At 40.5% G+C, this 70,326-nt stretch overlaps 9 protein-coding genes across 14 annotated transcripts in view; 2 read left to right on the forward strand and 7 right to left on the reverse strand.

Moving 5' to 3' along the window:
* The window catches only part of LOC306842413 (GTPase IMAP family member 8-like), a 17,092-nt gene extending 14,025 nt beyond the window's left edge, over positions 1 to 3,067 (forward strand). For all 3 annotated transcript variants that reach the window (XM_079372650.1, XM_079372648.1, XM_079372649.1), the window contains one exon: positions 1 to 3,067. This exon is cut by the window's left edge and continues 1,942 nt beyond it. The gene's annotated coding sequence lies outside the window, so the exon portion shown is untranslated.
* A 2,865-nt stretch (positions 3,068 to 5,932) lies between these two features.
* LOC306817877 (actin, non-muscle 6.2) lies at positions 5,933 to 11,165 on the forward strand. Its single transcript, XM_079335112.1, has 9 exons — positions 5,933 to 6,047; positions 7,660 to 7,784; positions 7,878 to 8,006; positions 8,557 to 8,667; positions 8,946 to 9,030; positions 9,211 to 9,372; positions 9,502 to 9,693; positions 10,215 to 10,396; positions 10,603 to 11,165. The coding sequence occupies exons 2-9, from the start codon at positions 7,662 to 7,664 to the stop codon at positions 10,744 to 10,746; spliced, it is 1,128 nt and encodes a 375-aa protein (XP_079191238.1). The 5' UTR covers positions 5,933 to 6,047; positions 7,660 to 7,661; the 3' UTR covers positions 10,747 to 11,165.
* A 4,623-nt stretch (positions 11,166 to 15,788) lies between these two features.
* Positions 15,789 to 18,889, reverse strand: LOC306817465 (uncharacterized protein). Its single transcript, XM_079334360.1, has one exon. The coding sequence runs from the start codon at positions 18,340 to 18,342 to the stop codon at positions 16,738 to 16,740; it is 1,605 nt and encodes a 534-aa protein (XP_079190486.1). The 5' UTR covers positions 18,343 to 18,889; the 3' UTR covers positions 15,789 to 16,737.
* An 8,197-nt stretch (positions 18,890 to 27,086) lies between these two features.
* On the reverse strand, positions 27,087 to 28,959 carry LOC306817529 (uncharacterized protein). Its single transcript, XM_079334481.1, has one exon. The coding sequence runs from the start codon at positions 28,954 to 28,956 to the stop codon at positions 27,352 to 27,354; it is 1,605 nt and encodes a 534-aa protein (XP_079190607.1). The 5' UTR covers positions 28,957 to 28,959; the 3' UTR covers positions 27,087 to 27,351.
* A 229-nt stretch (positions 28,960 to 29,188) lies between these two features.
* LOC306833981 (GTPase IMAP family member 8-like) lies at positions 29,189 to 32,354 on the reverse strand. Its single transcript, XM_079359681.1, has 2 exons — positions 31,324 to 32,354; positions 29,189 to 30,420 (listed from the first exon to the last, which is right to left on the reverse strand). The coding sequence occupies exons 1-2, from the start codon at positions 31,958 to 31,960 to the stop codon at positions 29,192 to 29,194; spliced, it is 1,866 nt and encodes a 621-aa protein (XP_079215807.1). The 5' UTR covers positions 31,961 to 32,354; the 3' UTR covers positions 29,189 to 29,191.
* Positions 32,355 to 40,505: 8,151 nt separating this feature from the next.
* On the reverse strand, positions 40,506 to 43,014 carry LOC306820998 (uncharacterized protein; the record flags this gene model as incomplete). The annotated part of the gene is made up of 1 exon (XM_079339134.1): positions 40,506 to 43,014. A coding segment is annotated over one exon (1,695 nt), but the record flags the coding sequence as incomplete, so codon positions are not given.
* On the reverse strand, positions 42,932 to 45,935 carry LOC306818067 (GTPase IMAP family member 4-like). Its single transcript, XM_079335437.1, has one exon. It carries the CDS (start codon positions 44,619 to 44,621, stop codon positions 43,803 to 43,805), a length of 819 nt encoding a protein of 272 aa, XP_079191563.1. The 5' UTR covers positions 44,622 to 45,935; the 3' UTR covers positions 42,932 to 43,802.
* A 7,168-nt stretch (positions 45,936 to 53,103) lies between these two features.
* On the reverse strand, positions 53,104 to 55,240 carry LOC306818168 (B-cell receptor CD22-like; the record flags this gene model as incomplete). Its single annotated transcript, XM_079335545.1, has 6 exons — positions 55,171 to 55,240; positions 54,853 to 55,065; positions 53,807 to 54,076; positions 53,440 to 53,527; positions 53,301 to 53,358; positions 53,104 to 53,184 (listed from the first exon to the last, which is right to left on the reverse strand). The coding sequence occupies exons 1-6, from the start codon at positions 55,226 to 55,228 to the stop codon at positions 53,104 to 53,106; spliced, it is 768 nt and encodes a 255-aa protein (XP_079191671.1). The 5' UTR covers positions 55,229 to 55,240.
* A 5,214-nt stretch (positions 55,241 to 60,454) lies between these two features.
* Positions 60,455 to 70,326, reverse strand: part of lox (lysyl oxidase) — a 10,196-nt gene continuing 324 nt past the window's right edge. Inside the window, exons 1-8 of one of the 4 annotated variants that reach the window (XR_013778061.1) lie at positions 70,027 to 70,326; positions 68,693 to 68,801; positions 68,151 to 68,282; positions 67,918 to 68,074; positions 67,171 to 67,266; positions 66,899 to 67,014; positions 66,234 to 66,338; positions 60,455 to 60,537 (exon numbers count right to left, since the gene is read on the reverse strand). The exon at positions 70,027 to 70,326 is cut by the window's right edge and continues 324 nt beyond it. Coding sequence is in view for 1 of the 4 variants with exons in the window: in XM_079334862.1 (XP_079190988.1) it covers positions 66,332 to 66,338; positions 66,899 to 67,014; positions 67,171 to 67,266; positions 67,918 to 68,074; positions 68,151 to 68,282; positions 68,693 to 68,801; positions 70,027 to 70,326 (917 nt within the window). In the remaining 3 variants the exon portion in view is untranslated. Of the gene's footprint in view, positions 60,538 to 65,501; positions 65,659 to 65,734; positions 66,339 to 66,898; positions 67,015 to 67,170; positions 67,267 to 67,917; positions 68,075 to 68,150; positions 68,342 to 68,692; positions 68,802 to 70,026 lie in introns of those variants that run through there. The other 3 variants (XR_013778062.1, XM_079334862.1, XR_013778063.1) reach the window with 3 other exon arrangements.

Below are 70,326 nucleotides of genomic sequence, written 5' to 3' on the forward strand. Positions count from 1 at the left end.
AAACATGTCACTCTTTTCTTTGACTTCGTTTATTATCACAGAGAGAATCACGATTTCTCTGAACAAAAGCACTGATTATTGGAACCACATACGAGGAGGATCAGGCCCCTGATTGAACACCATCTGTATTTGTTTTTTTTTATGTTTTTACTGGACCACAAATCAATGAGCACAGGATCATGATGTCCTTACACAGAGGAAAGTTTTGGAGAGGCCACGAGTCATCAGTCAACCAAGCTGATCTGACTCAGTCAGTGGCTTCATTTAATATAACTAAAATCGTGTCATATTAGTGTAAGAGAGATGCTGCCACAAGATGGCGCCCTGTGTATAAAACCGGCTTGTTCCTATTCAACCTCTCAGTTCAGTTTATATGAATCAAACACAAGGTTGCCATTGCTCCAGTTATTGTCGGTATATTTTAGTAATTTCAGGTGTTTCGATCTTTGTATTTAAAAAAAATGTATCTTTGATTGTAAAGTATGTTTATGTTTCATATAGCTGGTTATTCTCATAAAAGTTATTTCATTTATTCAAAAAATGTACATCAAGGATTCTAAGAAATATTTTAGTAATTTCTTATTATAGTATTATTATTATTATTGATTTTAGTTTTGTACATTATATAAACACAAATATGTCATTCCTTAAAGTAAAACTTGTTTTGCTTTTCTTTGTTCTTCTTGATAATCAAAAATAATGTCAACAAAAAAGAAGATTCAGATGTCAGCTTTAATTTCAATCAACCAATCAATCAAGCTTTATATATCCACACTACAAACAATTTTCTTCCAACCAATTTAAATGCAATTCAAACAAAATATAGTAAAAAATAAATAAATATAAAACTATGATTTTTTTGTAACAAAAAAAAAAAGATTCAGACGGATCTGAGTCCTGGATCATTAACTTCAAGCATCTCTGAGTTGTAGTCCGCTACAAGGCCATGTAGTGCTTTATAAACTAATACAATATTTTTAAATGAACATAAAAACTCACAGGTATTCAGTGTAAAGATATTAGAATCAGTGTAATATACTCTCTGCTTTACTCGAGCTGCTCTGTTTTGTATTAATTGCAGATTTGTTTTTTCCTCTGTCAGACCTAAAAGGAGGTGTTACAGTCGTCTGAGCTGCTGGTTATAAAAACATGCTTTACTTTCTGTGCAGGAGAAACAAACAGCCTGATTTGAGCCTTTGAACCAATGATGCATGATACTTCTGTTTTGTCCTGTAAAAAGTTTTGTGACATTTAATAGACCTATAAATATACCATTCACATCTAGTTTACTGAGTGATTACACAACAGATCTTCTACCTTTTATGATTTAGTTTCTAAAGTTTTATTCTGAGTTGTGCTCTTTAAGTTGTTAGTAGCGTTTACATTTACAGTCATATTTTACATAAGTCACTCTCTCTTCCTCTGCAGCCTTTAGTTTCTGCTCTTTATGAACATTAACATGTAGAAACCTGCTTTCAGTCAGTCTGTCAACATGTCTCCCTTCTCTGTCAGACTGATTCTCCTTTAAATAACCACTAAACTATAAACTGTACTCCGACACAGACGTGTTGGATTCTCTCTCTGCTGCAGGTTTCAAGTCTCTGCATGTTGATTTTCATGAAAACGAAGAGGTTTGATTATTTTAAGGAGGACCCAGGCGGAGGATTCCCATCCTGTCAGGAAGTCTCTCCTGCGCTCACCTTTTTTGGTCATTGTGTTTGGCATGTTAATTAGTCTCTGTGTGAAGGTGTGGCGTGGCAGACTGACACTCCTCCGACTCCCTGAACAGGCCTGAACCAGCCGGAGAATATGGGAAATGTCAGCGGTGCCTGGCTTCAGGGCAATGATCACAGGTCAGGGCTGTGAACCAGCATGTTGCTCTTTACTCAAGTCATATAATGAACCTCAGCACTCTGCAGCAGGACGACAAACCCTGAACTGCTCAAAAATCTCACATTATGTAATGAGGAGTTGGAGGCTGCATGGTGCTGACGTGATCATCTCTGTCCCCTCAAAACGAGACAGTTCCTGGTTTGAATCCCCGTCTGACAGGGGTCTCCAGGTTCTCTCGTGGCGTGCATGGCGTGGTTTCTCTTCGAGTACTCCGGCTTCCTCCCACAGTCCAAACACACGCTCGTTAGATTACCTGCTGACTCTAGATGGCCCGTTGGTGTGAATGTGAGTGTGGCTGGTTTGTCTGTTTCTATAAATCAGCTCTGTGAATGAAAAGTCCAGTTTGAAACCCCGCCTCTCGCACGATGACATCTGGGATCGACTCCAGCCCCCCTGCGACCCTGAACGGGAAAATATGTAGATAATGGATGGATGGATAATGAGCACTATGTCATATCATAATATCCCTTTTTAAAAATATTTCTGATGCATTAACATGTTAGCAGTAATATTTGTTTACAGCCCTCATGTTAATGTAATGATATTAAAAATACAAAGTTGTGACTTTACATAAGATGCAAAAACAGAAACAGAGTGTGATGATGAAGTACTTGATCGTAGCAAAAAATACATCACAGTAAATGTCATGAAAAGAAGGGACTTTCAGAGCAGAGTCAGATTATCACAACATGAAGGAAAACCTCTGTAGTAGACAGCTGCTGTGTTTGCACCGTATTAAAGGAAGGATTTATTAGCTTATTAGCTAACACTCAAGATTTTTAAGTAGGCCGACAAATATTTAAAATGTCTACTTGAGTACAATCCTTAAACAAATGTGCTTTCACAAGACTTTATTTTTAGAGCGTGATAGTAACCACCTCATTTTCCTCAGGTCCCAGCATCCTTCAGGTGGATGTTGTGTAAGAGTCATTGGAGCTGCAGTCACGTCCATATAAGGAGACACGCAGCTCAAAGTCGAAACACTCTTTCAGTTCGGTGAGAGCAAATCGATGGCGAGCTGTGACTTTTAGGTAAAAGTTTGAATATTTAGTGTGAAGACTGCTTTCCATCTGAGCGGTAAAGATCCAGGGTTGTTTTTTTATAATCTGAAAGATGCACTTCATTTGTATCCTCTAATTTATTTCATCACATTAAAGAATTTTGCAGCTCTGAATCTTAATGTCACATTTATCTGTCCTTTCGTCTTCCATGTAAGTATTAAAAGTGTAAACCGTAACAAAGCTCTCAGCTTTACAGATTGTTACGGTTTAAACCACAGATCTCAGGTGTGGCACCTCCACACGCTGGAATGTCAGCTACATTCAAGTCCATACAAGGCCAAATATAGGTCTGATACAAAGGGGGCGGTCCTTGTCAGGTGTGGCCACGCCCCCTTGTGTTTGTGGTTTTCTACAGACCAGCCTCAGGTAACGCCCCTAAAATCCTGCACTATGCTTGGCCCAGTTAGAAGTTAAAAAAGGAAGCGACTGAGAGGCTCCCATCTGCCACAACAGACGAGCATGTTTGTTTCTGTACATGAACGTTATGTAATGGAAGAGCTCGAGTGGCTGGAGTTAAACGTGTCTGTGCAGGTTCAGGGTGCGGACGCTACGACAGGAACAACTCTGCAACATAAAGCCATGCACAACCACTGTAAAGAAATGCAGGGTTTGCTCTGTGACTGTGGAGCAAAAAAGATCTAAAGATTTAAATTTAAAACATCTTTAAGAAGACAAAAGGGAAGAACGTGAGCAGTAAAAGGAAGTGAGGAAGAGAAGACAGAAATATAAGGAGAATATGAAAACAGCTGAGAGGAGAGGGAAACACTCAGAAAACTAAAGGTGAAAAAGGATGAAGATGAATCATACAATTTAGAGACAGAAAGTACAAAAAGTTATGAGATTTGGACCGGCAGTTGGAGTCCTAACAAGCGTCACAGAGCTGTGAAGAAACAAAACACATGACCTGAGTTTATCCAGGTCATGTGTTTCAGGTCTATCTGCAAAGACAAAACAGCAGATGGCGCCAAAATCAACACAAACCTCCAGTTTCTTCATGGAGTTTTAAAGTATGAATGTGGAGAGTGACGAATACTGAACTCAACTGAACAGGAGTCGAAAATCCTCTTTTATTATAACGTCAATGTGAGGAAATATTCAGTGTGCAGTGCGTGAGTGAAAAAGGGTTTTAAAGTGAAGCCGAACATTTATGACGGTATTTCTAAAACTCTTTGTGACGTCACTGCTGCTGTGTGTTTTTGTCTTAGTTTCCACAGTCCTAAAATATGTCCAATAAATCAGTGTTTCTCAACTCGTGGGTTGGGACCCAAAAGTTGTTCGCAGAGCCGTTTTCAGTGGGTCTTTCTTGATCAGTGACGTCAGTCTGATATTCCATACCTAAATTGCGTCAATATCCGACCCGATACAGATGTAAGATCGGATCTGGCTGGATTAAGACTTATAGGTCGAGGAGTTCAGGCACTAGGAGTGGAGCAGTTACTCCTTCACAACTAAAGGAGCCACTTAAGGTGGTTCAGACTTCTAATTGGGGGTGCCTCCCGGATGCCTTCCTTTGGAGGTTTTTGAATGCACGCCCAACTAGAAGGAGACCCGGGGGTCTCTGGGTTTACTGAGTTCACTTGCTGCCACTGCGACCTGACCTCGGATAAGAGAAGGAAAATGGATGGATGGAGATGTGAGTGAGGCAGTTTGGACCTGAGATGGTAGAACAAAAAAACATGTGACATGACAAAGAAATGAATCAAAACAACATGTTAATAGATCGGTGCTTTACAGACCTTTTTGACACTCTTCCCCCTGAAGATGGGTCTCAACCCACCAGGAGAGAACCGCTGCATTAAAGCAACACAAAGCGCACAGTGCAAACAATAAATGCTTGATGTCGTGCATAAAATCTGACAGTAACAGACGGGTGGTGTAGTACTACCTGAAGAAGTGGATTTACTCTTAAATACTTCAGGTGTCCCGTCTGGCAGAGCAAAAACAGCCTCTGGTTTTAACAGCGACATATCAGACTACTCTTTAATATTTAATTTAATTTAATATTAAAGAGTAGTCTGTATAGCCAATAAGACAGAGACAGGAGAGTCATCCCTTCTCTGTCCTATGAAAACATTGCAGCATATTCCTGAATAGTGTCAGTCATCAGTTAATGTTGTGAATCAGAGTGAATTTAGAGTTGAATATACCCTTTATTGAGACTGACATATAAATGGGCATCCTCCATGTACCTGTGTATACCCTGTACTGTGACATCACTCAGGATTCATCCATTACGGTTTATTCCCGGTGAAGGTTTGAGAACAATGAAGTTGAAATAAACGACACCTATCCTTTTGTTGAGAGACTAAAAAAAGATCAAATCAACAAGGCAAATATTTAACTTTATTTCAATATGTAAGAGTAAAGTACGAGCGAAGATGTGCAGAGTGACAAACAGGGCCATGTTATTCAGTGTGTGTTATTGTGACACACACACACACAGTCTGATTTAGAGGCCTAACTTTAATATGAAGTCATCAAAGAGGAAGAAAAGTGTTTGTCATGGATTTTACATAATCTGAACTGTGTGTCATCCTCACCTGAATTTAACTCTTCCGTCTAGTTTTACACTGAAACTCAGCAAATTGATTTAATTTAATTCAGCCAAAGAAGAAAAGGCTGAAACGTAAACACTCAACATAAATAAAATGATATTCACTAGTTTTAATTTTTCTGAATTAGGATATTTTTTGCGTCCTCATCCTCGACAGAAGCGTTTTAATCTGTGCTCCATTTTCCGGTCCGATTGGCCAATCACAACACTCCCTTGCTTTCATTAGAAACCCCGCAGGTTGTTTTCTGCGGGGGGGGGGCGACAGGTCCTCTTCCCCGCGTGCCCCTCCCCCTTTGACGGATAGTTGCTGCAGCCCATCAGGGCGCGAGCTGAGAGGATGTCAGGGATCCTGCTCACCTGGACCAATGAGAGGCTCAGCTGAGGGAACCTTACCTTTTATGGACAACGCCAGCAGTCCCGCGAGCGCGAATAAAACCTGTACGGCGACGGTGATGATGCTGCATTCACCGAGCACAGCTGGGGCAGAGCAACACCTGCAAGACTTCACCGACAGACACACCTGAGACTCACCTGCACAGGTAAGACCCACCTATGACATCTATGAAACAAAATGAGTCCACTACAGCCGCGATTGACTCGATGATGCAGATTTATTCATCAGACTGAACCAGAGCAGGTGTGACAGCATGTTTCACCTTTTAAACGCAAAATGATAAAGTTTCAACATCGTGGAAAAATGTTTAAAACACCAGACGAGTTAAATGTCCTTTTAAAAATAAATTAAAGTGTTTGATTATCTGACTATATAGAAGATAAGCACGTAAAATGGGCTTTTCTTCTTCATAAAGGGTTAAGAGTTTAAAGAGAAGAAGAAGATCCGGGAGTCTGGAAAACATATGAGGATGTTTCTAAACTCAACTTTTCCCTCTTTGAGCTTGAGTTTGATTTCAAAGTACAAAACAAACTTCTTTTTTTTTTAAAGGAAGAACTGTTGACTAACTGAACACTGATAACAGTGAAGAAGAGACTTAAAGCAATGAGCAGTAACAGACATGTCAATAAGAAGGGTCTAAACTCGTATTTGAAAGACACGTTTCTTGCAGTTTAAGCTGATTAAATTAAAAGTGTCTCTTTAGAAATGAAATCTGCATCCTGGTGAGAACTGAAGCAGCTTTTATCTGCTGTCAGAAGTCATGATGGCCGGATTTAATCTCCATGTTTCTACCTCCTGTCTCTCACTTTTTTGCACTTTGTGGTACTTAGATATGTGTAGTTGAATTTGGGTCACAGTGTCAGAGACTGAGCTGCCTTGAGGGCGGGGCCGCTCCTCTCAGCATCCAACACTTCAAACTAAACATCCTGACACATTTTAAAATTTGCATTTTATTAACCACTGAAGACAATGTGCTGTGAGGTGGAGCTCAGATATTAGTGAAGTAAATGTTGCACAGCAGGAACAATGTTTGCTGAGAGGAGTGGCGTTCTGATCTGCCTCGACTTGTTTGATGTCCTGAGGCGTCCTGACACACAAAAAGGTTACACAAGTCGATTTTCCGGTTGGGAAGATTTGAAGAGACAAACAAACGGCCACGCCCCGAAAAAAAAAAAAGCTGTTCCAGTGTGACTCGCTGGAGAGATGTGACTTAAACGTAGTGACCCAAGAATCAGGCGGCTCATTAAGTAATTACATATAGAGAGAGGCGCCACATCGCGACGTCTTACACAATCAGTGTGATCCACTTATGAGACATCGAACACGACTCCATCAGGATGTTTCATCACTCCGAGACGCTGATGAAATCCTGAAACTTCACTGTTACATAATCTGACTGAAAAGGTCGATTGTCATCAGTTTCTGCTTATTTACATGTTTTTGGACACATTTCTGACTTATTAGGATTTATTGAAGACTTTTGCAAAACGCCGTCACTTGTGGTTTAATTTAAGGATTATTTTGAGTTTTCTTTGAATTTCTTGCTGTGGAATTTTTTTTTTTATCTGCAACCAGTCTCTGCATAGATTCCAGGTTTCAGGGGGAGGGCGTGCGTTTCTCTTCAGCTGTTCTTTGCTCTGACACATTAAGTCTGTCGCTCAGTTTAAAAGCAGTTTTTTCTCTGTGCAAAAAAAAGCAAAGTGTCTTCTTGTTGCTGAACTCTCGCAGTAACGTTGAACATAAATGTTTCCTTTCAGACATGGACGACGATGTTGCTGCCCTGGTTGTCGACAACGGCTCCGGCATGTGTAAAGCCGGTTTCGCCGGAGACGACGCTCCCCGTGCCGTCTTCCCCTCCATCGTGGGTCGACCCAGACACCAGGTAGGACCCGGCTGCTTGTCACCTGCATCACCATGAAGTATAAACGGCTGCAGCATGATGTGACTGTGTGTGTGTGTGTGTGTGTGTGTGCAGGGTGTGATGGTAGGAATGGGACAGAAGGACAGCTACGTAGGAGACGAGGCCCAGAGCAAGAGAGGCATCCTGACCCTGAAGTATCCCATCGAGCACGGCATCGTCACCAACTGGGACGACATGGAGAAGGTGAAGACGCACGCACACACCTGCAGACCAAATAACACCCCGCTCACCTGCAAGCCGCCTTAGTTTATTTACTTGAAGAGGCAGACTTACAATCACAGGTTTGAAGATCATTGATCAGAATCAACAGGATGAACTGCTGTTAGAAAACACGACTTGAATATGTGATCGATTTCTTTAATTGCTTCCCGGGGACATTTTTTTTTTTTTTTTTTTTTTTTTTTAAATTGGTGACGACTTTGTCCAAATGCACCTGAAACGACCTCACAGGAGCTTTAAAGGAAATATCTTGTGATGGGGTGGAAATGATTCAGAAGAGTTTGTGCTTTAGAAAAGTAATTAAAAAGACGTCTGCATCGTGTTGTTGTAGGTGAAAATGTTTTTTTTTTGTTTTTTTTATTGGCTCATGTAAATGCTTTTTTTGCATATAGAAGTACTCAACTTTTTTATTTTTATTTTCTCTCCTCCCTCCGTTGGCGGTATCAGACCACACCCAAACTGTCCTACAGCTGTTTATTTGATTTAATCATTAATTGGCTCTTCTGTCCTGCAGATCTGGCATCACACCTTCTACAACGAGCTGAGAGTGGCACCTGAGGAACACCCCGTCCTGCTGACCGAGGCGCCACTGAACCCCAAAGCCAACAGAGAGAAGATGACACAGGTGTGTGTGTGTGTGTGTGTGTGTGTGAGAAAGAAAAGCTCCACACATGCAGATTAATGGTGATGGTGAATCTGTTGCAGACATAATCTGATCTCAAGGTTCAGATGTTTAAAAGCTGCACACAAGTGTTTTTGATAGTTTGGCTTATTGATCCTGACTTTCATTTCAGTTGCTGTATTTATATTAAAAAAAAAACAAAAAAAAACGCTGTTTGTTTCCTCTTTAGTCGTCGGAGCAGAAATGGTGACTCATTCTTATTAATTTTTTGTTGAATCCAGATCATGTTTGAGACCTTCAACTGTCCCGCCATGTATGTGGCCATCCAGGCCGTGTTGTCACTGTACGCCTCCGGTCGTACCACAGGTGAGACCTCGACACCTTTCTGAACCTGTCTGTTAACATAATGAACGCATCATCAGGTCGCTGTTTGAAAGACTTCCTGCTGAAATCAGTGTTGAGTTCACTTGGAGCAGCATCTAGTGGCCATGAGAAGAACTGCACATGTCAACGTGTCTTGTAACGTGGCGGCGTTTTGTCTTGTAGGTATCGTGCTGGACTCTGGTGACGGTGTCAGCCACACCGTGCCCATCTACGAGGGTTACGCTCTGCCTCACGCCATCCTGCGTCTGGACCTGGCTGGAAGAGATCTGACAGACTACCTGATGAAGATCCTGACCGAGAGAGGCTACAGCTTCACCACCACTGGTATGACTTTCACTCCCTCGTCTTCTCTGGACGTCTAAATGTCAACTTTGATGCAGTCAAAACGACCGACTGGTCACAGCACTTTCTGGAAAAACTAAGGCTGAGATGTTTTTCCCCTCTGATCTCCAGCCGAGCGTGAGATCGTGCGTGACATCAAGGAGAAGCTCTCCTACGTTGCTCTGGACTTCGAGCAGGAGATGCAGACCGCAGCTTCCTCTTCTTCCCTGGAGAAGAGCTACGAGCTTCCCGACGGACAGGTCATCACCATCGGAAACGAGCGCTTCCGCTGCCCCGAGACGCTCTTCCAGCCCTCATTCATCGGTGGGTGTCATTAACATTAACGTAGGCACACGTTCACAATCCTCCCAACCTCGTACTTTTCACCCTCACTCAAATGTTTACCCACATTTGAGCTTGCGTGTTGTCTAACATCCCCATCTTACTAGTTTATTTACATTTACCCCTGTAGATATGAGATGTGGTACAAACATCAGAGGGTATTTAGCTGTTATACAGCTCGCTCTGCTGTTTTTATTTGTCCCGTTCTTTGTGATGGATGTTTAAAGGAAAAGGCTCAAAGTTATTTTGAGAGCTGCTGCAAAGACCTATAAGAACACTATCAATGAAAGCCCACAAAATCCTGACTGGTGTGAAACTCCGACTCTTGAATCCTGACATAACTCGCACCTTTTGTAGCTGGAACGGGTCAAAGACTTCGAACTTTTCTTAAAGGAAAAATTCAGAGCAGGTCTCCATGAAGCGCTGCCTCCACAGTAGAGTTTCCTCCTCTTCAATGATCTGAACATTAGATTTTTAAACTCTCCTCGGGTCTGTTTTACTAGGAATGGAGTCTGCAGGCATCCACGAGACCACCTACAACAGCATCATGAAGTGCGACGTGGACATCCGTAAGGACCTGTACGCCAACACTGTGCTGTCCGGAGGCACCACCATGTACCCCGGCATTGCTGACCGCATGCAGAAAGAGATCACCGCCCTCGCCCCTCCCACCATGAAAATCAAGGTACAGATTTGTTTGTTTTTTTGCATAGACTCTGAATGCCTTGGTGTCACTGCACAGCAGTGCAACAATAAGGTGTTTTCTCTCTCTCAGTAGATTAGAAACTGTCTGATTCTTTATGCATGATAAACTTAAGAAATGTTGTCTTTAGTGCATTTAATTTAGACGCCTCGACTCTCACACGTTTACTTCCCCCCCCTCTCCTCCAGATCATTGCTCCCCCAGAGAGGAAGTACTCTGTCTGGATCGGTGGCTCCATCCTGGCCTCCCTCTCCACCTTCCAGCAGATGTGGATCAGCAAGCAGGAGTACGACGAGTCCGGCCCCTCCATCGTCCATCGCAAGTGCTTCTAAACCTGACGGCTTCCTCGCCTTCCACTTCAAGCCCAGCGGAGAAGCTGCCGAGCTTTTCAGCTCTTCCATCCAACTACAAGTGTCTCTGGTTTATCTTGTGTGAACAGACTAAAAGATGCGTGATGCCACATACAAGATGAATCTAGCGACCGTTTGCATTTTAGCGTCCCAGCAACTGAGCGATCTACAAAGTTGAGCAACATTTGAACATATTCCTGCCCAGTTTTCGCTCCTCCTCGTGATTTAAGGTCAAAGAACATAAACAGTATTATCACAAAACATTTTTCAACTCTTCTCCTTCTGGTAAATTGCACATCAACTTTTCTGCTTTTTTTCTCCCCTGTTGATTCTGGTCAGAATCGAGTTGTGTTCATACTCAACATGAGTGTTTAATTTCTCAATAAAATGCCAACATTTGATGTTTAGCGCCTATTGTAGTTATTTTTGATGCTTGGCTGTCCAACATTCAAAACACCTTTTGGGTAACTGTTTCACTTCGCCGTCGACACAAATCTGAGTCAGCCTTTCTAATAGCGTGAAAGTTACTTTTCCTCATGTTCCTCTAACTCTAATGTGTTAGTCTGACTCTACGCCCTCCAATGTTGAGAGAGTCCATCCTCTCTGTCTTCTGCACCATTTTTCAGAATGTGTGCTCAAATGACCTGTTGGAGATTTTCCCTTCATGACATCACAAAGGGCAGTAGCCCCTCCCCCAGGTGTGTGACACTCTCTCAGGTAGGTAGGTCAGGAAGGCCCTCTGAGTCTGCCTTCTCACCGCAAACAATAGGAAATGGAGCAAGACATAATTTAGGCTTTTAAGAATTAAGTGAGTATTTCATGGGCTATTTTACTTAGTGGTTTTCTACTGCAGGTGCGTCTCACGGCTTTAATAGTACCTCCAGTTAAAATGTGCTCTTTCAAAGCTGCTGGATCAGAGCTTTACAGAAAAATAGATAACATGTGGACCCCTAAAATAACCACAAGGCCAAGTTTAAAATGTTAGTAAAGGGAATATAAACTCAGGAAATGCAAAACTGAAATCTGGAGGAAGGTGCTGTAGTTGGTTCAGTGATATGGCGGTGCTGATGACTGTCCTTACATGATCAGGGATTTAATATTAAAGAAAATAAAGGTGTCAGGGCAAATTTCCCTCTTTCCCTTTGCTTGAGTTTTAAGGACCAATATTTGTGAATCAAAGCCAAATCTTTTCCTGGAGCCATAGTTTCTGATTTTATTTTTTATTTCAGTCACCTTGAAATTGAAAAGTTTTCTATTTATTTGAATGTTTGCACCTCTATTACAACCATGAAATAGCCTACTGTAAAACTGCAAATAAAAGCCCAACACAATTTAAGACCTTATCCCTTCACCTGGTGTAAGGTTGCTACGCAATTTGACAGATTAAGACCCGTCTCTGTACATTTAGTGTTTATATAATATGCAGTTTGGCAGTGATGAGTCCATGAAAGGGTCCATGATATCAGTGATTGTAAATTTTAATTCAATGTTTATCCAGCTGTGTAAACCTGCACAGTGAAATATTCTGCCTGGTGTAAATGTACAAAGTTATGTTCCCTATCTTTGCTGTGAACAAGAAATGCTATACAATAATTAACAGGCCCGTCTCTAATAGAGGCTTTACGATAAATTGTGTCTCTACATTAATTTATTATTTCAAATACAGTTTAACAGTGACCGCCCACTTTGTAGGTGGTTTTGTTTACGGAAGTAAATTTTACCCATACAAATCCCCCCTTAATTTTTTTTTCAAAATCCTTATTTCAAGATATTGGCGCCTGGAACCATGACAATCAGCTTTCCCTGTTACTGGTGACTACAGTTTATTTAATTCGGCAAAAAATACCGCATTAAAAAACGCGAAAAAAAGAGAGAAAAAAGGCAAAGTTACAAGGATATATACATTTTTTTGTCAAAGGATCAAGGAACTACCCATCCCACAATTCATTGCGAATTATATAGTTTCTTCTTTGGTCATTGTTTTAGTGTTTATACTGTTAAGAGTTGTACTATCCTGTCCTGTGGGTTGTGGAAAAACATAAACTAAAGTCACAGCTGCACGACGAGGTTATTACTCTTTCATGTTAGCTAGCTAACTAGCTAGCCTTCGAAAAAAAAAAAACAAAAAAAAAAACCCGTCTCTGTGAGCAGTTTTGCACACGGCGTCGAGGAGCGGGAAACATTGCCATGGTAACAGCAATCTGGTCTGACCAGAGACGTTTCTGCATTTCTTTCTAAAACGAGGTTGATATCATGCTATCTTGTGTCTCCTACAGGAGCATAAACCATCGTTTTACACTCGGATTTTTCATGGTAAGTCTAACTTAGAGGGTTGTGACTTTATGGTAAAAGCTTGTTGCTTAGCTATGCTACCTTAATGCTAACATTTACACTTTAAATTGTCTTCATTTTTTCAAACTTTTAAATGGATGTCTGATGTGTTAGTAGTACGCATTTAAACCAGATTCACATTTAGATCCTTTTTTTGTAGTTATGTTGAACTGTTCACATTTACAGAGGTAGAAAGCTGGGGGGTTTAGCTCACTTTATTAATAAAGGAAGATTACTGAGTACTTTGCCAAGCTTTAGGACAAATTCAGAGCACTTTAACTTTAGTATTGTGTTACAGCCAGCATGATGTACCACCAGCTTCCCTTTAATCAGAGGCCAGTGTGCAACATTATCCTTTTTCCAATCGAAGACTGGCAACTGCAGGGCAGCACAAAGAGGACAGACAGAAAAAGAACACAGACCCATATGTATGTCGTAGGCAGATCCAGTAACTATAAAACTCACTACCTACCAACTTACCTGTGTCTACCTGTAAGCCCGGTTTTAGGTATTTTCACATATGCAGTCCTGAAATCAGTCTTATTTGTCGTTCAACAAAATCCCTAATGAATTCTGATCGAGATTCTTCCTTCAGAGAAAAAGATCTGCTGTCAATATTGTTATGTACTCTGACAAGCTGATTGCAAAAAAGGAAAATTAGACTAGTGTTTGTACTTTTATTTTTTAGCTATCTGTCCAGCACATCTCTGACAAGGGAACACAGTCTTCTGAGATCCTGAAGAGAAGGGTCCAGGATCTTCTCGTCTTGACCATCAGTGGAAGGCATTAGGGCAGACTGCGTGCAGCTACAGATGTACAAGGTCAGGTAAGCTTCAAAACAAGAGACTAGGAACTGATTCATACTCTGAAAAACCCACACAGATTTTATAACACTGTCACTATACACAACTACACCCTAACCACGTCCTTTCGAGACTACACATAGTGCTTTCACACATGGACTAAAGGTAGGTGGTTGGCTACCATTTCTCGGTCTTTATATGGCTGTAACAGAACTATCTGCCATTGGCACCAAAATCTCTGGAAGTTTTAGTTAACTTCCGTCAGGTGTTATAGGATCATTGTTCTGGATACTAATTTAGCTGCTACCAAACCAACAGTGAAAAGGATATTGAACAATATTGAAAAAAATCTCTCCTTACAAAAGGTAAGTGTTTTTTTTTTTTATGACTTTGATAAAGTTGACTGTAGTTTATGAAATGTGTTGGGATATTTCAGTAAGCTTAAAAATGTAACCTTCGTTAGTTATTTAAAATGGCTAAAGGAAAAAAAAGTTGTCTACACGTACTGTAAAATCTGATCAATAAGACACCTTTTATTCCACTTTTTTATCTTTGAAGTGTGCACACGTTATGATGACCGTCACTGCTGTATGCACTGCATGTATCTAGTTAAAGTACCAGCTAAACAAAGCGAAAACAGACGATACCAAATGAGAGTAAAATTCACGTTGTGGACTTTGCTGAATGCATTGGATATCATCAGACAGGAAGACAGTTGAAACCTTTTCTTTCTCTATGAGAGATGTCCAAACTCAGACCGGTGAGATTTACTTTACAGATTTTACAGTATTTTACAGCTGCATCAAATTCATCTCAAGGTAAGGTCGATGTTACTTAATCTGTATGGTGGACACTGTTGGATAAATACTGTAAATTCTGACTTTATATTTTCCTAGATATGAAGATGCTGAAGTAAAAACATGTTTATTCCATGCTCTAGATCAGGGGTCTCCAACCTTTCTTTACACACATTTATTCATATTAGACACATCAGTTACTGTTTGTACACGTTAGATAGATGGATAGATAGATAGATAGATAGATAGATAGATAGATAGATAGATAGATAGATAGATAGACAGACAGACAGACAGACAGACAGACAGACAGACAGACAGATAGATAGATAGATAGATAGATAGATAGATAGATAGATAGATAGATAGATGTCCTGATGCTGTTATTGATTTAGAGACACTGTAAATATTGATAGATGCTATAGTTGTCAGATAGACTCTGTTATTACATCATCTAGAAACTGTGACCCTGTGACACCGTTATTAAATACTGTACATATCTTTGTTTAGCACAGGTAAAGTTTCCATCTATCCACAGTAACTGCATTTACAATATTAATCTAAAGTATTATATCATTCTGCCGAACAGTTCTTTCTGTAATATCGACAAGGATATTTCCAATGCGGCTCTATCTGTGAGTACATTATCTATTGATTATTATTGTTGGATGGATAGATAGATACTGCAAGGTCTAAATGCTGTTTTCTATATTGAGGAAACTTTAAACGTGTCTTTCTTACATAGATATTGTAAATACAGTCATAAGATAGACATATATTGTCAGAATAATTTGCCCAGTAATCTGTTAGTATAGATACTTTTACATTAGTTTATCTATTTATATATCTGTGTGTCTGAAAGTCTGAATATCTACTGACCACGGTATCCATCCGACAGTATTTACAGCATCTGTCAAACAATAGATACATAGCTAGCTGGATTGATGTGTGATTAAGTGTTGTATTGCTTGGTGTTGGTCTGAAGTTTGGTCTCATGATCATTTTTCAACGGTTTTGGAATCAAAATATTTTTTTCTTTTCTTTTCTATCCGGGTACTCTGGCTTTCTCCCACAGTCCATAAAAGAAAAAAACATAATGGATGGATGGAGCATCCACAGTTACAGTTCTACCCATGGATTACAAAATATCTAAATAAGTGGTGAGAAAAGTTGATCGGTCTAAAGTAGAGCCCCTCTACACATAGTTTAAGAATAACACAAGTCCACACAAAGATTAAAGTTAACACTGTATTTACATTTTAAAACACCAAGAGACCATAACAAAGCATTCAGTGTAAGAATAATCCAACTTTTGTCTTCAGTTGATGTTATCAACTATTGTGCATTGATTATTAATTGACCAGAAGCAAAACAAAGAAACACAACATTAAAAACGTGTCTTTAAAAGTTCTTCTACATACATTAAAATAAGAAACAAATATAATCTCCTCTGGCCAAGCAGAGCTTCTGTTGAGATCTTTCTGAACTGTAATTATTAATAATGACACAAACATGATGCCGATCTCACATAGTGAACCTATAAAACACTACTTTTACATTCTTTTAGTGACACAGGTCTCAAATGTTGAAGAAATTGTACATTGTTTCCAAACTTCACACAAAAGCGATCCCAGAAAGGATCAAGAAAATAATCAGAAAGCAGTTAAAATATCTCTTTCATAACTCAATTTTTAGTAAGATATTGAATATTTCTCCAGATCATGTTATTTAGCAACTCTTTTAGTATCATAGAGATTTCATCACGATTTTTTTTTTCATTTCATGAAGATTTTTTTCACTTAAAGACATTGGTACTTATGTCCTGTGTGATCTCCAGATTGTTAAACAGAATGGCGTCTATGCTGCATAGGCTGCTGTTTAAACACCCAAAAGCCGATGAGCAGTTTTTCTTTGCCAACAGTTGAATTGCAATTTATGAATCTTTGATTCAAACACATTTCTGTTTTTGAAACCGAATGGAAATAGAGTTCGAGAAAGTGAACAGACTTCTTTGTGATTGTTACTTCTTCTTGAAGGAAACCTCATAAAACCTTACATGGGGATGGGTTCACTTGATCTGTGAGTTCCTGCAACAGATCGGTTATTTCATTCTCATGAGATTCTTGCAGGGATTTTTTCTCCTCTTCAGTTTCTAACTTCTTCAATTCTTTTTTGTGTTTTTTCAGTAGTTTGTTGACTTTTTGCATATTTTCTTTCTTTCTGGTGACACATTTTACGACGCTGTAGAGTTCACCTCGATGTTTTTTCTTTTGTCTTTCTTCGTTATAGTCAAAAAGCGCTTGCAAGAAGTCATACTTCACATCTCGGTGTTTCATCTGTTTCTCATACTCTTGCTTCAGAGCTGTATGTTTCTGTTTGAACTCATTGAACTCTTCAGCTGTCTTTCTGGCGTCCTCTTCATAGGTTTTCATCAGACTCTCCATCTCTATCTTGTAGTTTTCCTCAATGGATTTTTTCTCTTTTTCCTCTTGTTGTGTTCTGATTCGGTCCTCTTCTTGTCTTTTCTTTTCATTCTCTTCTCTCTCCTTTTTATATTCCTCTTGGAGCTTTTTCCGTTTAATTCCTTCCTCATATCGTATCTGTTCATTTTCCTGAAACCGTTCCTCCCACCAGTCTTGAAGTTTTTTCTCCCACTTATCTCTTTCTTTTTTCACTTCTTCCCGAGCTTCCTCCACCCTTCTGTCAATGGTGTCATCCTGCTCCAATGCTGAATGTTTCTTTTTCTCCAAATTGGCAAGTTTCTGATTCCATTCCAGTCTTTGAATTTCATCATGTTGTTTTCTCATCATGTCTTCTTCTTCTCTTTTTTTCTGTTCTTTCCTTCTCATTTCTCTTTCTTTGTTGATGTTTTCCTCAAGTTGTTTTTCCCTGGTCCTTCTTTGCTTTTCAGTTTTTGCACTTTGTTCTTCCATTTTTCTTTTCATGGCTTTCATTTCATCTTCATGTTTTCTTTTAAGTCTCTCCATCTCTCTCTTCATCTCTTCTTCCTTCTCCTTCATGATTCTCTTTGTTTCTTTCTTTATAGCGGCTTCAGCTTCTTGCAGCATCTCATTGGTGTAGCAGCTGCCTCCATTTTCCTTTACCGTTGTTTTAATCTTGGTTATCAGCTCACTGACTTGTTTTCTGTTTTGTTTTTCATTATTATCAAACACGTGGTATCTTCCTCCACAGTCATCGATCAGTTTCTTAAAGGAATCATCACATCTCTTTTCAATGTATTCTTCAGTGGACATTTTCGAACGCTTTAATGAATCTCCTCCAGTTAGAAGGATGATGGTGAACTTTTCAGCATTCTTGCCAAACCCTTTTCTGATGAGTTTTAAAGTCTCCTTCTCCTCTTGTGTAAATCTGTCAATTTGTAACACCAACAGGAAGATATGTGGACCTGGAGCCAGAAGACTGATGCATTTAATCACCTCTTCATGAACCTCTTCATGGGTCAAAGTTGTGTCAAACAGACCAGGAGTGTCGACCACAGTGACTGAATGTCCATCCACCTTGCAGTGTTCTTTCTGACAATGCTTGGTGACAGATCTTTGGCCGAGTTCAGACTTGAATGCGTCTCTTCCCAGAATGTTGTTTCCTGAAGAGCTCTTTCCACTTCCAGTCTTCCCTATCAGCACCATTTTCAGACTCTCTTGACTCAACTTCTCATCATCACCACCTGGGGAATAAAAAGGTCTGGAGTTAGTATGTTGACAGATTACAAAGAATTAAACTAGGTATATTGTCGAAAAACACAACAGTTAGTTCTGACCAAATCATTTGATTTGATAAACTGACTTGATGTACTTTATTAGAACTAAAGCAACTGTTTCTTGTACCTATAGCCATATCCCAGCCACACTGTCTACACGATAGTGTGGCTGGGATTTGGCTATAGGTACAAGAAATAGTTGCTTTAGTATCAATCAATCAATCAATCTTTATTTGTATAGCGTCAATTCATAACAAGCGTTATCTCGAGACACTTTACAAAAGCAGATAAAGGACCTTAGTACAACAACATTACATCTCATATATTGCTTATACAAATAACTACTCACATTTGGTTTTCCTTGTTGTTTTCAGGTTCTTCAGCTCTGCCTCTAGTGTGTCGACCCTTTTTATTATGGCTTTTCTCAATGTTCCTGTTTTGTAGCTGAGTGGTTTGTATTTAATCCCATATCTGTGTTTCTCTAGATGGTCAAACAGCTCTTGAATCTGCTGCTTATCATGGATGTTGAGGACAAAACTTCCACTACAGCTCTGAATGAGATTTTGAATGTCTTTGTCATTTTGTATGAAGTTGACAACAGCAGAATCTGATGGATCTGACTCGACAGTGAACAGAACCATGGTGAGGTCATTGACTTGATAACTGAATATGTTCCTGATGGTCTCCAACTCTCCCTTATCTTCATCTTTGAGTGGACCCACAGGGAGGACCAGGATGAAGGCATGAACACCGTCTGGTTCACAGAGGGAGATGCATCTGAACGATTCCTCCATCATTTTCTCCTGAGGTTTTTCATACAAGGCAGGAAGGTCCACCAGGGAAACCCGACGTCCCCAAACCTCTCCTTGACGTTTAACACACTCTGATGATCTGGAGACCAAATCATGGCCTTTCTGACCTAAAATGGCCTCAGCTGCTGAAGTCTTCCCTTCTCTTCTCCTTCCACACAGAACCAGGTTTAAAGCTGGCTTGCTTGGTCTTATGGACTCTTCTATGAAGTTGAGGAAGGTTCCTTTGTTTTCATCCACAATGTTTTCCATCTTCTCCATCATTAACACATGGTTGTTTTCAGCCATGCTGTAGTTTCTCTCTCCACAGTCTTTAAGAAGACGCTCAAAAGTGATGCCTGCTCCTTCTGTCTCATGTGTGCTGATGAGCATGGTGTAATTTAAGGCATCTTGACCAAACAAACTGAGGACAAACTTCAGAGTTTGTCTGTTCTCCTCAGTGAAATCAGAAGGCTTCACTAGTAGTAGCAGGACATTTGGTCCTGGAGGACAACTCTCTGCACAGCTTCTCATTTCTTGCCTCACTGTTTCTACGGACAGATTGAAAATGTCTGGAGTTTTCACTACTTTTAACTGTTTCCCTTTCCACTCTCCACGGGCAACCTCACACTTAGTGTTTGCCAAGGTTTTAAGGACATAAAACTCTCTTCTCCCGACGATGAAGTTTCCCAGTGTGGTTTTTTTTTCATCACTTTTTCCAAACAACACAACACAGAGATTTGGCGCTGGAATAAAAATAAACATGATTTAATAATTTGCCTTGCAATAATACATTAAGAATCTCTTCATCATATTCAGTGAATATTGCAGAATTGTATTGCATTTTTGTACATTATGTATGGAATATTTAGAATTTCATCTGTTTGCATCATTGCATTAAAGGAAGCATGTGCAACATTTTACACATAAATTCAGCAGAGATCAAGTAAATCATCTGTTAACGTGTCTCTGAGTCATGACTGTCTACAATGAGTGAGAAGCTGGGCTGTATTGTTGTCAGAACCGTGTTTACATTGACGGGATGGATTTTTGTGTAAAGCTGTTTTAGTAAAGGACTATAGAAGAGAATAAAAACATACTCACTGATTATTTGGATGTACATGTCTTTTGAACACGGTCATTCTCACGCTAACCAGTGTGTTAATGTTAGTGCTAAAGAGCATTAACATCAGCATGCTAACACAACAATTCAGGACACAAGCAATTGCAGCTCGAGCAAAGGACAGTGGTTCATATTTACGACGCGTTCTAATTCATAAATCCTTTTGTGTGTATGCGGGTTGGTGGTGTAACGCTGGAGGAGAGCAGAGGATCTAGTGTGGCAGAGGTGTAGCCAAACATCACTTTGTTTTAGTTTAATGCTGGTGTTTGAAAGCAACATCTGCTGGATCATAAAGTTGCACATTCTTCCTTTTAAGTGAGTAAATAAATATTTACCAACAGGATCACAAAGGTTAAAGTTTGAATATCTATTCTGGCCATTTTAACAAAAATGTTAAACCTTGATTTACCTTGGTTTGAAGTGCTGATATCCACCCTTGATGTCAAATCTGTACAAAAATACAAATATGTCATTGGTTTGATATATAACAAATGTTTTGATATTGTAGCTATTGTCTAAATTCTCATCACAGTGTGCTTACCAGCAGTTGTTTGGTCCTTGAAAGGATCCAGGCTCAAGTACTCTCTGTTGTTCTTTTTCAGAATTTGATCCAAACTCGCTTCCAGCTGTTGAAGTTGAAGGTTCTCCTGCTTCAAGTATCTGTTACCACACTGTGTGATTATGTCTTCTAAGTGTGGATTATTCACATCATTGTAGCCGAAACTCTTCTTACTGGGTGTTGAAATCAGAACCAGTGAATGATCAAATGATCGATGACCAAAGTGTTGAAGGACTCTGTAGAGCCTCCGTCTGTGTTGCTCAGTGAAGTCTTCAGGCTGTAGAACCAGCAGGAATATATGAGGTCCAGGTGCAGAGAGTCTAGCACATTTTTCCAAATGTCTTTTTAGTCTATCATCAAAGATTTTTGGAAGCAGCAGATCTGGAGTGTTGATGACTGTTATTACTTTATTCTTCGTCCACCGTCCTCTGACTTTTATAAACTGTGGTTCTGTGTCTTCCTCGAACACTTTCCCATTCATCATTAAGTTTCCCACTAAATTCCGTTGAGAACAGCTGTTCCCCAGAAGAACAACTCTCATCTCAAAATCTGAAATAAAAAAGATGGAATTAGAACCATGAAAATAATTAGTTACAATGAAAACAAAACAATCAGCCATTTAAAAAGAGAGAATCAAATTGCGATGATGGGATTTCCACTGGTGTTGAAGAAAGTAAAGCTTTCCAGCATCTGCACATGCAAACAAAGTCTAATGGTTTGCACCTAATATAAGAAGATCCCAAGGTGTATGCTGCCCTCTACTGGACAACATTGAGTCACAATAGACCTTTTCACTTTGGTTTCTGTGGCCCTGTCTAAGCATGGGCTTGTGCTCTTAGGTGTGTCTCCGTTGATCCTTTCTGACCTACAAATTCCCCCCCATATATTCAAAAGTTCACAAAATGTATATATTATTGAAATGTGTTTATCAATGCATTTCCTCATATTTAAAATGGTCACTGTTATATGTCATATAAGCAGGGTGTGAAATAGGGGCAATCTAGGGGGGTCTGAGACCCCCTGATGGATACTTGAACCCCCCTGAAAGCCTCAACAGCAACATTTTGGGGGGTCTCTGAAAAAAGAAAATCACCTGCAATTGACTTTATACTCTGCAGTGGACCAGAGAGAGGGAAAAAGAGATCAACGTTCTCTGTTAGGTTTTTGAATGCAGAGTGTAAACTATGTATTTTCCCTTTGTGTGCGGCTGCTTGCTGCAGATGTAATTCGGCACTCTCTTGGGTTTGCTGCATCTTGACAAGAAATCTCCCCACACGCGGGTCCAGAATCGGGACATTTTTAAACGGGAGTTCTGTTGTCTTGCACGGAGCCACTTTGGACCATCGGTGCGTTTAGTGGCAGTTATTTCCGTGCTGTATCAGCGCTAAGTGCATGTGCAGGCAAGAGCGAGCGTCTATCATAAAAATGATCCTGACCAGAAACATTCCAACTCTCCAGTCTAAATTCATCCAAATGAATGCATTGTTGTATCTGATGCACACTTGGAACATTAATAAAACATTGGACCATAATTGTTTTTTTCAGAAAAGGCACAAATTGGTGCATAATAACTGATCAGAATGCGCAAAAATGAATCTTAGGTGTCCAAAACCTAAGATTCACCAGAATCCACAGAATCCAACCTGCTGGTAAAGGCCCCCCCCCCCCCCCCCCCCCCCGGTCATGTTTTCTTTTTCAAATTTAAGTCCACCAGTGTCACCAGGTATTCCACAGCCTGCATATCAGAAAATTCAAGGAACCAAAATTCATGGTTTAAAAATATTAAGCTGATTTGTGAGCTTCAGTATAAAGAAGATGGCGACAAATAGTTTCTTTTGGTTTCATGCTCGTACACAAGGGTAACATTTACTGGTTGCCTTTTATTAAATCACAACATACAAGCTGTTGGAATCTGCTATTAGGATGCATCCTGGGTGACGCGATCACAGCTCAGTACCATATTTATGTGTGAACAAACATTTAAAGGTGTTGCAGACACACTGACGAGGTGATTAAGATCTGATCAGTAACATCAACTTTAGCATTGGTCCGGGCTGTATATGGATATACTCCTCAGCTGTCTGTGTATGGATGTGTCTTTGGCCACATTGAAGGAACAACTAGTCTCTGCAAAAAGGGAAAGCAAGACTTTGAGTGACTGACCACTTTACTAGATTTGGGTCATTGTAGATAACATAACAATGAGTATTAGGGTAGGGTCTTTTACCTGCTCTTTTGTAAAGTGTCTTGTCTTTTGAATTGGCGCTTTACAAATTAGGACTGATGGAGGAATTTATCAGCCTTTTAAAGTGTCTCATGTTATCATGATACAGCATATGAATGGGCATGTTGGGAAATGTATATTTTTTAAGGTTTTCCATAATTTTTTGTCTCAACCTTGGCCTTATAGTTCAAGGAACTTCAGATGTGTTTTTTAAATATTAATATGAATTTTTATTCAGAGACCCATTTGATATGCATTTTTACCTCAAAGACTGCTCCTGGAAATCAGCCAATCACTGACTAGACGACATTCATTATTAAATGTCAAGACTTCCTGGAACTATTTTAGATGGCTGAGAGGAGTGAGCCATAAAAAGCAGCTTAGCTTCGACATTATTTATGTCCCATAAGAAACTCAAATGTCGCACTTAAACCTTAAATACACGTTTTCCTGATTCTTCAGTAGTATAAAGTCGGCCTGAACTCACCTGATTCTGCCGTTGCCATGATTTCTTTGTTAGAAAGATCACGAGAAACTCAAGTTGAGACAGGAAACCTGTAAAGAAAAGGCAAAATAAGTTATCCTGTGACAAGGTTTGCTTCAGCGTGTAGCTGGATGTGAATCACGTTCACTAAACTGATGAAATCAAAGACAGTAGGTAAATATATAAACCCAATAGAGGACAGGAGAGTCAAACATTAAAGGGTTAAAATTTGGTAAAAAAAGGTCAAGAACAATAAATTGAATAAAAGTCTTTTAAGGGAGAAATAACATCAGCGAGTTTTAAGAAGTGATTTAAAAGATGTTAATGGCTCTGCTCACCTCACAGATAATCTCAGAAATGATTTGTCGAACAAATTGCTGACAGTTATTGTTAACTTCCCGTTAGATTATATTTCTGTGTCTGTAAATACAGTTTGAACAGAAATCTTTCCCCAGATCAGTTTTTGGTAAAGCTGTGAATCTAATCTGAGAAATTAAATCATCTTTAATATTTTACCTCTGTCAGTCTCAAAGAGATATAGGACGAGTTCCACGTAGTTTCCCCGATCACAAATATAGAAATCAGATATATTTCTGTAGTTTTGTACTCACCTGCTGAGAGCGTTGCTCCAACATAACACCGTGATGATTAAAGACAATTAAAGACTGAAGAGGCATCTGAAACATTGTGATCACGTGATTATGGGGGAGGTTTATGGGCGAGGCAATGACTAACTGTTTTGATATGTTCATAAGACCGAACTGAGAGAGCATTTAAGGCTGTATTTTATAAACATGATTGTTTGTCTTTGAATGTTAAGGCATGTTAATTCAATAAATTCATTTTTTTGAGATCGACGGCTGAAGACTGATGGGACTTGCTGGGAGGAGAGAGAGGGGAGCATGATATGCAGCAAAGGTCATATTCAAACCCATGGCTGCTGCGATGAGGACTGATATGCAGAGGTTTTACATAATTTTTCCATAAAGTATTTAATACTTGGTCACTTTTATTTCACTGGTGTTGAATCTAAACCCTTTGAAACAGTAGCCTACGTTTGTCCACATTTGATACTGAAACGTCTGAGCTGGGTGTGGTTTCGGAAAGAACACCTCAGGTCAAATACTTTTATAGATTAACTTCCTCATATTTCAAATGATTCCTGTAAGTGTCTTAAGAAGTACATTCATAGAACCCAGACATATTCATATAACAGGTTCTGTTGTAGTGAAGAACACACTAACCATGACCAGAATGCTCTGAGACCGAGACAAGACCATGACGTCAAGACCAGGACCATAAATATCACTGAAAAATCATCATCTTGTGAGCTGCCAGTCACTCAGACCGTAACACCGGGAAGGTTGCGGCCGCAACCGGTGGATAAGAGTCAACTCAATGTGCTTTAGAAAAGAAAAAAACAGGCAACGATGATACACAATAATAACATAATGTAAGAGCGTTTGATATATAAAATATTCATTCAATAATTAATATTCTAAAATTAGAAAAACCAAACTAAAAGCTCAAGAGAAAAGGCTTCCTTTTAAAAGCAACTGTTGTAGCAGACACAAGATCATGTGGTATAGAAGAACAGAGTTGTAGTGACTGAAGGCACCGTAGGCTGATTTAGAGTGAATTCTTGGTACAGTGAGGAGACCCTGATTTGATGATCTCAGGTGATCTGTCCGGTTTGTGTTGGGTGAGCATGTCGGTAATGTGGGAAGGGGCTAAGACATTCAAGGATTTGAAGACAGTTTAAAATATTTTGAAATAATTTCTTTGCTTCACCGGAAGCCAGTGAAGGGAGGTTAAAACAGCAGTGATGTGTTCAACCCTTTTGTTTTGTTTATCTGTCATTTTGATTTGAATTCAGAGGTCCATTTGATTGAGCTGCATTTTTACTGCAAAGACTGCTCCTGGAAATCAGCCAATCACTAACTGGAAGACATTCATTGTTCATTGACTTCCTTGAACTATTTTTAGACAGCTGAGAGGAGTGAGCCATAAAAAGCAGTGTAGCTTTGACATTATTTCCATTTTTGTCACATTAAAAGAAACTTGCGTACCAAGGCCATAGTCCTCATGTAGGGGGCCCGGGTTCACGTCCGGGATGGGGCTCCCTTCCTGCATGTCGATCCCCACTCTCTCTCCCTGATTTCATATCTGTCCAGTGTCCACTGTCCTTCCTCTATAATACAGAAAATACCCCAAATAAATATATTTAAAAGAATATATATGTTAGAAATCATATGAAAGTGAGTTTTAAGAATTAATTTAATAGATGTGACTCTCCTCTTCTCTTGTTGAGCGTGTGACCCTGATTGTTAATTATTAATTACATTTTTATTGGTAAAAGGACCATGTACAATATTCAACATAGACGTTAATCTGTTTGTATAAATACTTTTACATTCGTTTATCTATTTATATATCTGTGTGTCTGAAAGTCTGAATATCTACTGACCACGGTATCCTTCCAACAGTATTTACAGTATCTGTCAAACAATAGATAGATAGATAGATAGATAGATAGATACTTTATTGATATGTAGCTAGCTGGATTGATGTGCGATTAAGTGTTGTATTGCTTGGTGTTGGTCTGAAGTTTGGTCTTATGATCATTTTTCGACGGTCTTGGAATCAAAATAACTTTTTTCCTCGGTCTTTTCTCTCCGGGTACTCTGGTTTTCTCCCACAGTCCAAACACATGCTCGTTAGGTTACCTGCTGACTCTAAATTTCCCCATAGGTGTGTCTGATTTACTGTCTCTATATGTCAGTGCTGTGATTGGCTCCAGCCCCAGAACGGAAAAACATAATGGATGGATGGAGCATCCACAGTTACAGTTCTACCCTTGGATTACAAAATATCTAAATAAGTGGTGAGAAAAGTTGATCGGTCTAAAGTAGAGCCCCTCTACACATAGTTAATAATAACACAAGTCCACTCAAAGTTAACACTGTATTTACATTTTAAAACACCAAGACACCACAACAAAGCATTCAGTGTAAGAATAATCAATTTTTTGTCTTCAGTTGATGTTATCAACTATTGTGCATTGATTATTAATTGACCAGAAGCAAAACAAACACAACATTAAAAACATGTCTTTAAAAATATGTTCTTCTACATACATTAAAATAAGAAACAAAGATAATCTCCTCTGGCCAAGCAGAGCTTCTGTTGAGATCTTTCTGAACTGTAATTATTAATAATGACACAAACATGATGCCGATCTCACATAGTGAACCTATAAAACACTACTTTTACATTCTTTTAGTGACACAGGCCTCAAATATGAAAGAAATTGTACATTGTTTCCAAACTTCACACAAAAGCGATCCTAGAAAGGATCAAGAAAACAATCAGAGAGCAGTTAAAATATCTCTTTCATAACTCAATTTTTAGAAACATATTGAATATTTCTCCAGATCATGTTATTGAGCAACTCTTTTAGTATCATAGAGATTTCATCACAATTTTTTTTTTACATTTAATGAAGATTTTTTTCTCTTCAAGACATTGGTACTTATGTCCTGTGTGATCTCCAGATTGTTAAACAGAATGGCGTCTATGTTCCATAGGCTGCTGTTTAAACACCCAAAAGCCGATGAGCAGTTTTTCTTTGCCAACAGTTGAATTACAATTTATGAATCTTTGATTCAAACACATTTCTGTTTTTGAAACCGAATTGAAATAGAGTTCGAGAAAGTGAACAGACTTCTTTGTGATTGTTACTTCTTCTTGGAAGGAAACCTCATAAAACCTTACATGGGGATGGGTTCACTTGATCTGTGAGTTCCTGCAGCAGATCGGTTATTTCATTCTCATGAGATTCTTGCAGGGATTTTTTCTCCTCTTCAGTTTCTAACTTCTTCAATTCTTTTTTGTGTTTTTTCAGTAGTTTGTTGACTTTTTGCATATTTTCTTTCTTTCTGGTGACACATTTTACGACGCTGTAGAGTTCACCTCGATGTTTTTTCTTTTGTCTTTCTTCGTTACGGTCAAAAAGCGCTTGCAAGAAGTCATACTTCTCATCTCGGTGTTTCATCTGTTTCTCATGCTCCTGCTTCACAGCTGTATGTTTCTGTTTGAACTCATTGAACTCTTCAGCTGTCTTTCTGGCGTCCTCTTCATAGGTTCTCATCAGACTCTCCATCTCTATCTTGTAGTTTTCCTCAATGGTTTTTTTCTCTTTTTCCTCTTGTTGTCTTCTGATTCGGTCCTCTTCTTGTCTTTTCTTTTCATTCTCTTCTCTCTCCTTTTTATATTCCTCTTGGAGCTTTTTCCGTTTAATTCCTTCCTCATATCGTATCTGTTCATTTTCCTGAAACCGTTCCTCCCACCAGTCTTGAAGTTTTTTCTCCCACTTATCTTTTTCTTTTTTCACTTCTTCCCGAGCTTCCTCCACCCTTCTGTCAATGGTGTCATCCTGCTCCAATGCTGAATGTTTCTTTTTCTCCAAATTGGCAAGTTTCTGATTCCATTCCAGTCTTTGAATTTCATCATTTTGTTTTCTCATCATGTCTTCTTCTTCTCTTTTTTTCTGTTCTTTCCTTCTCATTTCTCTTTCTTTGTTGATGTTTTCCTCAAGTTGTTTTTCCCTGGTCCTTCTTTGCTTTTCAGTTTTTGCACTTTGTTCTTCCATTTTTCTTTTCATGGCTTTCATTTCATCTTCATGTTTTCTTTTAAGTCTCTCCATCTCTCTCTTCATCTCTTCTTCCTTCTCCTTCATGATTCTCTTTGTTTCTTTCTTTATAGCGGCTTCAGCTTCTTGCAGCATCTCATTGGTGTAGCAGCTGCCTCCATTTTCCTTTACCGTTGTTTTAATCTTGGTTATCAGCTCACTGACTTGTTTTCTGTTTTGTTTTTCATTATTATCAAACACGTGGTATCTTCCTCCACAGTCATCGATCAGTTTCTTAAAGGAATCATCACATCTCTTTTCAATGTATTCTTCAATGGACATGTTTGAACGTTTTAATGAATCTCCTCCAGTTAGAAGGATGATGGTGAACTTTTCAGCATTCTTGCCAAACCCTTTTCTGATGAGTTTTAAAGTCTCCTTCTCCTCTTGTGTAAATCTGTCAATTTGTAACACCAACAGGAAGATATGTGGACCTGGAGCCAGAAGACTGATGCATTTAATCACCTCTTCATGAACCTCTTCATGGGTCAAAGTTGTGTCAAACAGACCAGGAGTGTCGACCACAGTGACTGAATGTCCATCCACCTTGCAGTGTTCTTTCTGACAACACTTGGTGACAGATCTTTGGCCGAGTTCAGACTTGAATGCGTCTCTTCCCAGAATGTTGTTTCCTGAAGAGCTCTTTCCACTTCCAGTCTTCCCCATAAGCACCATTTTGAGACTCTCTTGACTCAACTTCTCATCATCACCAGCTGGGGAATAAAAAGGTCTGGAGTTAGTATGCTGACAGATTACAAAGAATTAAACTAGGTATATTGTCAGAAATACAACAGTTAGTTCTGACCAAATCATTTAATTTGATAAACTGACCGGATGTATATTATTACTCTATTATTAGTCGTGTAATACAACAGCACTCCATCTCATATGATATTTCTTATACAAAAAACTACTCACATTTGGTTTTCCTTGTTGTTTTCAGGTCCTTAAGCTGCGCCTCTAGTGTGTCGACCTTTTCTATTAGGACTTGTCTCAACGTTTCTGTTTTGTAGCTGACTGGTTTGTATTTAATCCCATATCTGTGTTTCTCTAGATTGTCGAACAGCTCTTGAATCTGCTGCTTATCATGGATGTTGAGGACAAAACTTCCACTACAGCTCTGAATGAGATTCTGAATGTCTTTGTCATTTTGTATGAAGTTGACAACAGCAGAATCTGATGGATCTGACTCGACAGTGAACAGAACCATGATGAAGTCATTGACTTGATAACTGAATGTGTTCCTGATGGTCTCCAACTCTCCCTTATCTTCATCACTGAGTGGACCCACAGGGAGGACCAGGATGAAGGCATGAACACCGTCTGGTTCACAGAGGGAGATGCATCTGAACGATTCCTTCATCACTGTATCCAGAGGTTTTCTATACAATGCAGGAAGCTCCACCAGGGAAACCCGACGTCCACACACCTCTCTCTGATGTTTAACACACTCTGGTGATCTGGAGACTAAATGACGGCCTTTCTGACCTAAAATGGCCTCAGCTGCTGAAGTCTTCCCTTCTCTTCTCCTGCCACAAAGAACCAGGTTTAAAGCTTGCTGGTTGTGGTCAGCCTTTGGTCTTATGGACTCTTCCGTGAAGGTGAGGAAGTTTCCTTTGTTTTCATCCACAATGTTTTCCATCTTCTCCATAATTAACACATGGTTGTTTCGAGCCATGCTGTAGTGTCTCTCTCCACAGTCTTTAAGAAGACGCTCGAAAGTTATGCCTGCTCCTTCCATCTCATGTGTGCTGATGAGCATGGTGTAATTTAAGGCATCTTGACCAAACAAACTGAGGACAAACTTCAGAGTTTGTCTGTTCTCCTCAGTGAAATCAGAAGGCTTCACTAGTAGTAGCAGGACATTTGGTCCTGGAGGACAACTCTCTGCACAGCTTCTCATTTCTTGCCTCACTGTTTCTACGGACAGATTGAAAATGTCTGGAGTTTTCACTACTTTTAACTGTTTCCCTTTCCACTCTCCACGGGCCACCTCACACTTAGTGTTTGCAAAGGTTTTATGGACATAAAACTCTCTTCTCCTGACAATGAAGTTTCCCAGTGTGTTTTTTTTTTCATCACTTTTTCCAAACAACACAACACAGAGATTTGGCGCTGGAATAAAAATAAACATGATTTAATAATTTGCCTTGCAATATTGCATTAAGAATCTCATCATCATATTCAGTGAATATTGCAGAATTGTATCGCATTTTTGTACATTATGATTGGAATATTTAGAATTTCATCTGTTTGCATCATTGCATTAAAGGAAGCATGTGCAACATTTTACACATAAATTCAGCAGAGATCAAGTAAATCATCTGTTAACGTGTCTCTGAGTCATGACTGTCTACAATGAATGAGAAGCTGGGCTGTATTGTTGTCAGAACCGTGTTTACCTGGACGGGATGGATTTTGGTGTAAAGCTGTTTTAGTAAAGGACTGGAGAAGAGAATAAAAACTCACTGATTATTTGGATGTACATGTCTTTTGAACACGGTCATTCTCACGCTAACCAGTGTGTTAATGTTAGTGCTAAAGAGCATTAACATCAGCATGCTAACAACAATTCAGGACACAAGCAATTGCAGCTCGAGCAAAGGACAGTGGTTCTTATTTACGATGCGTTCTAATTCATAAATCCTTTTGTGTGTATGCGGGTGGGTTGTGTAACATTGGAGGAGAGCAGAGGATCTAGTGTGGCAGAGGTGTAGCCAAACATCACTTTGTTTTAGTTTAATGCTGGTGTTCGAAGGCAACATCTACTGGATCATAAAGTTGCACATTCTTCCTTTAAGCAGTGAGTAAATAAAGATTTACTTACAGTTTCACAAAGGTTAAAGTTTGAATATCTATTCTGTCCATTTTAACAAAAATGTTAAACCTTGATTTACCTTGGTTTGAAGTGCTGATATCCACCCTTGATGACAAACCTGTACAAAAATACAAATATATCATTGGTTTTATCGACAATTAAAAAAAAAACACCCTGATATTGTGACTATTGTTTAAATTATCGTCACATGTCAGTCTGCTTACCAGCAGTTGTTTGGTCCTTGGCAGGATCCAGGCTCAAGTACTCTCTGTTGTTCTTTTTCAGAATTTGATCCAAACTCGCTTCCAGCTGTTGAAGTTGAAGATTCTCCTGCTTCAAGTATCTGTTACCACACTGTGTGATTATGTCTTCTAAGTGTGGATTATTCACATCATTGTAGCCTACACTCTTCTCACTGGGTGTTGATATCAGAACCAGTGAATGATCAAATGATCGATGACCAAAGTGTTGAAGGACTCTGTAGAGCCTCCGTCTGTGTTGCTCAGTGAAGTCTTCAGGCTGTAGAACCAGCAGGAATATATGAGGTCCAGGTGCAGAGAGTCTAGCGCATTTTTCCAAATGTCTTTTTAGTCTATCATCAAAGATTTTTGGAAGCAGCAGATCTGGAGTGTTGATGACTGTTATTACTTTATTCTTCGTCCACCGTCCTCTGACTTTTATAAACTGTGGTTCTGTGTCTTCCCCGAACACATTCCCATTCATCATTAAGTTTCCCACTAAATTCTGTTGAGAACAGCTGTTCCCCAGAAGAACAACCCTCATCTCAAAATCTGAAATAAAAAAGATGGAATTAGAACCATGAAAATAATTAGTTACAATGAAAACAAAACAGTCAGCCATTTAAAAAGAGAGAATCAAATTGAGATGATGGGATTTCCACTGGTGTTGAAGAAATTAAACCTTTCCAGCATCTGCACATGCAAACAAAGTCTAATAGTTTGTGTCTAATATAAGAAGATCCCAAGGTGTATGCTGCCCTCTACTGGACAACATTGAGTCACAATAGACCTTGTCACTTTGGTTTCTTTGGCCCTGTCTAAGCATGGGCTTGTGCTCTTAGGTGTGTCTCCGTTGATCCTTTCTGACCTACAAATTCCCCCCCATATATTCAAAAGTTCACAAAATGTATGTATTAATACTATTGAAATGTGTTCATCAATGTATTTCCTCATATTTAAAATGATCACTGTTATATCTCATATAAGCAGGGTGTGAAATAGGGGCGATCTAGGGGTGTATGAGACTCACTGCTTGATTTTTGAACCCCCCTGAAAGCCTCAACGGCAACATTTCGGGGGGTCTCTGAAAAAAGAAAATCATCTGCAATTGATTCTTTTTCTCTGCAGTGGACCAGAGAGAGGGAAAAAGAGATCAACGTCCTCTGTTAGGTTTTTGAATGCAGAGTGTAAACTATGTATTTTCCCTTTGTGTGCGGCTGCTTGCTGCCGATGTAATTCGGCACTCTCTTGGGTTTGCTGCATCTTGACAAGATGCGGGTCCAGAATCTGGACATTTTTAAACGGGAGTTCTGTTGTCTTGCACGGAGCCACTTTGGACAATCGGTGCGTTTAGTGGCAGTTATTTCCGTGCTGCATCATGCGCAGTGCATGTGCAGGCAAGAGCGAGCGTCTATCATAAAAATGATCCCGACCAGAAATTTTCCAACTCTCCAGTCTAAATTTATTTAAGTATCCAAATGAATGCATTCTTGTATCTGATGCACACTTGGAACATTAATAAAAAGATTGGACCATAAGTGTTTTTTTAGAAAAGGCACAAATTGGTGCATGAAAACTGATGGGAAAATTAATCTTAGGTGTGCAAAATCTTCTCCCATAACCTACATTACCTGTTGGTAAACGTTATTAAACTTTTATCAAAGACACATCCATACACAGACATCTAAGGAGTATATCGACATACAGCCCGGACTAATGCTAAAGTTACTGATCAGATCTTAATCGCCTCCTCAATATGTTGGTTCACAAATAAATATGGTACTGATCTGTGATCGCGCCACCCAGGATGCATCCTGATAGCAGATTCAAACAGGTAGTATGTTGTGATTTAATATGAGGAATGGAAAGTGAGAGTATTGATCAGCCTTTTAAAAGTGTCTTCATGTTTTGAAGATACAGCGTTTGAATAGGCATCTTGGGAAATTGATGTTTTTTAAGGTTTTCCATAATTTTTAGTCTCAACCATAGCTTGGTAATTCAAGGAACTTTAGATATGTTTTTTAATGTTTATATATTTCAATTTTGATTTGAATTCAGAGGTCCATTTGATCCACATTTTTACCTCAAAGACTGCTCCTGGAAATCAGCCAATCACTGACTGGAATCCATTCATTATTAAGTTTCAAGACTTCTTGGAACTATTTTCAGACGGCTGAGAGGAGTGAGCCATAAAAAGCAGCTTAGCTTCGACATTATTTCTATTTATATCACATACAAATCTCAAATGTAGCACTTAAACCTTAAATACACGTTTTCCTGATTCTTCAGTAGTATAAAGTCGGCCTGAACTCACCTGATTCTGCTGTTGCCATGATTTCTTTGTTAGAAAGATCACGAGAAACTCAAGTTGAGACAGGAAACCTGTAAAGAAAAGGCAAAACAAGTTATCCTGTGACAAGGGTGTGAATCACGTTCACTAAACGGATGAAATCAAAGACAGTAGGTAAATATATAAACCCAATAGAGGACAGGAGAGTCAAACATTAAAGGGTTAAAATTTGATAAAGATCAAGAACAATAAATTGAATAAAAGTCTTTAAAGGGAGAAATAACATCAGCGAGTTTTAAGAAGTAATTTAAAAGATGTTAATGGCTCTGCTCACCTCACAGATTATCTCAAAAATGATTTGTCAAACAAATTGCTGACAGTTATTGTTAACTTCCCGTTAGATTATATTTCTGTGTCTGTAAATACAGTTTGAACAGAAATCTTTCCCCAGATCAGTTTTTGGTAAAGCTGTGAATCTAATCTGAGGAGCCAAGTCAATATTAAATCATCTTTAATATTTTACCTCTGTCAGTCTCAAAGAGCTATAGGACGAGTTCCACATAGTTTCCCCGATTACAAATATAGAAATCAGATATATTTGTGTAGTTTTGTACTCACCTGCTGAGAGCGTTGCTCCAAAATCACACCATGATGATTAAAGACAGTTAAAGACTGAAGAGGCATCTGAAACATCGTGATCAAGTGAATATGGGTGAGGTTTATGGGCAAGGCAATGACTAACTGTTTTAATATGTTCATAAGACCGAACTGAGAGAGCATTTAAGTCTATATATTATAAACGTGATTGTTTGTCTTTGAATGTTAAGATAGATAGATAGATAGATAGATAGATAGATAGATACTTTATTGATCCCGAGGGAAATTCAGGGCATCCAGGAGCAGTATACAGACAGGCAGGACACAAGACATTTACAATACACACCCGCTGTCCCCCCTCCCTCTGTATACAATAATCCCCCAAACAAGATTTAGCAGCCCCTATGTGACTAAGAGTAAAGGTTAAACCTGTGCAGTTAGCATTAGCATTAGACTTAAAACTTATATAGTATGTACATAACCTGTGAGGAGATAAAAACATGTGTGCTGGTTAAAAGAGACCTGTAAACAGTTAAAGAGCCTTAGAAACAAAGTGCTGACCTTCTAGAAACTAGTTACATGTGCATGTACAGAGGTCTTTGAGGTAGTGCCAGAGGTGTGAGTACAGTCGTTAAACAGTCAATGCAGGAATGCAAATTGGGCTCAGCAACATAAAGGAGCAGTGATTAGCATTAAGTGTCCAAAACAATAAGGTGAAACCAGGAGTGATTAGGGTGATTTCCATTAAAGTACCCAACTATTGAGGAGCATATTAGCATTAAGTGTTGAAGACAATAGAGTGAAACTTGACCTAGTTAGGGTGATCATGTCAACCATTACAGATGTAGCATAACACAACCGTAGGATGAAACCAGACATGATTAGGGTGATTATCATTAAAGTGACCAGTGCTCAGTAAGGTGACTATCAATATGCATTAAAGTGTCCAACTGGGGGCTGACTGAGGTCAGCAGTGCAGGTGAGGAGTGAGAAAAAAAGTGAAAAATGAGTCCAGGGTTCACCGTGTGCTTCTACCCTGCCGTGACAGTGAAGTGTTGTACAGTCTTATGGCCTATAGGGGGACAAAAGAGTTCTAGAGTCTGTCCGTGGAGCACGACTGTTACAGCAGTCTGTCACTGAACATGCTCCTCTGCCTGGTGAAGGTGCTGTGCAGAGGGTGGTGTGTGTTGTCCATGATGGAGAGCATTTTGTCCAGAGACCTCTTCTCTACCACTGTCACCAGTGAGTCCAGCTCTGTACCCACCACAGAGCCGGCCCTCCTCACCAGTCTGTCCAGGCGTGCTGCGTCCCTCTTCTTGCAGCTTCCTCCCCAGCACACCACGGCGTAGAAAAGGACGCTGGACACCACAGACTGGTAGAACATCTGCAGCAGCTTTTTGCAGATGTTGAAGGACCCAAGCCTTCTCAGGAAGTACAGACAACTCTGTCCCTTCCTGCAGGTAGTGTCCATGTTAGGCGACCAGTCCAGCTTGTCATCCAGATGCAGCCCCAGGTACCCGTAGGTCCTGACCACCTCCACGTCGACCCCCCCGATGGAAACAGGTTCTAGATGTGGTTTGTTCCTTCGGAAGTCCACCACCATCTCCTTGGTCTTGGAGGTGTTTAGCTGCAGATGGTTGTCACTGCACCACGTCACAAAATCCTCGATCAGGCTCCTGTACTCCTCCTCCTGTCCATCCCTGACACAAGCAACTATCGCAGTGTCGTCCGAGTATTTCTGCATGTGGCAGAGCTCAGAGTTATACTGGAAGTCAGAGGTGTACAGGGTGAACAGGACAGGGGAGAGCACGGTCCCCTGTGGTGCTCCGGTGCTGCTGACCACAGTGTCAGATGTGCAGTCCTTCAGTCTGACGTACTGTGGTCTCTCTGTGAGGTAGTCCGTGATCCACCTCACCAGGTACGAGTCCACCCTCATCTCATTCAGCTTGTCTCTCAGTAGGAGGGGATGGATGGTGTCGAAAGCGCTTGAGAAATCAAAGAACATGATTCTCATCACGCTGCTCCCTTTGTCCAGATGAGAGTAAGCCCTGTGTAGAAGATAGAGGATGGCATCGTCCACGCCCACCTTTGCCTGGTATGCAAACTGCAGGGGATCCTGTGCGTGTTGGACCTGGGGTCTGAGGTGTTGGAGCAGCAGCCGTTCAAAGGTCTTCATAACGTGGGATGTCAGAGCGATTGGTCTGGAGCCGCCTGGCTCACTGGGGTTTTTCTTCTTGGGGACTGGGGTGAGGCACGAGGTCTTCCAGAGCACAGGAACCTTCCCAAGCCGCAGGCTCATGTTGAAGACGTGCTGAGGTGGCTCCCCCAGCTCAGCAGAGCAGGCCTTTAGCATCCTGGGACACACCTTGTCCGGGCCTGCTGCCTTCCTGGGGCGGAGTCTCTTCAGCTCCTTGCTCACCTGGTCTCTGGTGATGGTGGGGGGGAGGGGGGATGGATTGTCTCTGGAAAATGTGTTTGTCCTGGTGGAGGTGTTGGGGGGAGTGAGAGGGGGGAGGGGGTGTGTAGAGGGGTGCTGGGGGGACAGGCACTGGCTGCAGCGACGGGGCTGTCAAACATGTTAAAAAACAAGTTGAGCTGGTTTGCTCTCTCAGGGTCCCCGTCTTCTGCGTTGTTGTTTTTCTTCTTGCAGCCTGTGATGGTTTTCATGCCCTCCCAGACCTCCCTCATGTTGTTCTGTTGCAGCTTCTGTTCTACCTTCCTTCTGTACTCCTCCTTTGCCTCTCGGAGTCTAACCTTGAGTTCCCCCTGCACACGCTTCAGCTCTGCCTGGTCTCCCTCCTTGAATGCCCTTTTCTTCCTGTTAAGGATCTCCTTGACATCGCTGGTGATCCAGGGCTTGTTATTCGGGAAGCAACGCACAGTTTTAGTGGGAACCACAACGTCCATGCAGAAGTTCATGCAGAGGACAGAAGAGTCAAACATCAAAGGGGTAAAAATTAATGAAAAGGTTGAGAACAATAAATTGAATAAAGACCTGAATAAAGGTCTTTAAAAGGAGAAACCACATGAAAGTGAGTTTTAAGAATTAATAGATGTGACTCTCCTCTTGTTGAGCGTGACCCTGATTGTTAATTATTAGTTTAATTTTTATTGGTAAAGGGACCATGTACAATATTCAACATAGACGTTAATCTGTTAGTATAAATACTTTTACATTCGCTTATCTATTTATATATCTGTGTGTCTGAAAGTCTGAATATCTACTGACCACGGTATCCTTCCGACAGTATTTACAGCATCCGTCCTTCACGTTTGCATACAGGAGGTCTATTGTCCTGTTCTTCCTGGTGGGACAGCTTACAAACTGGTGAAAGTCCGGTAGTGTGGAGTTCAATGTAACATGGTTAAAGTCCCCTGAGATGGCAATGAAAGCATCAGGGTGCAGTGTTTGTAATCTCGAGATGTTAGAGTGGATGACGTCACACGCAGTCTCGATGTGTGCTCGCGGGGGGATGTAAACAACAACAACAATGGCGTGGGAGAACTCCCTGGGCATGTAGTAAGGACGGAAACCTACCGCCAGCAGCTCGATGTCTTTGCTGCACGTTGCCTCCTTCACAGTAACATGTCCATGGTGGCACCATCTGTTGTTAATAAACAGCGCGAGTCCTCCTTTCCGTTTGCCGCTGCGTTTCGTGTCTCTGTCCGCTCTCACTGTAATGAAGCCCGGTAGATCCACGTTAGCATCCGGGGTGTCTTGAGTCAGCCAGGTTTCTGTGAGGCACATTAAATTGCACTCTCTAAATGTCCGGTTGTTCCTCACGAGAGCAGCCAGCTCGTCTGTCTTGTTGGTTAGACAGTTTACGTTCCCCATAACTATCACCAGAACCGAGGGCTTGTACTTCCATCGCTTAGCCGCTAGCTTAGCCTTTAGCCTAGCACCGGCTCTGCAGCCTCTGTACCGCCGCTTTAGCTCCTCTGGTATCGGGTGGACGATGCCGGCTTGTCCCGCTGTCCGGAGTGAGAGCAGCGTCTCCCTTGAATAAGAAAGTTTTCCGCTGCTATTTCCACGAAAACACGAAAAAGTATCCATAGGATACATAAAGTTATACACTGAAAGTGTACTATAAAAACTATAAAAGTAGAAGTTGGCACAGAGCCAAAACAAACGAATAACATATCAAGACGTGTACGACAGGGACGGAGCTACTGGATGTGCTGCCACTCATGTCGGCGCACAGGTGAGAAGGCATGTTAATTCAATATTAAAAAAATGTAGATTGACGGCTGAAGACTGATGGGACATGCTGGGAGGAGAGAGAGGGGAGCATGATGTGCAGCAAAGGGCAAAGGTCATATTCAAACCCATGGTTGCTGCGATGAGGACGGATATGCAGAGGTTGTACATAATTTTTCTATACAGTAATTAATACTTGGTCACTTTTATTTCACTGGTGTTGAATCTAAACCCTTTGAAACAGTAGCCTACGTTTGTCCACATTTGATACTGAAACGTCTGAGCAGGGTGTGGTTTAGGAAAGAACACCTCAGGTCAAATGCTTTTATAGATTAACTTTCTCATTTTTCAAATGATTCCTGTAAGTGTCTTAAATAAGTACATTCAAAGAACCGTTTGACATAAAAAAGTATTACATATAAAACAAAGAATGAAGTCAAAACCATCAAATATTCATTGCTATTATACTAAAATTAGTAAAACCAAACTAAAAGATTAGGAGAAAAGATTTAGATTTTTGGCTTGCTTTTAAAAGCAACTGTTGTAGCAGACACAAGATCATGTGGTATAGAAGAACGGAGTTGTAGTGACTGAAGGCACCCTAGGCTGATTTAGAGTGAATTCTTGGTACAGTGAGGAGACCCTGATTTGATGATTTCAGGTGATCTGTCCGGTTTGTGTTGGGTGAGCATGTCGGTGATGTGGGAAGGGGCTAAGACATTCAAGGATTTGAAGACAGTTCAAATATTTTGAAATAATTTCTTCGCTTTATCGGAAGCCAGTGAAGGGAGGTTAAAACAGCAGTGATGTGTTCAACCCTTTTGGGTTTTTTTCTGTGATTTTGATTTAAATTCAGAGGTGATTGAATTTGATTGAGCTGCATTTTTACTTCAAAGACTGCTCCTGGAAATCAGCCAGTCACTAACTGGAAGACATTTATGAAATGTCAAGACTTCCTCGAACTATTATTAGAGTGAGCCATAAAAAGCAGTGTAGCTTTGACATTATTTCTGTTTATGTCACATTAATAGAAAGTCAAAAGTCGCACTTAAATCTCAAGAAACTCAACTTGAGACAGGAAACCTATAAAGAAAAGGCAAAACAGGTCATCCTGTGACAAGGTGTGCTTCAGTGTGGTGCTGACGCCATAGTCCTCACATGGGCGGCCTGGATTCAGGTGTCGGCCTGTGTCTCCCTTCCTGCATGTCGATCCCCACGCTCTCCTCCCTCTATAATTAAGGCAAAAATACCCAAAATAAATGTGTTTGGACTGTGGGAGGAATATAAAAATATATATAAAACATAGCAGAGGACAGAAGAGTCAAACATCAAAGGGGTAAAAATTAATGAAAAGGTTGAGAACAATAAATTGAATAAAGACCTGAATAAAGGTCTTTAAAAGGAGAAACCACATGAAAGTGAGTTTTAAGAATTAATAGATGTGACTCTCCTCTTGTTGAGCGTGACCCTGATTGTTAATTATTAGTTTAATTTTTATTGGTAAAGGGACCATGTACAATATTCAACATAGACGTTAATCTGTTAGTATAAATACTTTTACATTCGCTTATCTATTTATATATCTGTGTGTCTGAAAGTCTGAATATCTACTGACCACGGTATCCTTCCGACAGTATTTACAGCATCTGTCAAACAATAGATACATAGCTAGCTGGATTGATGTGCGATTGAGTGTTGTATTGCTTGGTGTTGGTCTGAAGTTCGGTCTCATGATCATTTTTCGACGGTCTTGGAATCAAAATAACTTTTTTCCTCTGTCTTTTCTCTCCGGGTACTCTGGCTTTCTCCCACAGTCCAAACACATGCATGTTAGGTTACCTGCTGACTCTAAATTTCCCCGTAGGTGTGAATGTGAGTGTGTCTGATTTACTGTCTCTATATGTCAGAGCTGTGATTGGCTCCAGCCCCAGAGCGGAAAAAGATCATGGATGGATGGAGCATCCACAGTTACAGTTCTACCCTTGGATTACAAAATATCTAAATAAGTGGTGAGAAAAGTTGATCGGTCTAAAGTAGAGCCCCTCTACACATAGTTAATAATAACACAAGTCCACACAAAGATTAAAGTTAACACTGTATTTACATTTTAAAACAACACCAAGAGACCATAACAAAGCATTCAGTGTAAGAATAATCCATTTTTCGTCTTCAGTTGATGTTATCAACTATTGTGCATTGATTATTAATTGACCAGAAGCAAAACAAAGAAACACAACATTAAAAACATGTCTTTAAAAATATGTTCTTCTACAAACATTAAAATAAGAAACAAATATAATCTCCTCTGGCCAAGCAGAGGTTCTGTTGAGATCTTTCTGAACTGTAATTATTAATAATGACACAAACATGATGCCGAACTCACATAGTGAACCTATAAAACCCAACTTTTACATTCTTTTAGTGACACAGGTCTCAAATATTAAAGAAATTGTACATATTGATAACTTCACACAAAAGCGATCCGAGAAAGGATCAAGAAAATAATCAGAAAGCAGTTAAAATATCTCTTTCATAACTCAATTTTTAGTAAGATATTGAATATTTCTCCAGATCATGTTATTGAGCAACTCTTTTAGTATCATAGAGATTTCATCACCATTTTTTTTTTACATTTCATGGAGATTGTTTTTTCTTACAGACATTGGTACTTATGTCCTGTGTGATCTCCAGATTGTTAAACAGAATGGCGTCTATGTTCCATAGGCTGCTGTTTAAACACCCAAAAGCCGATGAGCAGTTTTTCTTTGCCAACAGTTGAATTGCAATTTATAAATCTTTGATTCAAACACATTTCTGTTTTTGAAACCGAATGGAAATAGAGTTCGAGAAAATGAACAGACTTCTTTGTGATTGTTACTTCTTCTTGAAGGAAACCTCATGAAACCTTACATGAGGATGGGTTCACTTGATCTGTGAGTTCCTGCAACAGATCGGTTATTTCATTCTCATGAGATTCTTGCAGGGATTTTTTCTCCTCTTCAGTTTCTGACCTCTTCAATTCATTTTTGTGTTTTTTCAGTAGTTTGTTGACTTTTTGCATATTTTCTTTCTTGCTGGTGACACATTTTACAACGCTGTAGAGTTCACCTCGATGTTTTTTCTTTTGGTTTTCTTCATTATAGTCAAAAAGTGCATGCAAGAAGTCATACTTCACATCTCGGTCTTTCATCTGTTTCTCATGCTCCTGCATCAGAGCTGCATATTTCTGTTTAAATTCATTGAACTCTTCAGCTTTCTTCCTGACTTCCTCTTCAGAGGTTTTCATCAGACTCTCCATCTCTATCTTGTAGTTTTCCTCAATGGATTTTTTCTCTTTTTCCTGTTGTTGTCTTCTGATTCGGTCCTCTTCTTGTCTTTTCTTTTCATTCTCTTCTCTCTCCTTTTTATATTCCTCTTTCAGCTTGTTCCGTTTGAATTCTTCCTCATATTGTATCTGTTCATTTTCCTGAAACCGATCCTCCCACCAGTCTTTAATATTTTTTTCCCACTTATCTTTTTCTTTTTTCACTTCTTCCCAAGCTTCCTCCAGCTTTGTGTCAGTGGTGTCATCTTGCTCTGATGCTGAATGTTTCTTTTTCTCCAAATTTGCAAGTTTCTCATTCCATTCCCGTCTTTCAATTTCTTCATTTTGTTTTCTCCTCATGTCTTCTTCTTCTCTTTTTTTCTGTTCTTTCCTTCTCATTTCTCTTTCTTTGTTTATGTTTTCCTCAAGTTGTGTTTCCCTGATCCTTCTTTGCTTTTCAGTCTCTGCTCTTTGTTCTTCCATTCTTCTTTGCATTGCTTTCATTTCTTCCCTGTGGTTTCTTTGAAGTTCCTCCCTCTCTCTCCTCATCTCTTCTTCCTTCTCCTTCAGTAGTCTCTCCGTTTCTTTTTTTATAGAACATTCAGCTTCTTGCAGCATCTCATTGGTGTAGCAGCTGCCTCCATTAGAGCTCACCATTGTTTGAATCTTGGTTATCAGCTCACTGACTTGAGTTTTGTTTTTGTCATCACAGTTATCAAACACGTGGTATCTTCCTCCACAGTCATCGATCAGTTTCTTAAAGGAATCATCACATTTCTTTTCAATGAATTCTTCAATGGACATGTTTGAACGCTTTAATGAATCTCCTCCAGTTAGAAGGATGATGGTGAACTTTTCAGCATTCTTGCCAAACCCTTTTCTGATGAGTTGTAAAGTCTCCTTCTCCTCTTGTGTAAATCGTCCTATGTGTAACACCAACAGGAAGACATGTGGACCTGGAGCCAGAAGGTTGATGCATTTACTCAACTCGTCATGAACCTCTTCATGGGACAAAGTTGTGTCAAACAGACCAGGAGTGTCGACCACAGTGACTGAATGTCCATCCACCTCGCAGTGTTCTTTCTGACAATGCTTGGTGACAGATCTTTGGCTTGGTTCGGCTTCAAACTTTTTCCACCCTAGAATGGTGTTTCCTGAAGAGCTCTTTCCACAGCCAGTTTTCCCTATCAGAACAATCCTGAGACTCTCTGGACCGGGCTTCTCATCACCGCCTATGACATAAAGAGAAAAATATTTTTTTTGTATCAGCTTTTGTTCAGGGGAATTAAGTTTTCAAACCTTAAGACATGAAATATAAGCCATCAGATACTTTATTGTTAATGGAATTTTGTTGGTGACGAGCAGCCAGCAGCAATTGACAGCAAAACGAAACTATTTAGGAAGAACTGTTGCGACCCTCCAAGCTGTCCTTGGTTTCTAGACGAAGCAGATCAGTCTCAGGTCTGACTGACATTCGGACCAGTGAATTCACACTACACATTTAATTAAGTCAATTCCAGCACACCCACTTTTGTGAATCATGAACAAGTCATGGCTTTGGGAGGCAGTCACACTGTACTTTGAGCGTAGGTCTAAAATGATTCGGTTTGAAATAAAAACTTGCCAACATTAAACTCACTCGAGACAAGTGGATGGCGAATCTGAAATTTAACTTGACTAATATGAAAAAGGAGTCACTATATGTAGAGCTTCATGTACTATGTAAGTTACTGACTACATATTTTTCTGGGAGCTCCTGAGATCTGTCTTGTAGGTTCCTCTGGTACATTGATGGGGATTGGACCACCCCTCCCTCCAATTGGTTTATCCCTTTCCTTCTTCCTGCATTTCATCCAATCTCCCCCATCCCATTCTTATATACGGTCCTGATCAAAATCTTAAGACCAGTTAAAAAGTCGCAAGAATTTGCATTTTTGCACTGTTGGATCTTTGGAAGGTTCCAAGTAAATATTCAAAATGCAAAAAGACGAAATGGGAGTACTTGTGATCTGGACTGTACAAAATGCAGTAATTTCAAATGTACAAAGCATCATAAACAATTGTTATCCTTGGATTTACTTACTTGTTATGCTGCTCCTTTTCAGCGACTGAAGTTGAGCCTGTAGTGTGTTTATCCTTTCTATTTGGGCATGGGCAAACATCTCTATTGTATAGCTGCATGGTTTGCCCTTGAGGATTTTTTTTGGATCAACCGCATCCAAGATGTCAGCGACCTGTTGCTGGTCCTTGGTGTTGAGAACAACATACCGTCCTCCAGAACTCTGACAAAACTCCTGAATATCTCTGTCACATCTTAAAAAGTCAATAGCAAATGTGGGATCTGACTTCACAGTGAATAGGACGGTGGTGAAATCGTTTACCCGAGAGCTGAATGTGTTAAGGATGGTCTTTAACTCTCTCTTGTCTTCATCAATGAGTGGACCCACTGGTAGAACCAGGATGAAGGCATGGACACCCTCAGGATCACAGAGAGAGATACACCTGAGTGATTCCTCCATCACCTCCTCTTGAGGTTTTTCATCTAAAGCAGGAAGCTCCACCAGGGAAACCCAACGTCCACACACCTCTCCCTCATGTTTAACACACTCTGATGAGCTGGAGACTGAATGAAGGCCTGTCTGACCTAAAATGGCCTCAGCTGCTGAAGTCTTAGCTTCTCCTCTCCTCCCACACAGAACCAGGTTCAAAGCCGGTTTCATGTTTTCAGAAATACACTCTGGTTTCATAAATTGATCTGCATCATTACTTTCGAGTTCTTTACAGAAGGAAACCTGTCCAAAGTGCTCCATTGCAGTTTGACCCAAAAATGCTAACAGCTCAGAAACATCAGTGCTCTCCTGCCTGAGGTATCTGCATCTACACATTGCAATCATGTCTTGTAGCGGTTGGTCTGGTGCAGGCTTTCCTGTGAAACCTGGTGTCTCATCTCTTTCTGGTGAAATTAACACGAACGAATGATCAAACGATTGGTCACTAAAGAGTTGAAGAACTCTGCAGAGTCTGAGTTTTTGTTCTTCAGTGAAGTCCTTGGGCTGTATAACCAACAGGAAAACATGTGGTCCAAGATCACAGAGTTTCCTACAGTCTTCTACATGGTTTGTTAGTTTGTCTTTGGGGATGTCTTGACGCACAAGATCTGGGGTGTTGATAAGAACTATGTCTTTATCCTTTTTCCGTCTGCCTATTAAACAGCGGTCTGGTTCCTCCTCAGTGTTGAATGCAGTCCCTCCCAGTATGATGTTCCCTACAGTACTCCTCTCTGACCAGCTGTTCCCCAGCAGAACAACCCTGAGCAGAGAAACTGGAAAGAAAACACCAAATTAGCTCAACTATTTCAAAACTTTGGACAGTTTTGTCTCAACTAAAATAAAGTGCAACTCTATATGCTCTACAACTAAGTAGAATTGTTTTAAAAGAGGATGTCACAGCCATTGCAATCTTGAGAATATATAGCATGTAATAGTAATAATATAAGTAATATATAAGTAATAATAATGAGTTTGTGCCTTCCAGCAACAAAACATGTTATTCTAGATATAAAGTTATAGAAAATGTATTATGACTCAAATCAATTGATCTCACTATAATAGCAATTTTTTATGTTTGGGTTGAACTGTGGTTATCGTGTCACTAGGTGTCACTGTTGGGTTGTTTTACGCAGCCTATATGAGTACGTCATCTGTCAACAGACAGGATGTTGTTGTTTGACCCCGGAAATGCTGATGGTTTTTGACCGTTGAAGCGACATGCAGTATGGAAAGCCACTGCTGTGTTGGATTTGTATGTATGTATGGTCAATGACAAACTCGTCGGACATTGTATTTCTTTGCACATGGTTCTGCATAATAAATGTAACGGTAAAACCTGAAGAAAAGACATGCCTGCAGAAAAGTTATTGAAACGACATATAGAGCGAGCGCGTCATCCAGGTCACTCCTGGGAGTTAAACAAAACATCGGAAGCTTAGTGTTGGATTAAGCTTCTATACTCACAGTCAGGTAGCAAAAAGGTTATGCTGCTTCTTCGTTTCCGTGGTTTCTGATTATCTGTAAGGAAAGAGAACATAATTCAGACACATTTGTGGGAATTATTTGTCAAGTGGGTATGATTTTTTTACAGCACATTTAAATTTGACACGATCACTATTGCATGGACAAAAGTGCTCAGGTTTGCACACAGGAACTGCAACCTGCTAAATTTAATTATTGAACAAAGTGCTCTATAATGGTGGTTCAGCTTGTATCTTAACTGTTTCCGCTAAGCTTTCCGGTATTGATTAGTACAATTTGGTATGGTTCGGTTCGGTAAAGCCTGATCCACATCCAACCATGCTGTATTTGGTAAGCAGCGTGTTTCCTAAAATCAGCTACGTAATAGAGTCATAGCAGATAATCGCTAACAGCAATCCCGCTAATAAATTCAACAAAAGGGAAAAACGCAACACAAAACCATTGATGGAAGACTTCCAGCAAGTAAAGTACTTTGTCACTGACATATGGCTCTTTTGTTACAAAACATAATCAAGCTTTGTTTCAGAGAAGGCTGTGTGCTGCAAGGAGAAATACAGCGGAATAAACCATCGCTAATCCCCCCACCCCTCCCCCACTCTATTTTAACTGCTGAGCGGGCTTTTCCAAGCCAGCAGTATCAGCCGTCAATAAAACACACAGAAGCAACACCTCACCGACCAGAGACAGTTTCTCTAATCCCCAGTACGTCAATCTGAACTGCTATGTGCGTACCTGTGTAATTAAAGGCAGGGGTTTTGTTTATTGCTGTCACTCAGGATGTAACGATTCTTTAGACCAACAGACTGCAGTTTTTAGCTCCACCTTTTAGGGTTGGATTAATATTCTTTGCACCCCAACAGAAGGGTCCCAAAAAGTAGGACAGTACAGGTCGGTAATTTGGGGATTTTTCTATTTAAACGCCACAAAATGTGTGCCGCACCGAGACAAACAAAACTGAACCGTTTGGTGAAAACAGGGCTTTAAAGGGACATATTCTCCCCCTTTTCAAACTGTCCCCTGTGGTCTAAATGAAACATCTGTGCTGTGTTTTGGTGGACATAATTTGCCAGCGAGAATAAAAGTGATGGACCAAAGCTAGTTTCCATGGGTGGAGATACCAGGGAAAGGGAGGGTATTTAATTTACCAGAATCCCACTGTGATGTAAAAAGGAGAGCACATTGAAATGGAGCATTTTTCTCTGTGTTGTCAGACTTGTGTAGACAACAAACAAAGGACTGGGTGGGTTTATTTCACATTTTGTGGCTCTGTAGAAACTCAGGTTACGCAATAGAATGTTTAAAAACACTGTCAAAGTGGATTTTTCAAAATATGTCCCCTTTAAAAAAAGGTGTATCCCCACCAGCACCAACAAGATACAAAAAAGTGATTTATTACTTGCAAAAACAGCAACATGCATGCTAATTGATTTTAGTCTAACCTTAATTACAAGGGTATCTGGCTGATATAACAAAGATTTATTTACAGACCTTGGAAAAAATGATAAAAATCAAAATCATAGGACAGCCTAAAAGTATCCAAAACCTGAACTCACCTGTTGCTGCAGTCGCCATGATTAAACTCTGCAGTAAACATCGGAGGCTTATTCAACTGGAGACATCACTTGGTTGAGACCTGAGAGACAGATTTCTGTAGATATTATAAAGATTACAGTCCAGGAGTGCTGTTTTACAAAACTCACTTGCTCCCACAGAAATCATTGTCTCATAAAGCCAAAGTTGGTTCTGAGATTGGAGTCCAGGTAGGCAGACACCCTCGTTACTTTCAGGGTAGGTTAAGGCTTGCCCTGGACCTGGCCTACTTCACTTTTGAGCCTACCCCTTTTGAGCCTTGAGACTGGCATTAGACGATATGACTCTTAATCATGAAGAATTATAAATCATTTGTTGCCCTGGGGTGGGTGTGGTTCAGGTATTCATTTTGGTGGCTCATCTTTTACTCAGGGTTGCATTCCTTCAAAGTCCTGTTTTTTTAGGCACGCCTAAAATACAGCTACTGTCTTTGTAGCTTTTCCTGAATTGTTGCACCGTAGATTACAATGTGTTTGTAGAATTATTCTGGGGGGAAATTACGACCTATATGTTAGGAATCCATGAAGGTCAAAGTGAAAAAAGAGTCACGACCAGTTCAGCTGGTGTGCCTGGTCTCTCTGTTCTTCCAGAGAAATTATTTCAGCTCTCCTACATGAAACTTGCAGCTCACACATTAAAAATATTCCCACTGCATGTGGGTGTGTCAAAGGGGATTATAGAAATTTCAACCAGCATTGCAAGTTTTTCTAATCCATCATTTTATTCCAAAAGACGGACAAGTTTCAGCTTTAGCACTTCATTTCGTGATACATTATGCATCCTTTGAATTTGCAATTAATTGATTAGCTTTATTATCAATTCATCAACAATCCCTTTAATCCAGTAGCTCTCAACTAGAGGGTCGGGACCCAAGTAGGTCAGGGAGCTGGTTGTGTGCCTTGAAAAAAAATAGTGTCAATAAGTCTGAATCCATTTTCTAATGATGTTTGTTTGATCCAACTCTTTAATCTTATGCCTGTTTGTAGCGTCTGAGGTCCAAATGGCAAAATGTTTCATTGAATAAATTGGATGGGTACAATGGGTCGCAAAGAGTTGGCTGGGGGTCCTGAGCCTAGACCAGTTGAGAATCACTGCTTTAAACAGTATGTCCTTTATCTCTATATTACCTATACTGTATCTTGTATATCTAAGTGGCTGGTGCTCATGTTTTTATACTAAACTTTCACATATTGTTTGACCAAAAATGATAAAACAATGTTGCAGAACGAACACTAAACAAATAAGCTAACATGTCCATCTACTGTAGACTTAGACTCTGCAAAGTCTAAATCAAGAGCCCACTTCAGAGTTCAGAGCCAGAAAAGAAAGATGCGTCACATTAAAAAAAAAACTCTGTGCCGAACATGCACACACTTGTCTTCAACCCTCAAAAGGACTTTAGACCTTCTCATGCTGCTTTTAGTCAAGGAAAAGAGGACATTCTGCATTCAGTGACTAAACAGCGCAAATGTGGAACAAACATCCATTTGCAACTTCAAATTGTTTGTTTACCGTCTTACTTAACCTTCGATAGTCATTATCTGGTCATCTTCACTCGTTTGCATGTTGATGCTCTCTACACTTATTTCCCTTTATAACAAAATCCAGTTCTGTGAGATTTAACTGTCTTTGTGAAAAAAAAGGCAGATGCAAAATATATTCTCTCTGGGCAACACCCTTTTATTGCCCGCCCTATTAAATACTTTGAACCGCCCCTTTAATGTCTCTCGGAATGTTTGCCATGTTGCAATAATAGACAAATAATCAATAAACACTTCCTGAAGAGGTGCTTCTGGGTGAAATACAGAGCAGTGGACAAAATTTGAAAGGATTTTTTTTTTTTTTAATTTTATTTTGAGTATTAGATTACCTTGATGTCTCTATTCCAGCTAGTTTGGAGTGTGTGTTTGTGTGTTCATTTGTTACCATGACGACTACACGCCGTTACCAAAACAGTTCAAAGGGCCACAGTGTGTGTATCTGAGAGTGTGTGTGTTTGCTTAGTATTAGTTACACCCACAGTGAACTTTAATAAAAGCTTAAGGTAACTGTTTACAACTGACACGTGTTTTCAAGCTGCAGACGCCGGTTTTTCATAGACATGAACCTAGCATTCATGTCACTCCATTTCAAAATGAATGAAAGCGTCAGGTTCAGAACGCCGTCATCTTCATCTTCATCTTCATATCTCCACCATGACTCTGCTGAAGGTGGCTGTGTTCATGTGTGCCATGATGCTTCTGACTCCAGCTTTTGGTGAGTGTTGACCATGGCTCTGATTTTACAAGTTCAGAAGTTTTTCTTTAAGTGTGGTCAAAATAAATGGCTGCTTCGTGCACTCTTTCCAGCTTTCATGTAAAATGTGTTTTTTCTTCTCCTCTATTTCTTTTAATTTACCAAACAACAATATTGACATTGAAATGAAAATAATGGTTACTTGCAGCCATGTTGTCATCCTCCTTCATTTGACAAATTAAAGTAATCCAGGGTGAAACAATTCTATATCTGTTGATAAATATCACAATATCAAAATGGTTAATTGTGATTAAAGTTCATTATTGTCAGACAAATGTTAGTTTTGCAGCGACTCACTTCCCTGTTTACCTCTCCATCCAGGTGTTCCTCTTGGAGAAGACACATATGTACCCCCTTTAGGTTTTCATCATCCTATGAGAAGACGAGTTCCTTTTGCAAATTTCAGAATGAGATTTCGACGGGGCGCTAACAGTAAGTGAAAATGTTTTTTTATTTTTTAATTCATTAGGATTCTTCTTTGAAGAAGGAATTAAATAACACTATAACAAAGCAAAGGCCAGAAAACAGTTCATTCATATGAAGAGATCATTCAGAGCCAGAAGAAACTTTTCATAATTTAACATCACAACTAGATAGATAGATAGATAGATAGATAGATAGATAGATAGATAGATAGATAGATAGATAGATAGATAGATAGACTCAGTGTATAACTCATAATATCATTCATATTAATCATGAGTTGTAGCATCGGGATGATAAAGTCGCTACACAGCCAATGAGAGAGAGTGGAAAAGAGGGGGGTGGAGCCTCTGATTGTGGCTTCAAACAACAGCAATACGTCCTATAGCTCTGAAGGCTAACGATAGCTAGCATGCAAATAAAAGACAACTGTCAGCAGTGTTAGCGATAGCTACTTGTAAAGTGTACTGAATGAAGCTACTTGTTGCTATGTATATGGTGCGTCCAGATTTCTTTGATAGGAGAGTTCAGAAAAGTAAAGACAGGCACATTTGTCTCTGAGGACGATGATAAGCTTTTTCCATTGGTTTAATTTTTGACACCAGATTTAAAAAACAAAATAAAATGAATATCATTGCAAACAAGGAATCTCTCTGATTACCTCAGCGTCAAACCAAGTCTTTGTTCGCGTAAAACCAAGGCACGGTGAGAACAAGGCCACAAATAATCACAAAGTTGAACAAAATGTGTGCTTATATTTTAAAGTAGTGACAGCAAACAAACATTCACTACACCTTTATTTTTAAAGAAGCACAAAGCCCAATATCTCAAATCTTAACAAGTTAGTTCATCAAATGTTTTGTGTAAAATCATTACTACATCCTTGTCAGGCGCCACATTTAAGGTTTAGAGCCCTAACCAAAGAAACAGTCAGGTAAATTGAAGTTGTTTTTGAGGTTTCAGAAAAAGGCGTTTTCCTTCTTATTTCAGTCACGTCCTGGAGAAAAAGCCTCTCAGTGGTGGTGTTGAACACTTGGCGTCCGTCTAGTCTGAGGTCGAGTAAAAATGTGTTCGATCCTGTGAGGGGTCTAAAGATCACCACACGTGCTGTTTTACTGTATATCTGGTTTTATTTTTTTAATTGATTATTAATTCATTTTACAAACATTCAAATGAAAATAAATACAAAAATTAATAAACTCACCTTTGATTGATGTCTCAGGTTTTGAAGTCCTCAGAATCTCTGAATGGACATTTAGACAGATGATTAAGCAGAGGTTATGTAGAGGTCATAGACTTTTAGATACAAGGATGAACGATCTTTGTGTTGGTGAAAGGAGTGGAGACAAGGGGAGCATGAACTGTACTTGCTACATGAGATAGATAGATAGATAGATAGATAGATAGATAGATACTTTATTGATCCCGAGGGAAATTCAGGATCATGATGATATGGAGGTGAGTTGTTGTTGTTTTGCTCCGGGCGTTTCCTCGCCACTATGTCACCGCGCTTTCTAATTGGCTACGCGTCACAGTCAACAGGCTTGTGCTCGTTTTCAGGATCAAAACAATCGTTTGACAGAACTCTGAATTCTCAAAGACGCCAAAAAAAAGACGACAAAATAAGAAGATTTATTGTAATAAAATGTTTTATTTTGAAATATTTTATTTATTTTATTCATTTACACAGAGGTACTGTTACCATAAACATCGCCAGAGTGTCTAATTATTTATTCTCACCTTCATACTGAAATGTGATTATTGATTTAATGTACAAAAAAACTACAAACATTGAAAAAAAAACATTTTCAATAATAAAAAATGTATAATATGTCGAACACCCTGCAAAGACTTGAGCCGACAGCCAATCACCACGTACGTCCTGAGCATGCCTGAGAGGAAGTCCCCACCACAGCACAAAGACAGCTCTCCTCAAAATCACTCATGAGCTTCTCCTCTCCTCCGACGCTGGAAAACCTCAACATCCTCATCTCCATCCTTCTGTCCTTAAAGCACCTTTAACATCACCTGCTCTCTGCTGGCTCAAATCAGACAGACACCAGTTCATCAGCAGAAACACTGTCAATCCCCCACAAACTACAGAGCACAAAGTTAAAGTCATCAAACACAACTATGACATACAGAAAGAATATTTAACAGATAATCTGATCATCACATGGTCTAAATATATACAGGATTAAAGATTACAAACACTAGATGGCAGTAGCTCTCAACCTTCAAAATATTCTGTGTCAATTCCTTCAGACAGCTCTGACTGAACTCAAGTATTGAAGGTCGAATTAACAATCAGGTGATTCAGTCACACTGGACTCTAGTCTCCTCTCCTCCTCTCCTCGCCTCCTCTCCTCCTCCTCTCCTCTCCTCTCCTCCTCTCCTCTCCTCTCCTCTCCTCCTCCTCTCCTCTCCTCTCCTCCTCTCCTCTCCTCTCGTCTCCTCTCCTCCTCTCCTCTCCTCTCCTCTCCTCCTTTTGTCTCCTCCTCTCCTCTCCTCGCTTCCTCTCCTCTCCTCCTCTCCTCGTCTCCTCTCCTCCTCTTGTCTCCTCTCCTCTCCTCGTCTCCTCCTCGTCTCCTCTCCTCCTCTCCTCGTCTCCTCTCCTCGTCTCCTCTCGTCTTCAGCTGCATCTATAAAATCAGATCAAACTAAAGTTGTAACGGTGGCTCTGACAGTGAAGTGTGTTTTTGGTCTATGCAGGTAAAACATTCATAAAAACAGCACAATGACAAAGAGACATAGATATGAAAGTAGAGCATGGATAGCATCATGATGGACGTGAGTGGGATGAGGGACACAAAGACCAGCAGGACCTCCTAAAAGTGTCCAGACCACCATGCCTCCAGCTTGTTAAAAAGCCATCAGCTGATCAGGTATGTGTTAGATTTAGGCCTCCTAGCATCAGTGAGCCTCCTCCCTGTGCAGAGAAGTCTAAACTCTGCCTGCAGGGGGCCTTTGCCTTCTGAGTGGCTCTTACAGGGTTAGTTTGTGTCTTTGTTTGTTTCAGTGCAGGAGGCTCCAACCTTCATATCACGTCTTCCTGCTCCTCTGCAGCTTCCGCCTGTGCTGCAGAGTCGGCCGACACGTTCTCACACAGGACGTCGAACTGAGGGGAGAAGATTTGATCAGAAACAGATTTCATCAGAGCTCTCTCTCTCTCTCTCTCTCTCTCTCTCTCTCTCTCTCTCTCTCTCTCTCTCTCTCTCTCTCTCTCTCTCTCACCTCGATCATCTCTGCAGGGTCGCCTGGTTCAGTGGTGGAGTTCACACTTTTCATCCACCTGGGTTCAATCAGAAAACAATAAATCCACATAGAACAAGATGGCGGTCATAAAGAACAGAATGAATGTTGATGGTTTGACCTCGTCCACAGAGCCAGGACGAGATGAGGACTCAACAAGAGGGGCAGCAGAGTCCACCTGAGGATGGTTTTTACTGGGTATGAGATCCCTAAGAATGAAAGAGAGATATGTGAGACACTTCAGAGGAAGGATGAGACTGAAACATGACTTTTCCTTTCTGTGATCCTCTCTGTTCATCATTCAGTCTGACACCATGGAGGATGTGTGTTCCTGCAGGGGGCGCTGGAGTCCCCCGTGTGTCCCTGCAGGGACAGGCTTTTTGAATGGGTGTGTATGTGACTTCCTGTGCTGCTGCAGACAGCCTCTAGTGGACACTCCAGGAACTGCAGGATTTTACATCACTCTATTTAATGAGTGTTTTACTCACATGGGAGGTTGACAGAGACGTGTTTGGAGGTCGTTCTCCCCAGCGTGTTCTCAGCTTCACAGTAAAACTCCCCGAAGTCAGAGGACTGGATGGAGCTGAAGACAAGCGTTGCTCCTGAAGATGTGTGATTAGGGTTTAGAGGTCCGTCCACCTTGTACCAGGTGTAATCAGCTGCTGGGTTAGCATCACTGCTACAGGTCAGATTGACTGAAGAGCCCTCCTCTATCTCACCGTGGGAACTCAGTGACACAGAGGGAAGCTTTGGAGCATCTGGAGGAGAATCAGAGAGAGCGTTGTCACTCACATCAGATGGTGATGTGTTCTATAGAGCAGCTTTGGTTCTGAAGTGGAGGATCAGAACTGCTGAATAAACGTTTTTAATGTGGCAGAATAATAGAATGGAAGACAAAACTCAGGTCTGTGTCCCTCTCGGAGAGGCATGGTAGTTATTTAGCTAAGAATAGGTCAAAAGACTCTTACTCCCAGCATGCATTGCAGATACTCCTAGAATGCTCTGCTGTGAATAAACCAGTTGTCTCTCATTGTTCTCTCTCTTCAAATGCTTCCAGCATTCTGAGACACAAGTCTCCTCCTGCTTCACTGAACGCTTCTCGCTTGTTTGTGATGACTGTGTATTTACATTGTGACATAAGGTGGGTGAAAGGGCTCTGTGTTCAGATTTCACACCTTCATTTAAGTAAATACAGGTTATTAATTGCTGATAAAGTTGGTATTTAAATAAATAGTTTGAGACTGTTTGGTTGTTCCCTGATTTCAGGGTGGTGCCCCTAATAGGTTCATTAAACTCAGCTTAATAACAATTGTTGATTTATAGAAATAATTAATTAAAGACAACTATTAATGTTAATTTGAGAAGCAGATTTTACTCTATGAAACCAAAGATAATTGTTGCCTGTGTATTAGCTCAACAGTCTGATCAGAGAGGAAGCTCACTTTATCATCTCACTCTCTACACAGCTCTCTGATTGGTCCTTTAAAGGCTCTGTGTGATGGTGTGAATCAGTGAAGACTGTAAATAAACTCACACACTGGAGGAGACGGGAACTTCTCTTGTCCTCGTAGAGCACAGGAAAAACTGTCTGTACGAAGAACCTGATTTGATGAATAATCACGTGATGTTTCATTTTTGATTTCTTCTCCATTCTTGAACCAGATGAAGGAGTGATCACCAGGACATCTGTTCTCACACCTAAAGATGAGTCCAGCCTCATCATGTCTTCTCACCTCCACCTTGAGATCTAAAAACATGAGTAGAAATATCAGCACACAAACATGCAGAAATAAATACATGAATATACAGCATGTTAGAAACTGAGCTCAGAGAATAAAGTCTGAAATATTACCTGTGACTCTCAGGTCGACCATAGCTCCCCCTAAATATCTGCTCATGTTTCTCTTCATCCTGAACCTGTAGAGGCCCCTGTCTGTCTCTGTCACGTCTGTGATGGTCATAGTACAGTTGTTCTTCCCACAGGTACTCTGCACACGGTCTGAATCCTGGGAGTTTTCTTTAACATCATATTTAGGACGTTTCAACCAAAATGTTTCCTGAGTTTTAACTTCCTGGTTTATTCCGTCTGGGGATATGATGGTGCAGCTTATCTCCACAGTCGATCCTTTAACAGCACAGATCTGAGGAGAGCACGTCCCTCCCAAGACCTCCTGACCCTGAACCGCTGCAACACAGAGCACATCAGGAACAACCATCAACATTCAGAACTTTAAGAGGAAAAAACCTCAACATATCTCCACGTCTAAAAATCATCTGATCATGATTCTATCAGACTGTAATCACTGTAAAGACTCAAAAATATATTAAAACATATTTTTTGCACTACACTATGACGCACTACCTCACTTTTTAACTTAATCTGTACTCTGTTTATATTGTTAATACTTTATTTTATCCACATACTGCCTCCATGGTGAAATACTCACAAGTGCCCTTGTCTGTCGATTGTCTGTCGTTCGTTATTTGTTGTCCAAAATGTCTTTAGTTAAGTTGTTCGTTTTATAGTATTGTTTTTTTATGCTAGTTTTTTAGTGCTCTTTTTATGCACTGCAGGTTTGCACTGGGGGTTGGGGAGATTGCAATTTCATCAGTGCTGTATGTTTAACATGGAGCATATTTGACAATAAACAACCTTGAATCCTTGAATGTTCTAATTTAAAGTTGTTTGTGATGACTGTGTATTTACATTGTGACATAAGGTGGGTGAAAGGGCTCTGTGTTCAGATTTCACACCTTCATTTAAGTAAATACAGGTTATTAATTGCTGATAATGTTGGTATTTAAATAAATAGTTTGAGACTGTTTGGTTGTTCCCTGATTTCAGGGTGGTGCCCCTAATAGGTTCATTAAACTCAGCTTAATAACAATTGTTGATTTATAGAAATAATTAATTAAAGACAACTATTAATGTTAATTTGAGAAGCAGATTTTACTCTATGAAACCAAAGATAATTGTTGCCTGTGTATTAGCTCAACAGTCTGATCAGAGGGGAAGCTCACTTTATCATCTCACTCTCTACACAGCTCTCTGATTGGTCCTTTAAAGGCTCTGTGTGATGGTGTGAATCAGTGAAGACTGTAAATAAACTCACACACTGGAGGAGACGGGAGCTTCTCTTGTCCTCGTAGAGCACAGGAAAAACTGTCTGTACGAAGAACCTGATTTGATGAATAATCACGTGATGTTTCATTTTTGATTTCTTCTCCATTCTTGAACCAGATGAAGGAGCGATCACCAGGACATCTGTGCTCACACGTAAAGATGAGTCCAGCCTCATCATGTCTTCTCACCTTCACCTTGAGATCTAAAAACATGAGTAGAAATATCAGCACACAAACATGCAGAAATAAAGACATGAATATACAGCATGTTAGAAACTGAGCTCAGAGAATAAAGTGTGAAATATTACCTGTGACTCTCAGGTCGACCATAGCTCCCCCTAAATATCTGCTCATGTTTCTCTTCATCCTGAACCTGTAGAGGCCCCTGTCTGTCTCTGTCACGTCTGTGATGGTCATAGTACAGTTGTTCTTCCCACAGGTACTCTGCACACGGTCTGAATCCTGGGAGTTTTCTTTAACATCATATTTAGGACGTTTCAACCAAAATGTTTCCTGAGTTTTAACTTCCTGGTTTATTCCGTCTGGGGATATGATGGTGCAGCTTATCTCCACAGTCGATCCTTTAACAGCACAGATCTGAGGAGAGCACGTCCCTCCCAAGACCTCCTGACCCTGAACCGCTGCAACACAGAGCACATCAGGAACAACCATCAACATTCAGAACTTTAAGAGGAAAAAACCTCAACATATCTCCACGTCTAAAAATCATCTGATCATGATTCTATCAGACTGTAATCACTGTAAAGACTCAAAAATATTTTAAAACATATTTTTTGCACTACACTATGACGCACTACCTCACTTTTTAACTTAATCTGTACTCTGTTTATATTGTTAATACTTTATTTTATCCACATACTGCCTCCATGGTGAAATACTCACAAGTGCCCTTGTCTGTCGATTGTCTGTCGTTCGTTATTTGTTGTCCAAAATGTCTTTAGTTAAGTTGTTCGTTTTATAGTATTGCTTTTTTATTGCTTTGTTTTTAATTTGTCATGTTCATTGTTATTTTTTGGTGCTCTTTTTATGCACTGCAGGTTTGCAACCACATGGCAGCGATGTGGTTGGGGGGATTGCAATTTCATCTGTGCTGTATGTTTAACATGAAGCATATTTGACAAATAAAGAACCTTGAACCTTTTAAATGGGTGTGTATGTGACTTCCTGTGCTTCTGCAGCCAGCCTCTAGTGGACACTGGAGGAACTGCAGAAACGATCAGGAGATAGAAACAGTTTGAGAGCAGATCTGTGAACAAAGTCTGCTTTAGAACAAATCCTGCAGGAGTAAAGTCTGAGAACATGCATGAATAATAAAACACACTTTCATCTGTTCTTTGGTTTATGTCAAGAAAAGAGGCGATCCAAACTGTGGTGTCTCTCAGAGGTTTAAATTTATGTTTCCCTCAAACCAGCTTCACCTTCAGGTACATGGGTTTTTTTTGCATAGATTTAAGCCCCGTTTCCACCGAGCGGTCCGGCTCGGTTCGTCTCGGTACGGCACGCAATTTGCGGCGTTTCCATAGACTAATCTCGGGAAAGATTCCCAAATAACCGACCCGTACCGTCCCACTTGTTTGGACCCTTTCGTTGGGGTGCCAGAATGTCGAGCTGACCCGAAAAGGTGGAGCTAAACACTGCAGTCCGTTGATTGGTTCAAAGAATCGTCACTTTCTGTGTTACGTCGGCAAACAAAACTCTGCCGTGTTTAAAGCATTGACTGTAACACACAGCTGATTGTTTACAGCCTTCTCTGAAACAACGCTGGATTGAGTTCTTGTAATAAAGAGTCACATGACAGTGACAGAGGAGATGAACTGCTGGATGTCTTCCAGCGTTGGTTTTGTTTGTGTTGCGTTTTTCTCCTTTGTTGAATTTATTAGCTAGCGGTTAGCTGTTAGCGGTTAGCTGCTATCATATGACGCTATTTACATAGCGGCGATCGTCATCCGGCTTACACGCCACCTACCAAATAGGGCCCCGGTGGCTGTGGAATGCAAACAGGATCGGGCATAATCGAACCAAACTGTACTGATCCGTACCGGACTGCTGTGTGGAAACGAGGCTTTCGTATTTATTTAGTCTGTTGTTTGACTTGCACATCGCTCTGTATATATACATATACTTACTGTTATTTCCTGTTACTGCACAATAGTTGTTTACATCTGTTCATTACTGTTTATATTTCTGTTTACATGTTTAGTCCAATCACAGTCAACTTGTTCCTCCACTCTTCTTTGATATATTTAACTTTGTTAATTAGAATTTAAATTTTGACACTTTACTTGCTGCAGACACTTTTGTTTTCATTGTCAAATTTTAGCATCACTGCACTGTCGTTCATTTACTGCTCTGTTTGCCCCCCGGGGAACAAATAAAGTTTTTTGAATTGAATTGAGGTCCAAATAAAGTCACCTGAAGCTGATCCACTTTTCACACAGGTGAGCTTCAGTGTGCATGAATCCCTCCCACACTTCCTCTTTTTATTCCCAAAGTGAGTGAAAGTGTGGATGTGAAGTACCTGACACAGAGAGGAGGACGAGGACGATGAAGAGACTGGCTGCTCGGATCAAACTCATGGCTGCTCCTCTCCTCTCTCGCTGGGACTTTACGGACGATCAAACATGTTAGCAGGTGGAAGAAGAAGAAGAAGAAGACAGCAGCACTCAAACATTAGCAGACATGTTGAGGAAGGACTCTACTTACATGTGAAGAAGAGGATGGTCTGAAAGAAGAGTGTCCTCTGCAGGCAGTGAGCCCAGCACACAGATCACACTGTTTTTAATGACGACACTTCCTGCCTCTTTACGTGATCAACATATTAGATAAGACAAAGAGCAGGAAGAAGCTCACAGAGACCACAAGCTTTTCTTACGCAATATGAACACTGAACAAGGTGCTTATGGTCCCAGTGTCAGAGCTCTGGGGGGGGGGGGGGGGGGGGCATCAGAACATGTCAGCCAACATTCATACAACAACAGGAGACATGATGCTCAAAGAATCACAACAGTTTATTTGACAGATCCATCCACAGTCAGGACTCACAGAGTGATTCTCAGAGCATCAGCTGATCTCTGCTAGATTTCTGTGTAACATGTCGCACATTCAGCCTTCAAGAGCTCCACCAGACAAAAAGGAAGAAATATTCCTGCAGTGTGTGTGTGTGTGTGTGTGTGTGTGTGTGTGTATGCGTTTGTGTGTTATACTGCAGTAAGAGTGTTTAACTGTAGTCAGCTAACAGCTAAGACAGAACTCTGTCCCACTCAAAATATGATGTCACCACTCTAACTCTGAACACCTGCTGCTCACTGATTGGTTGACATTCAGCTTTGATCTGCCAGAACATTCCATCAATGTATTTGAATGAGCTTATCACTGCTCGCAAAACCTCAAATATCTTGAAAACTAAACATGGTATGACCGATCCGTTTGGACTGTGAGCGACAGCACAAATAGGCGCACGTTTCCATGTATTTATTTTCATCTAACATTCAGACTGAGACCACAGTGGTGATTTTAAAACATGAGTGAAAACTGTGAAATTCTGGATGTCAGTTAGAGTGAGAGGCCAATAACAACAATAATAATAATAATAATAACAACAATTATAATAATAATAAGAAGAACAATAATCACAATAATAATAATAACAATAATAATAATAATTATATTGGCAATAGTAGTGGTGTGGTTTGCCTTTTAGGCAACCACCCGAACAACAAGAAGGATGTCTTTGAAAGCAGTTTGATTTTCAAACTAAGGACTCTCTTCATCAGAAGCTCATAGATCATTAATGACACATGCTACATGTCATTAGAAACTTCAACGTCTGCGTCCTGCTGCAGCAGCTCCGCCTGCGTGCAGCAGGCAAACCTCGTGCCTTTGTGTTTGTTTAGTTTGCACGCCAGGTGTAGTGTAACTGACCTCCAACACCAACCTGATGCTGAATAGAATCATCGATAATATCCTGGGCTCAGAGCGGTGTAGAGAGAACGGTAAAGTCAGCAGGTTGTAAATAAAGGACGCCTGCAGCAGACAGACCAGCCTTACCTGCTTTTATCCCTGGACGTCTCTGTGGCTGCAAGACGAACAGAAATACTGTGAAGTTACAGCACACACAGAAAATGTGACCAATCACTTTACTTATTTCTGCTTCTTTTGTTTTTCTTCCTTTTTTTTTTTACTTCAAACGTAATTGAAGACGTTTAAACAGGTTATGAAGCATGTGTTTATTTAATCCTGAAACTTGACCATCAGAGAGAAGATCAACAGGTCGTGTTTAAGGTTTTATAACAGAGCATGCTGCTCTACCCTCAGGTCTATTTTAGGAAACCTTCAATAATCACATGCTCTTTTTTCTGGTAAGAAATGATAAACATCATGTTTCGTGCTGATGGCACTGTTGACGCCTCTGAAAAGCCACATGGCGTTTCTGTCAGGTGGTTAATCTCCTTGTGATCTGATGTGACAAACCTTTAATTCCCCTTCATGTCACTCTCTAATATGACATGTGGGAGCTGTGGAGGTGTCAGAATAAAGTCCTGCTGTTCATCAGAGAGTGAGAGACAGGCCTCGGGACTTTATCACAGAAAGACTAAGGAGCACTTCAGTCACCATCAGAATCAAATGAGTTTCCTCCTGAAGTCTGTTTAAGGAGGAAACGTTGTGTCATGTTTTTAAACACCTCGGCTAACTTTGAGAAAGAAGTGACCATGTTTGGATAAGAGGGCGGAGCTTAGAGGTGAGATAGGTTTAGTTAGAAAAGTTACATCCATTGCTGATTCATCGGAAGAAATAAAAGATCAATATAATATAATATAAGTTGTGTGTGTGTGTGTGTGTGTGTGTGTGTGTGTGTGTGTGTGTGTGTGTGTGTGTGTGTGTGTTATACTGCAGTAAGAGTGTTTAACTGTAGTCAGCTAACAGCTAAGACAGAACTCTGTCCCACTCAAAATATGATGTCACCACTCTAACTCTGAACACCTGCTGCTCACTGATTGGTTGACATTCAGCTTTGATCTGCCAGAACATTCCATCAATGTATTTGAATGAGCTTATCACTGCTCGCAAAACCTCAAATATCTTTAAAACTAAAATTGGTATCACTGATCTGTTTGGATCTGTGTGTGTGTGTGTGTGTCTTAAAAATGTTTATCACTTTTTAAAAGGACAGATTCAGAAGCTTCTTCCTTCAAAATAAAAGTTAGTTGTCTCCTAAAGTGAAGCTGCTCCATTGATTGAACCTGCGACCCTTGACGACTCTACCCACTGAGCCACAGCCGCCCAAAGACTCGGAAATCCTTCTGACTCCAGACTGAGGATCGTAATGTTTCACTGCTGAGCCGAACATCAGAGTGTAAATATGTGAGGTCCTTTAATGCTCACATGTGTGTGTGTGAGTGTGTGTGTGTGTGTGTGTGTGTGTGTGATAATAATTCTGTGTAAAATGTGCTGATGATGCACATCCTGTGGTTTCATATCTCTGCAGATAGATGCACAGCCTGGTCGTCATGACGTCCTGCTGTGACTCCACACAGAAACACATGTGTCTCTCGTCCTCTAAAGGAGGACACGTTACGGCCGTTTGTTAACGGGATCAGCAGGTCAAACTGTAAACAGGTGAAACACTGAGAAACCTCTTTAATATGCCACATGTTGCAGGTATTACACTGTTGGGATCCGGCACCTCCCAAAACTGGACCAAAAGAGTCCATCTTTTGTCTTCATCAGTGACATCCAAACTTTTTTTACTTAAAATTGTTGGCCACAATTTGTTTTTTAAAAATAGTAAGGTTCTGTAGATTAGAATCAAAAGGTTGACAAAAGAAACCCTTTACTATCCAAACAGGATCTGGCACAAATTCAGCCCTGTGAACAACATTACATGACTGGTTGTTTGTCAGTGTAATTTTAAATCATTTAATAAATCACATGAACCTGTGGACCATCAGTTGGGCTTTATATTTGCATAGCTGTGTGTACGTGTCATGTTTGGTTACTGAAGTGTATTTAAGGACGGCTCGGGGGTCAGCAGATCATCTCTGAGAGGCCCAGAAGATCTTTCCACTGCAGGTCTGATATGAACTTTATTACTTGGGTGTATTAGTTTGAGTCATGTTCCTGTTGCTGTAGATTGCAAACATGCAATCTATTTACTTTTATTGTGCAAGTTATAAGAAATGTTTAAAAGGGGAGAAGAAAGTTAAATGAATGTCCTTTATTGAAGATATAAACGGATAATGTGGCTTAAACCTTTAGAGTGATGAAGGCATTGAAAAAAAAAAACCTGACCAGTGATAATAGAAGTATAAAACTTGTTGATGATCAAATTTAGTGGCTAAGGCAAGCAGGAATGTTAAAATGTTACAAAAAAACATGCACCACCTAGTGGCTGCCAATTGAACTACACATTTTAAGGTCAGAACAGACCCAGCAGGATATATATATATATATATAGAGAGAGAGAGAGAGAGAGAGAGAGGGAGAGAGAGAGAGAGAGAGAGAGAGAGAGAGGGATGGATGGATAGATACTTTATTGATCCCGAGGGAAATTCAAGTATCCAGCTCTCCAGCAGAAGTCTCCGACGTGACGGACGTCGGTGATCAAGCGTCAACCTGCAACGTTGAAGAATGAAGTCGGTGTGGAACTGCAGTACGTCAAGTTTAGGCTTGAGGCCTTCGCAGAAACACAGGAAGTGTAAAATATATTCAATTTCAGATAAGAAAGCACACTACACTATGAGTAAGAAAGTGCTGTATTCATTTTTGAATTTTGTTTCTGTTTAGTGTGTTTATTGAAACGCATACATGTGCTGTGATGTCATGTTAATTTACACAGAAATTAAAACAATTATGAACTCTCCTTTTAGGTTTAAAATTTGAAGTCATCGTCCTGATGCTTCTTAACTAATTTTCATTTTTAATCATTTCAGTGATTTTTTATTTTTTTTATTTTAATGTTTCTTTTCTTTCCTCTGTCATGATGCTTTTGAAGCACTTTAATTTGCTTTGTTGTTGAAATGTGTGACATAAATATCTCGCCTCAGCTCGCCTTCTTCAGAAAGATAAAGTTGTAAACAGAAGACAGTTCTGGTCTCTTCTGCAACACAACACATTGAAAAGCAGCACCCCCACTGCTCCGCAGGATTTTGCTCTTCAACATTTGCACACACACCTACACACACACACACACACACACACACACAAATCATACAAAGCTACCACAGAAGATCGCAGAGCAGAAATATAACTGAAATGAACAGACAGAAAAACACGGCACACATTCAAGCAAACTTTATAAATGTGATATGATGCAGTAAGGTAGTTTGATGGTGACGTCTGAGCTACGTTATATATATATATACAGCTCTGCAGTTATGTGTGGTTACAGGTCGGACAGTACAAGTGCTCCATTTACAATCTTTACAGCATTCAACAACAGAAACACAGAAGAGTTCATCTCCCACCAGCTTCTGGTTTTTTTTTTGTCAAGATTTAGTCAAGATCAGCTTCGGACAAAAAAAGAAAAGAAAAAAAAAAGCACCTTATGAAAATCAGAATTAGCACCAAAAAAAATCAAACATCTTTTCTAAAGCACCAAAGTAGTGAAAACAAAGTAAATAGAAGTAAATGGGTAACACTTAATATAATCATCATCTATAAAGAGTTAAAAGACGAAATAATTAATCTTAAATTAATAGTTATTTACTGTTAAAAAAACAATAAAATGATAATTACGTTTTTTTTTAATGATTTGTAATTCTATTATTAATGATATATTAACAGTTTATTGATTCACACATCATAAGATTTTACACACTTTATAACTTTATTTGTTTATGATTAATTAGTTAAACTTGATGATGGCTTAATAAACATCTATAAACATTAGAGATATTTGTTAATGGTTAATAAATGTTTTATGAAGAATCAGTAAACATTGTTTGGATGTTGTTATAAAGTGTTACCATTAAAAGTTTGTCATTTTATGTTTCCCAGAATTGTTAAATTAAATAAGATGTGTTAAGATGTTTAAATCATTAATTTACTGAACAACTGTCGTGTAAATAAAATAGTTTTCTAATCTTAAAACATGAAATAATGAAAATATACAAAATAAATTCTCAATGACACTACAGGAATTAAAATAAAATAAAATAATGAAATAATAAGACAAAATAATGTTAAAAAACATTAACAACAGAAAACTGCCTGTTGGCAAAGTTTGTGAAACTTAAAGGTGCACGATGGAGGATTGGTGATAAAAGTTTCACTCTGAATTTATCCTGAATGTTTCTCCTGCAGAGAGACGGCAGCAGGATGTAACCAGGAGAATTCACCTGGAGCCAGTGGGAGGGGCTTAGACTGTCAACACGCCACCTCTACCGTCTCTACAGACTGTCTGCACGCCACCTCTACAGACTGTCTGCACGCCACCTCTACCGTCTCTACAGACTGTCTGCACGCCACCTCTACAGACTGTCAACACGCCACCTCTACCGTCTCTACAGACTGTCTGCACGCCACCTCTACAGACTGTCTGCACGCCACCTCTACAGACTGTCTGCACGCCACCTCTACAGACTGTCTGCACGCCACCTCTACCATCTCTACAGACTGTCTGCACGCCAACTCTACAGACTGTCTGCACGCCACCTCTACCGTCTCTACAGACTGTCTGCACGCCAACTCTACAGACTGTCTGCACGCCACCTCTACCATCTCTACAGACTGTCTGCACGCCACCTCTACCGTCTCTACAGACTGTTTGCACGCCAACTCTACAGACTGTCTGCACGCCACCTCTACCACCTCAACAGACTGTTTGCACGCCACCTCTACCATCTCTATACTGTCTGCACGCCACCTCTACCACCTCTACAGACTGTCTGCACGCCACCTCTACCGTCTCTACAGACTGTCTGCACGCCACCTCTACCGTCTCTACAGACTGTCTGCACGCCACCTCTACCGTCTCTACAGACTGTCTGCACGCCACCTCTACCGTCTCTACAGACTGTCTGCACGCCACCTCTACCGTCTCTACAGACTGTCTGCACGCCACCTCTACAGACTGTCTGCACGCCACCTCTACAGACTGTCTGCACGCCACCTCTACCGTCTCTGTGCTCTAATCAACCTGCTGCATTCTGTTTCCTGTTCTTCTCCACCTTCACATTCTGTTCATCGACACGCAGCTCTGATAAAAACACAAATATTCTCATTATGGCGTCTCTTAACCCCTCGACGCCTGAAGTATTAAAACTTTTTCTCGAGTAGATCCTAAATTAAGTTGAGAACGTTTATTTGAAAACAGCACATGAAATAGATATGACATAAAAATAGCACATCAAACGGATGGAGTTCTGACTGGTCCTATGACAATCTAATGCTTGCAGAAGGTTCCTATGTTTGTACTGAAACCAGCAGTGGAGGAATACGGACGCTGTTGTTGCTGCATTTGGAGCGGAAGCGATTTGATGCAGCAACAACAGGCGTCGAGGGGTTAAAGGAATCTGTTGCTTTGTACGCTCATGCCCCTCCCCTCCTTGTAAAAACAGCTCTCGATAGGATTTGTATCGAGAGCTGGGCACAAATTGTATCTGGTTTACAAAGGGAGGCGGGGCATCAGCAGTATCAATACCTCTAAATGTCTGTCAGGCCGTACACACTTTCAGGAACACAGAGTTAGATGATGGAGTTACAACAAAGCTGGTGCAACCCAAGTCCAGAACCTTTAACACAACTTAACATGAACTCAACATCTAAACTTACCACAGTCCTCTAACGCCTCCCACAAAACTTTTAAATTATTTAAGTCACTTCATTCTTCTGCAGCATCTCCGCCGTTTGTGTTCAAGCGCGAGTCGATCTCAGTAGCTGCAAAGATAAAAAACAAACAAAAAAACAACGTGAGCAATAAACTCGTTTTTCATTTCAAGTTCCTGTTTTTTTCAGGTCCGGTTGTTCTTAAGTCTCGACATGGTGTAAAGATGAGAGGCGGGGTTTCACCCTGGATTGTTCTCCAGCCAATCACAGAGCTGACATGTCGAGACACATTCACACCTACAGGCAGTCAGCAGGTAACCTAACCAGCATGTGTTTGGACTGTGGGAGGAAGTCGAAGTACCCGGAGAGAACATGTAAACTCAGAGGCTTCAGTCAATTTGGACTCGAACCAGCAACCTCCAGCGCCAACCACCAAACTAGAAGCTTTTACATCCCAGGAAAATCTCGAATACTGAAGCAAGTCGGCGTCATAGAGGGGAAAAAAGTTCAGCAGGGTTTGTTGTTGTTATCACGAGTTAAAGATCCGGTCAAAAGGAGACAAACCCCGTCAGGTGTGTCAGCAGGAGGGTTTCAGATACAGCTTGGTCGACAGGGCTCACTGTGCTTTATGTACTTTATAACAGTGAGCTGGTTTGAGCACGATCACTTACGACGTTGTGGTGCATCCGGAGATGTGAGCGGCGGTGCCGGTGTACTGGACGTCACAGCGAACCACGTTGTTGTTATAGTTGGACTCTGGAACCTGCTGCCTGGGGTTTACGGTTACCTGCCGTGACCAACACAGTCAATATCACACAAGATACATATTTATACCTCACGCCGAAGATAATCACAGCGTGCCGGTTGTTTTTTCTACTAGTTTGAAAATGGCTAAACATTTTGCTTCTGTCACAGGTAACACCTGGAAGTGAACTTCACACACCTTGAGGATGTATTTTCCCGGCGAGACGTCAGTGATGTCGATCCACTGACAGTCGATGTCAGCGCTGTAAGTGTCATAACAACCGGGACTCAAACCCTGAAGACAAACAGACCAACGTGCAGTAAATCATATCATTCTAATCTGTTTCTTTTGCTGTTGGGAGAAAAATCTGATGAACTTAAAAACATTTAGTTAACTGCGCCACAAACAGCAGTTCCTTGAGTGGCCACTTGAGGCCGCCACCTGAGGAGAGTAAACCCCCTTAAAGTCCCACGTTACTGGACTCTGGACTTGTGCACAGTCAAGTGGATCCTGAGTGATTTCAGGATAAAGCTGCTCCTCTTACTGTCAAGTTAAACAAATTACATCGAGATGGCGCCGCGGATGGTCGCCCAGGTGTGTTGGTGTTATATGTAAACGCACTTAGCATAAAAAAAACCGATTCTGATAAAAACAAAACAAAACAACCAACAAAATATGAGCTGAAGATTTGTGACCGGTGAAGGTTTTTTTTTCTTGCCATGCTATGACGGCTTAAGCTAGGTCTTTGCACTTTAACAACAAGTAAGGTCTTTAAACGTCACGATGAGCACTGAGTCTGTTTACCTGCTCTGTTGTCAATGTTAACACACAAACAGGAAGTTCATCTACCTGCTTTTTATAAAGTGTCTCGAGATAACACCTGTTATGAATTGACTATACAAATAAAGATTGACTGAATGAAAAGAATCTTTTCATAGTTTGTACCTGAGTGTGTGAGGTGCAGGCGAAACGGCGGTAATATCCCGGGTCACAGGAAGTGTCCTCCAGACAGAAGCTGGCCTTGTGGCCCTCAGCGACCTGACCCTGGGTGCTCGGGTCCAGCAGCTCGTACAAGCTGAACTCGTCCATGCTGTGGAAGTGACTGAACAACAAAGCAGAACGGTGAGGAGACTTAAAGAAACAAACGCTGATAACGCTTAAAGCTAGCAGCTACCTACTTGTGACAGCTGTGCCACTCCCAGGAGTATCGAGGTTTACTGGGCAGGAAGTCAGCAGTTCCCTGGTTCTTCACCCTCTGCGTGAACCTCAACAAAACCCGGGTGTCGTAATCCTGAGCGGAAGCCGCTGAACTGGAGTAGAACAAGGAGAAGAGCTGATCAACATGTCAGGATGGGTGAGGTGCTGGGAAACAGATTTCATTTAAAGGTTAAACATGAAGGGTTTGTTGTTTTTCAGCACTGGGTTTTCATTGCAGCTAGTAAACAAAGCACAAGCTAACCACTGTTTATTTGTAACCTGAAGGTAACGTATGCGTTCGCAGATGAAAGCCGACGCATGAAGAAACAGACGACACTAACACACGGCTCCGCAACAGACTGGATGTTGGAAACACGCCGCCGCAACCACCGTATCTCCAAAAAACTCACACTCAGCCCAGAAGTTGGAAAGGTCGATTAAGTTAACTCTGATTTTAGTCTAATTTCTGTGTCGACAGAACACTGAATCAAGTTTCTCAAAAAGTACAAATGTTAAGCTTTACGAGGCGAGGCAGTTCTCCTCGGCGGCGCAGCGGAGGTTGTACATGGCCATCCTTTGGACGTAGGAGGCGACCTGGATGTAGTATGGATCAGGAACCAGATCAGGGAGACCTGCAAACAAACCAAAGAAACACATTTCAATGAGCAATGAAGCAATCCCCAAACAGATGCAGCACACAACAGCGCCACCTGGTGGTCCTCAGAGTGCCATGCGAGTGCAAAGCTGCATTAAACTTGAGCTACATTAGCCAGTTAGCATCTTGTTGTGGTGAAGCGCCACCACCTGGCTAAACTGGATGAATGCATGAGCACAATATGAACTAACTGTAAAGACTGAGATCATGTTTTGAAAAATGTTTTTTGTGATTTTTGAAGTTTGACCGACGTCTCATCTGTCACCATGGAGGAGGCGGAGCTTGTCGTCTACAGTATATTGCACACAGTCAGCAGGGGGAGCTCTAAAGGATTGGTGTTATCTCATATTTCTAATGAACAGAAATTTTTACTCAGGAATTACTGAAAGGATCCAAACAGATACAGACTATGTGTTGGTTAAGTTTGCTCTCCCTGCTTGCCCCAAATGATTTCAGTTCCGCCTTCAGAGGGACTCAACTGAAGTTTATACTGAGCAGGAAAAACTGAAAATTGAAATCTTAATTAAGTTTCTGGGAGTTTTTAATAGAATAAAGAAATCCATGAGGCGTTGGGGATGTGACCCGTGTGGATTCTTGCAGAGGGAGAAGGAAAAACACAACATATACCGCAGGAATAAGCCTTTAAATGAAGTCCTGCATTCCTCAGCACTGATTGTAGGTAAAGTAATAAAAGCTCCAAACACTGTAATCAAAATCCACGTTAAATTAAGACTAAATTTAATGACAGGCATGTAAACCAGAGACATCTGTGCTTCTTTATATGAGCTTCAAAGAGCCCAGAGGGAATAATTAGCCTATAAAAGGTGCATGTAGGATCCATCACAGTTTCACCTGTGAACTGTTTGATGGCTCATTCAATTATAAACTCTGTTAATTGAATATCATGAATTTTATTATTTATTATTATCGTGATGGACAAAGAAGACATAGATTGATTGTTAAAGTTATTTTCTCTCTTAATGGAAACAGAAAACCTCGGGGTTCCTCCGCTGGTCACTTCCTGTCAGCACCTGTTTGTCTGATCGGAATAAAGGTGTCCGTTTGCACTTCCTGACGTTGCTTCCGCTTCTAAAGATCCGTGTTTGTGTTGTACTAACTCTCTAATGTGCATGGCTTAGGATAAAAGCGTCTGCTTTACAGAAAACCACAAAAAAAAAACCGTGAAGGACAAAGTGCCTTACCGTTCTGGTGGTAGCTGGTTCCGTACCCGTGCCGGTGGTGCGCCCTTGGTCTGGGTCTGTAGTAAGAGTTGTAGTAGTTGTAATAGGGATTATAGTTGGAAGCCTTATAGGGGTTGTACGGATCGTCTCCGACCATCATGTCCTCCCTTCTGACCGGTGCGGAGTCTCCCTCACTGTCGGGCGTCCGCCGCTGCTGCTGACGCGTCAACGCGCGTAATGCCGCGGCGCTGCTGGCGGCAGGGACCCGCGGGGAGCCCCGGGACGCTGCGGGGACCGTCTCGTTAGCGCTGCTGACGACGA

This window comes from Symphodus melops (genome assembly GCF_947650265.1).
Source record: "Symphodus melops genome assembly, chromosome: 1".
Lineage (NCBI taxonomy): Eukaryota > Metazoa > Chordata > Actinopteri > Labriformes > Labridae > Symphodus > Symphodus melops.

Coding starts and splice junctions, on each gene's coding strand:
- LOC306833981 (XM_079359681.1), bottom strand. CDS start 31,960: ATGGCTGACTGTTTTGTTTTCATTGTAACTAATTATTTTCATGGTTCT. Junction 30,421..31,323: donor CAAGGACCAAACAACTGCTG/GTAAGCAGACTG, acceptor AGGCAAATTATT/AAATCATGTTTATTTTTATT.
- LOC306818067 (XM_079335437.1), bottom strand. CDS start 44,621: ATGATTGCAATGTGTAGATGCAGATACCTCAGGCAGGAGAGCACTGAT.
- LOC306817465 (XM_079334360.1), bottom strand. CDS start 18,342: ATGGTGCTGATAGGGAAGACTGGAAGTGGAAAGAGCTCTTCAGGAAAC.
- LOC306817529 (XM_079334481.1), bottom strand. CDS start 28,956: ATGGTGCTTATGGGGAAGACTGGAAGTGGAAAGAGCTCTTCAGGAAAC.
- LOC306817877 (XM_079335112.1), top strand. CDS start 7,662: ATGGACGACGATGTTGCTGCCCTGGTTGTCGACAACGGCTCCGGCATG. Junction 8,007..8,556: donor ACTGGGACGACATGGAGAAG/GTGAAGACGCAC, acceptor TCTGTCCTGCAG/ATCTGGCATCACACCTTCTA. Junction 8,668..8,945: donor ACAGAGAGAAGATGACACAG/GTGTGTGTGTGT, acceptor TGTTGAATCCAG/ATCATGTTTGAGACCTTCAA.